Below are 72,089 nucleotides of genomic sequence, written 5' to 3'. Positions count from 1 at the left end.
ATAACTAAAATGGTCGATTATGTTCGCTTGATTAAATTTGGATATTTTGAACATATTTACCCCAGACTTTAATCCTGTTAATGTTTTTGGTGTTGTGGTATTTTGGTTGGTTAATGAGTGCTGTGGGTTTTTTTCATGTAATAGAAATGAGGCAACGGTTTAAGTTTTCTGTTCTTAACCAATAAAAATGTATAAATCTTTTTTTTTTAAGTGTTATTGTGAAAAGATAAAAATAACTTTTAATTAAAAAAAAAATAACCTATCATTTATGAATACGTTTACACACTGAACTTACAAATAAATACGATCAAAATAGTCTGGAGAACAGAATGGGTAAAATATATGAGTAATTAATTTGATCAATAGACGAATGAACTAGGCGTATCAGTTAAAATGTAAAGGTATGTTGCAGTTCAATCATTTTTTTTTTATCCGGCGATGTGTAGGATTTCGTGATCGAACGATATTTTTCCGGTATTTATTCCTATTTTAGTCACCTAAATTACTTTCCCCTAAACAGACCAATTGGACTTATATTAAGTACAATACGTAATATTTTTTTTTGGAAAGTAGAGAAGGCATTGGGGATGCGTTATAGGCAGCTCCCATTAATCACGCTTCTCTTTATTTGTCATTTAGTCCTCATTTTTTACTGAGTGATTTTTCTGACAAAGGCAGAAGAAAAAGCTCTATTCTAGTTTGGCAGTATTTTGAGCGAACATTTGCCAGAGGTGTCGGAAATTTTCTGTTTCTATTTCTATTCTTGTAGGCATGCCACTGGTAAGGGTACCGGAGGTAACCATTTTATCTGGGCTGACGTTTTCCGCCTGATAGTCAGGGATCTGAACCTTGGATTAACCACTAAGGAGGCTGTCCTATCAGCAGGTGCAAATACTGGGGCTGCTGTATTTCCATTTAGTGAATAGATTCCTGACCACGGACTTGCTTCTGCTGGGGCCGTTCGATGCCATATTAGTTGGTAATTATTACGGCTTTACCTTATGTGGTACAAAATAAATGAATAAATTTATCCAGGTCTGTTTCTCTCCAAGTTTTTTTCCTCTCTTAGATTCCTTCTCTGCCCTGCTCTAAGCAAGGTCGACGACCTTGTCCACAAATTCCCAAACTCCATGATAAGTTTCATGAAAAAATACACGATTAGATCCGGGCACTCCAACTTCCAACTTAGACATCTACTACCATGTCTCCTTATCCAGCGTCAGAGGTCTACATTCTAACCTTCCATGGTTTGAAGCCCAATTACAGGAGACTAAACACATATTATTTCTAAGCAAAACTGGCATTGGACACACGATTTCCGTAGATGAGTTCGTAATTAAATAATATTCTGATTTAACTTCCAAATCTGACCCCCAAGATCGCCATGGACATAGAATATGTTCCTATATTAAAGGTGGCTTTCAATGTGGTAGGGGCATCTCCAAAGAAGATCATAACTTACCGTATATATGCTTCCGGATTGCACTTGCTCACACTACTGCATTTATATTTACTCTCTATTGCCCCACAACAGCGGAATTACTATCTTTAAAAGCCTATCTGAGAAAGTTGACCACGTGCCACCTGCTTATCCTTCAGTTAACATTCACGTTTGTGGAGACTTCAATGTTCAGAATGTGGAATGGTTAACCCACTCAAAAAGAACCGACGATGAGTGGAGGTTCTGTCATGATTTCTCCATTGCATATGATCTCACTCAGATTGTTCACGAACCCACCTGTGTGCTCGACACTGACGGCCATTATGCGAGTCTCCTAAACCTTTTTTCACAACTGGCCCTTAACTATGTTCCTTCAGTCTCCTCTTGGATCTTCCGACCATTCAGTTGTATCAGTTATAATAAAAATGAAATGTAATACATCCGCAGACGTACCTTACGATCGTATAGTATAGCGATACACTATGACTGACTGGGATAGTTTCCAGACATTTATATCAGATCTAGCTCTGCGTTCCATGCTTAGAAAGGATGTGTCATCTACAGTATCAGAGCTGACGAAATGGTTAATTGTAGATATAGACCGTTTCATACCCTCGAAAAATTTTCAGCAAAAACCTAACAGCCAGCCATGCGTTTCTCCATAATGTGCTTCTGCCATTGCACAGAGAAATACCTTTTTCCATTGCTTCTTCTTAAGTAATAGATGTATGAAGGCTAAAGCCGCTTTCAGGACTGCCACAGCCATTGTAAGAAAGTAATAAAGAACGCAAGAGTGTGGTATGATCACTTCGTCAAGTCCAAAGTAGCTGAGCAGCGGCTTGATTCCCACCAGTTTTGACAAATAACAAACAGAATTCCAATTATCATCGATGGACCTGATTTAATCTCGTCAGCTTCAAAGCCAAACTCTTTGCCAAGAACTTTGCAGCTTATTCTACCCTTTGCCACCAAGCCCGCCAACCCCAAATATTGCCTCCAGTATGAGAAAACACGCTATGCGATATACACATATATGTACGTGATGTTGCCAAACTAATCAAAAACCTTGACTCCAGTAAAGCAACCGGCCCTAACGGTATTCCAATTATAGTACTCAAAAAACTTCAACCAGAACTAGCGCCCTACTTACAATATATATATATATATATATATATATATATATATATATATATATATATATATATATATGCGAATAATTGAGGCGTTTACGCGTGTCCGTATGTCCGTATTTGTATGAGGGTAAAAAAATCTGAATAAAGCTTAATAAGGAATAATTAGAAAACGAGTTGAAAATAAAAATATGAGCAACAATATGATAAACTATCAAGAGTATAAGTATATGCTAGGCTGAAATTAACAGCTATAGAAGGAATTGGAACACATCCTACTACACCTTGATTGTCACAGCTTGTAAATTTCAAAAATACCTTCTGGACATGAGTACACTCTAGAAGAACGATTTGCAATAAAACTATGGTGTAAACTTATAAAAAAATAAAAATATATATGAAATGTTTCAGACTGCTTTTGAATTATATTGCATAAATTGTGCATCAGTTTAGGAGTGACATAAGAGATTCATAGAATACAGGGAGTCTATGGTTGATAATAAGAGGTGTGAGAGGAATAAAGAATCAAGAACACCGGAGATAATTGGCCAAATACAGAATTTCATTGATAAGGACTGTCGTATGTCTATAGAGACCGTAGATCCACACTTTATGTCAATGTGATAACTGTACACAAATTTATTCGCAAGAAACTTAAGATGCAGAAGATTTTCACGAATGCACCTCTCCACAACCCAATCCTTGTGTCAGACTATTTGACTAAGATGCGTATTAAGTCTCCCACCGTTACTATAGCCCAGACCTTGCTGCATGTGACTTTTAGTTATTCCCTAAAAACAAGGGAAACTTCAGAGGCTGTGAAAATGGGTTTTTCTAGAATTTATTGGGACGATACAGCAAGTGTATTGCAGCCGAAGGAGATAAATTCGTAAGGGACACGATTTTCATGTGTTTATTAATAAAAGTTCGCATAGAAAAAAGTATTGACATTTATTTAAACCACCTTGTATTTATGAATAAAAGGTGTTTAAAGGATTATTATTTCAATTCATCTCTGTAAGTTCCGTGGTTGTCAAACTGTTCAATTACTGATTTTGGCCGGTCAAAGTGATGAAAATCTCTTATTAAAAATTCACCTTTTCTGAATCTAGTAAACAATTTCTGACACATCCGTTCTGTACTAGTATTATTTTATGCATATACCATATATTTATGCAGTTTTCAGTAATTATTTTCCTATTTAATAATAAAACAACATCAGATGACGATAGTAACCTGCTTTACTTACCATGTAAAGACATGAAATACTGCATGACCTGCTTTGCTCGAGGCTTATTGCATATTAACGTGAACATATTCGATGCATCAAAGAATTAGATATATCTAATATAAAAAAAAAATTGATAGGCAATTCATATGCGAGTACAATGAAAATGGTGAAATTTGTAGACAACTCGATATGTGTAAGAATACTTTCTAGCAGAAAACACACAGATTAGTAGTCTACAAGGGTCGTTCTTAATTTAAGGCCTCCTTTTTATTTTAAAAACTAAAACCTCATGAGCTTCACCAACGGGCATAATACCTTAAGTACGCACTATATTTTGTGCTTCAGATTTTATTTTTATACAGAGTCAACATTATTCTCAATGCATTTTTGCAGTCTCGTGTGATGCTTCTGCCGGAGCGAACCTTGTCACTCACATCCCTGTCGTAATTTTTAAATCAATGAACCCATGTTTTAACTGTGCAGGCATCAACTGCATCTATTTCGTGAACCTTTTGAAGACGTCGGTAAATGTTGATCGGCTTATTTTTTCTACATAGAAGAATCCAATGGCACATTGTTTCTTACCGTCAATATCTGCAACACCGTCAATATCTGCAACAGAATGATAACATTTTCAAGTCAGGAGTGTGTAGGTTCAGTCATAATATATATGCAATTTACAATCCATCTAGTCCATTCGAGTAGAATCAAAATACAGGAGACTATAATATTGGAACGCCGCTCTTGTTTACATTTACAAAGCTGTGATAATCGCTTAAGGTATTAATTAGTGTGCAATGCGCAATCCTTGTCCCAACGGGTTACCAATTCCCTTCTATTATTTATTTAGTATCTTTCTGCTGGTATATCTTCACCATATCTTATAAATGAAAAGACTGTATTGTTGGCATTGGTTTCCTCGATATTTTTTTAATCAGGTTTATTTCTAGAAAGAAAGCAAAAATTAGAGGAGAAACTTAATGCAGTTTGCCAACATTCTAAGTTGAAGTGATTTTTCATGGAACGAACTGAATTCGAACTTGGAACATCCAGGTCGTCAGTACATGTCAATCACTAGACTACCCATCATTTCATGTTATAAGTTAAAACAAAATTCGGCATTATGTTCAGAATTCAAATGTTTATTTTTGAATTACAAGTATTTTCCTCCAATTTTGATATGATTGGCACATATAAAAATATAATGAGCGTTAGAAGATTTTGAAGTACAAACATACTGAGGCGTGATATGTTGCCGAATCGAGCGAAGATTATCTAATATTAATTTACAAGCGAAGGAGAAAATATTAGATGCTACCGGTAATGTCTGATGGTGAGGGTTCATGCTACGTGATGCTGAAGATGCCTATTTTGGCATACCATGTTCGTTAGTACGTTGATGGTGGCGGCCACAGCATTGTCGACGTGTGCACACAGGTGCACTGGGAAAATCGTGGGAATATCGAGCAAGCCACGCTAGAGAACGAGCGGGGAAGTAGTTGAAATAGGAAGCGATTCAAAACATGAAGTAAAAAAAAGCATATTATATGTAATGATATAAGTAGAACGACGACGTGTATATCAATACTTTTCTAGTTCCATTAACGTACGTATCATTTGTATTTGAAAGATAGCAATAATTTCTCTTGAGCATCATTCCTAGTCTCATATTTTCATTTCATTTCATGTTTATTAAATATCTATCTATTACTTTCTACGCCACAATATTTTTATTACATTTTCATGCCAACCAAGGCATATTGCCACATTGATGTACTATCATGGATATAAACTAAAGGGGTTCTATGTAGGGAGTTGGGCAGCAAGATGAGTGTTCATATTACGCTTAAACTTCTGCATGTCAGGACATTTGGAGAAGCAGGGACTAGGAAGGGAACTCCAAAGTCCAGCAGTTCTGGGGCATAACCTACTGAATAAGAAAGCTCTCTTACATCTAGGAATGTCCACTGTGTAGGGGTGGGATTTATCTGCTTGCGTGTGTGTCGGGTGTATTTTTTAGAAAGTTATCACCACTTATCAAGGCGAAGAGGTCACTCGAGTATAAATTTTGAAGAGTGTACAGTAGACATTTGGACAATAAAGTAATCGTTAATAATGGATATTCGGTAAATTTGCTAACATATATAGAACAGCTCATAAAAAATTGTTTACGTTAGACTTGAAGACAACCATATTGTAGTCAGCTGGAAAGCAGGAAACGGAATACAATTCCATTGGCGTGCAGTTCTAAGAAATAAGCTTTGTTCATGGAATCTACGTTTAGGTTTAGACACAGATAAAGAGTGGTGGAAATTATTGATGGTGTTTTATGCTAGAGGGATGTTACTTGTGAATATTTGGCGAGGAGGGACCATAGATTGGAGCTCAGTCGAGTACTTGCCATGCAAATAAGGAGAAAACAGAGACAAACTCGAAACATCTCTTTTGTGAGAAAGAGGTTGTAGGGAAGAGAAAAGGACAACTCCTACAAGGCTACAAAGTCTATTTTGAACTCTATCATAAGTCCTTTTTAGTAGCCCCTGCGCAGATGTGTCGAAACCACCATATTTTTGGACGTACTGGCACTTATATAGATTGAGAATTGCATCAGCAGTAATATATATACTGGATCAATACAAGGATCCAACCATTATTCTAGCGGCTTTGGAAACGGATTAAATATATGTGTTCCATTGGTTTTAGATGCATTAAAAGTAACAAGCCACCTCTTTCCCTATTGCACCACTTGCCTAAGATCAGAGGAGAGAGAATCGGAGAGAACTTGGTTGTTTACGGTCTTAGATATGCTACTATAGATAGTAGTTTTATCAGCATAAATGTTTACGAATGATGTAATATGCGATTTGGAAAATCATTAATGAAAAAGTTTGGTCCAGGATGGACTCCTGAGGGACTCCAGCATTAATACTGTGAGCTTTTAATTTCTGCCCATGAATCACTCCTCTTATGAATCTATCAGCGAGAAATTATTTAGTAATTGAGAAGACATTTCCAGCTATAGCGTAGCTGGATATTTTGTGAAGTAAACCTTTATGCAATACGCTACCAAATGCCTTTGATATGTTAACTGCAATTGCCCTAGAAATGTGTCCTCCATCGAGAGATTCGGTAATCCTATGAGATATAACCGTAAGCACATCTGCTGTAGATCTAGCAGAACGGAAACCATATTGCGTGTCACGAAGAAAATTAGTCTTGTTGAGATGGTTGATTATTTCCCTATTTAACACAGATTCCAGTAACTTACTCATGACGCACAGGAGACTTATTGGCCTGTAATGAGAGGGAGATGAGCAATAACATAATTCTTAAATACAGGGCATACTAATGAGATTTTTCAGTGTGATAGAAAGGAATTCTCCTTAATACAACGTTTAAACAGTTTTGTAAGTATAGGTGCTTGTTTTGGTTGAATCTTTTTGAGTACTATAATTAGAATACCGTCAGAGCCGGTTGCTTTATTGGAATCAATGTTTTTGATTAGCTTGGCAAATCACATACATATATTTGTATATAACATAGCATTTTTGTGATACAGGAGGAAATATTGAGGGGAGGCGGCCTTGGTTGTAAAGGTTAGACCTAGCTGCAAAGTTCTTGGCAAAGAGTTTGGCTTTGTCTGATGCTGACGAGATTACCTCATGTCCATTGATGATAGTTGGGATAGAGCATACGCTTCTGTTCCGGACTCTGTTTGCCATTTGCCAAAACTGGTGGGAACCAAGCCGCTACTCAGCTACTTTGGACTTAACGGACTGAGCGTACGTCTCTCTTTGTTGTTTATTACTTTTTACAGTAATTATTGGCAGTCCTGAAAGAGGCTTAAGTCTCAGTACATTTGTTATGTTGGAAGCAATGGAAAAGGTGATTGCTGTGCTCAATATAGCAGCACATAATGGAGAAAACCACGGCTGGCTATCACGTTTTTACTGGAAGTATGTCGAGGGTATGAAACGGTCATACCTACAATTAACCATTCAGTAATGTCTGATACCATAGAGGACACCTCCTTTTTAAATATGGAACGATGAATAAGATCTGATATCCCATTCAGCCATACAGTATCGATATACTGTACGATGGAGAGATGCATCTTGGGACTTATTACATTTCATTTTTATCTTAACTGATACAACATAGTGGTCGGAAGATCCAAGTGGAGATAGAACTGAAGCTGAACAAAATTCGGGGAATATTGTGAGAAAAAGGTTTAGGAGACTTACATACTGACCGTCATTATCGGGCACACGTGTAGGTTCACGAAAAATTAGAGTGAGGTCATAAGCAATAGAGAAATCATGACAAAATCTCTCCCCATCATCGGTCTTGTTTCATTGAGTTAACTATTCCACATTGTGAACATTGAAGTCTCCACACACATGAATATTAGCTAAAGGATAATCAAATTTACTAACTCCACTGTAACTGTTGTGGAGGAGATAGAGAACAAATGTAAACGAAGTAGTTTGAGCATGTGCAACCCCGAAGCACATGTAGGGTAAGTTATGGCCTTCTCTAAAGATCCCCCTACCACATGGAAAGCCACCTTTAATATAGGCACATATTTCATGCCCATGGTGATGCTAGGGATCAGATTTGGAAGTTAAATTAGAGTATTCTTTAATTACGAACTCCTCTAAGGAAATCGTCTGTCCAATGCAAGTTTCGCTAAAAAATAATATGTATGGTTTAGTCTCCTGTAACTAGGTTTCAACCTCTGGAAGGTTAGAACGTAGACCCCTGATGTTGGAGTAGGTGACATGGCAGTGGGAGTCTACGTTGGAAGTTGGAGATCCGGGTTTACTCGTGTATTTTTTCTTGAAACTTTTCATGATGGAGATTTGTGGCTTGTGGACTAGGTGGACAGACTTGCTTTGGGCAGGGCAGAGAGGGAATAAAAGAGAGAAATAGAAATGAAAATGTAAAGCCGTAACAATTACCCACTTATATGGCATCTACTGCATGGTTCAGCATCCACTCACCAAATGGCAGTACAGCAGCTCCAGTACGTTGTACCTGCTGATAGGACAGCCTCCTTAGTTGTTAATCCAAGGTTCGCATCCCTGAGTATCATCCAGAGAATGTCAGCCTAGATAAAAGTTTTACCTCCAGCACCCTTACCTGGCATGACTTCAACGATAGACCTGGAAACAGAACATTATCGAAATCTGCGGCGGCTGCTCATGCAAAATACTGCCAACCTAGGATACAGTTTTTTCTTCTCCCTTTGTCAGAAATGAGGACTGAGTGACCAATAAAGAGAAGTGAGAGTAACGGAGGCTACCGATAACGCATCCACAATCATTCGTCTACTCTCCATTAAAAAAAATTCGAAATAAAAAAATAAATTAATAAAATAGTATTGCACTTAATAAGTCCATTTTGCGTGTTTAAGGGAATATATTGTGAAAGATTCCTTTTTACTAACGAAATGAATGCAATTAGCTAATCTATTTATGCTATCAACTTGGAAAATTTAATAAACGACGTTTATAGGCGTGGTATATTCAAAATGAACTTGCCAGATAGAATTGGCACATTTTTCCCGAGAAAACCTATTACACAATTAATAACACAATGAAATAAAGCTAAAGATCGAGGGGTACAGAGGCTAGCAGTTCGTAGTGAGTATTTACCATTAAAATACTTGGAAAGCAAACAGAGGGGCACATAATTTCATCGATGAGGCAGAGGCTGAAGCTTAAATAATACTTAATTACCTATCAGGCCGGCGACTCTATTTTGAAGCTCTCTAGGAGCGAGTGTCTAATAGCAGATGCACCAATCCAACTATGACAACAATACTCCATCCATGCGCGAATGGTCGCCTTATAGAGGTACAGGATACTTTTGTAGTTTTCTAGTACGGTAGAAAGAGCCCAGCTTCATCACAGCGTTACTGGCGATGCCCTCAATGTAACTGTTCCAACTCATGTGAACGTAAGGACGAGGAATTTAACAGAAGTACTTTCAGGAAATGTGCCTTGTCCATTGCTATTAATGGTAGAGAAGGTTTATTGTAATTATTGAAGGAAAGAAGTTTAGTATCGCAGGATTGAATGTCCCCATTCCACTACAGATTGGAGGGCTCCCTCTAGTGTTTCTGCATTCCCTTAGATATGTGTTAATTTGGTTTCCCCTCGTGCTTGTTGTAGAGCGTAGTGTCATCAGCATATATACCCATCTTTGACACAATTTTGTCAGGGATGTCATTTATGAATATTAGGAAAAATAAAGATCCAATATATTCACCTGACGTACTCCCGCATTTATATCAAAGTGTTTAGATGTACGACCGTCGAGAACAACGTGTATTTTTCTCTTACTAAAGACGTATTTAATTATATATATATATATATATATATATATATATATATATATATATATATGGATTTAATAATTATTATGGTATATATACATATATATATATATATATATATATATACACCTACATTTTAGACGCACCCCCCATATATATATATATATATATATATATATATATATATATATGTTAATTATTTACTTTAGTCTGAATAATGGTATAAAAAATCTTTCTCATGAATACATTTTTGTTTCATAGAGAACACTTTTTAGAAAAATAGGGAAAAATTTCACAAGAAAGCTCAATTCATTCCATTTTATCGGGTTCCTGAGCATATAGCGTAATTAAATCATTTTTTTTAAATATGAATCCAAAGGAGAATAATCGGTAGATCGTACATGATGCAGGAACAATGAACTTTGTCAAAAATGGTGTTTAATTTTAGTGTTTAAGGTAAACATCTGATAAGTACGTTTCGTAATATGCTACACAACAATTATTTTGCAGATTTGAAACGTAATAACTAAGTGTTAAAACATGATATTTGTAACTTGAAAAATTATTATATTACACTATATATATACATATATATATGTGTGTGTGTGTGTGTTTGTGTTTTAAATCAATTTTCTGCCGAACAAGGCAGAGTGCCACTTTAAAGTAAGGGGCTGCTATCGGAGACATAAGTTGCAGGTGGATTATGAAGGGAGATGAGTATCAAGATGTTTGTTCATATTACACTTGAACTTCTGCATATAAGTACAGTTGGGAAAGCAGAATCCCGGAAGGTCCAACGGTTAGCAGTTCTGGGGAATAAACTATTGGAGTAGAAGGCTTTCTTACACCTGTGAAGGAGTTGGACATAGCTGCTTGTCGAGTTTGTCAGGGTTAGTCATGTCGAGGGGGTGCACGTGTTTGTAGTTCATCAGCTCATTCCCCTTAATTCTTAGAGAACGGGCAGAGGGATACATTTCGTCGATGGGACAGAGGCTGAAGCTTAGATGACAGTTCAGGACCTATCAGGTTAGTGACTTTCTTTCGAACCCTGTCCAGGAGTGAGAAAGACAATCAGCAGTACACAAGCTTAAATGTGACAACAATACTTAAGTACCTATGCGCGAATGCTGGGTACAGGATACTTTTAGGCGTAAGTAGTTTTCTAGCACTGTAGGGAGAGCCTACCCTCTTTGCAGCAGCCTTCGCAATGTTTTCAATGTATCTATTCCAGTTCATGTTCCCTGTGAACGTTAGGCCGAGTAGTTTAAAGGATGACTTTCAAATAATGTGTTCTTAGCCATTGCTATTGGTGGTAGAGAAGGTTTATTGTAATTACTTAAGGAAAAAAAGCTTCGTCTTGGCAGCATTGAATGTGACCATCCATTTTGTCTCCATTCCACTATATATTTGAGGGCATAATCTAGTGTTTCTTCCATTTCCTTAGATTTGTATTCATTTGTTTTCCCCTGGTGTCTGTTATAGAGAGTGGTGTCATTAGCAAATATACCCATCTGTTTAGATGTACGACCGTTGAGGACAACTTGGATTTTTCTCTTACTTAAGACGGGTTTAATTACATTATGTCTTCTTCCAGTGATACCATATAATCTAATTTTCCTTCGAATACCATCGTGGCAAAAGCCTTAGATATATCGACGGCTACTGCTCTACCATCCCCTGTTTTGTCCAGTGAACGCTATGTACGTTCAGAGATTACAGTTAAGATATATGCTGTGGAACGGGCTTGCCTAAATCCATATTGTTTGTCGGTCAGGAGTTTAGCAGTTGTAAGTTGTTGGACTAGGGCTTGATTACTTAAGGACTCAAATATTTTGGCGAAGTACGGGAGAAGGTTAATGGGGCGTAATTTAATGGGTCAGTTCTTTCACCAGACTTCTTCAAGACTGGTACCACAAAGCGGTTTTCCAGCAGCCGAGAATGCAGGATTCGGTAAGGCATTTATTGTAAATTTATGGAATCTATTGCATACACTATACTCGTCAGGTATTTTGTTTCTTTATTTATTTTTGTTAATAATAGTTTATCTTGTAAAACTTTTACATTTTATAGTTAATAATACTATGTAACAAGCATAAATATATTTACAGTGTGGGACGATAAAAGTGTCTACCTAAAGAAAGCCACACTATAGCCTTGTTTTAAAACTTCTATCGAAAAAAATCAATGCAAGTAGCTTTATTGTGTAGTAGATCTGCTATATAGTCAATGTAGCCGCCTTCAGCTTCAATCGCCGTCTCGATACGGATCGGAAGCGGGAGGATACTTTTTCACAAGCTCGTGCGGGAACTCGGCGAATACTCGGTATGCGGCGAGGATTTGATTGGCTTTACTGTTGTGGGAGGTCATGTTCGTGATATTCTCAATGTATGACGAAACAAAGTAGTAATGCGAATTCAGCTCGGTGAAGGAGGTGCCAGTGGGAGAAGGTTTCAATGTCGTAACACTGCTTCTGAAGCCAAGGCTGGCTCTCTTTTGACTTGATGTATCGAGGTCTACTGACACACCCAGAGTCTGTTAGTGGCCAATTAATTGCACCAAAACATCAGAACACACTTCAGCAGATCTAGGTACACTTTGGTGTAAACTTTCAAGCCGACTTCGAAGATGTGAGGTGCATACTCTGACCCCTATTAGAACCAGCATCAAAGACTATAACAGTAGCAGGAAACTTTGGTTTCATCATCCTGAGCACGTCCCTGTAATTTTTCGCAATTCAGCGATGCTTTTTGAGAGTGACAATGTTCCTCTTATCATAACTTTGATCGGAAGAAATATAAGTTGTACAGCGGCGCATCTCTAATCTCGCTTGTTGAACGTCGTATCACTTTCAGAAATATTAGAAAGTTCCTAACGCTTATGGGATGTGTACACAACTGGACAACTAGTCCATGGTCTGCCACAAAAACAACTCGTATTCATCAAAAGGAAATGGAATGGTATCGTCTTTTTAAGGCGGCAGTCTTATAGTATCATCCTATAGTATGTATTTTTATTTATATACAGTTTTTGCAAATAATAAAAAAAAGACAGACAATAAAAAATAAACCACAAAAAAACACAACACAATTGAACCTCGCAAGGTTAAGCAAAACAAATGCACTCCCGATGTACATGTAACTTAATCAACATAACACAAACATATTGGTAAGTTGAAATTTTAGTTTGAGATTCAAAACTCTATCGATTCACTAATTATACAAGCATTATGATTAGCGAACCCACTTTATAGGCGTGAAATGTGGTAGTTTGGGATATACTGAGTTTAGTTAAAAGAAATAAAAACGGAGCTGCATGTATTTTGTTCAATATTCAGATACGTTTCTATTTAAAAATGTCAATTAATACATGTTTCCAAAATTTCAGGATTTTAGACTAATTTAAATTATTTAGAAAGCATTATATGCGATGAATCCCTGATTTGCAGATTTAAATAAAGGGAATTTGAATTGGATTTAATAAGTCGAATGTAGCTACTAATTAAGCAACATTGTTTTAACTTGAATTATAATTTCCGAATTATAATAAAACATTGCATATGAAATGTGTTTTCAACCACATTACAATGTATTGTGCACATAAAGGACTACGTTGTCGGGGAACCAGCACACGTTGTTCAATTTCAGTCGAAAATGAGACCGATCCAAAAAATAAAAAAATAAACTTCCAACTTGATTGTACTTGTAGCAACATCATTTAGATCCTCATTTCCTATTAAAAGCTGTGACGCCCATCGCAAGATCGTCTTGTCGAACATCCTTCCCACCTGGCACATGATCTCTAACGTAATCCACGTCTCTCACCGGGTCGTTCTGTTTCTATTTTATTCTAATTTCTTTACCGGTGATGTCATTTCGCATGCATTTACATAAGCGCCTCTGAGCTATGTTAAAATAGATTAATATTAATACTAGCAAAACCCGCGAAAATCCCATGGAAGCTTAACATTTTTAAATTACACATCAGAAACTTCTGATTACATGATAAAACAATTATAGGAAGTTCGACCTTGTACCGTTAAAGACTTAACGAAATAAAAAAAATAGGGATTACCGTGCTCTTCAGACATAATTGCATCAATTTATTGAACTGTTCTGATATTATTCAATTATTTTGGAGATGAGTTAATTGTATGATTTTTATTTAATTATTTGAACTATTATCCTCTTCTAGTTGTAGTTTTCACAACGTTTCAGCCAATTACACATCTGGCCTTCGTCAGGTTAACCGCGACGGGATGGAAATGTCGAATTCTCCAACTACATCCACAGCAATTGCTGCCTTTAATAGCTGTATTCACCTCACCATGGTTTGGTCAACTAACCCTCTGACCGGCTTTTGGTGGGGTCGAAACCGCTACCTAGAGCTCCACGCTCATCTGGAATCGTAGATATTCCGCATCTCTGTCCACTGCACTACGGGCCCCAAAAGGGAAAATGTTCTGATATTGTCCTAATCTCGCAGCATTATGATCATGTGGCAGTGTAACAGTAGCCCCCTTTTCAAGAATTAAATAACATAAACATTTGCAAATAAAATTCCCTGTACATATGTGTCTTTAATGTATTTAAAAGTTCAGCTAGATGTGCATGAGACACACGTGATATTATGTCAATCGATTTTGTGTAAGTTTTGATGGCCCTAATTGTTTATTATTTAATCACATCTTAGATTATATGAGTATGTAAGGAATAGGCCTGGTTTTTTGTGGTTAAAGGAAACTGCTTTGTACTAACTGCTTTATAATAATTTCAACGTTACATGTAAGATGATAATATAATTTTCTACCAAAAATTCGCAGGTTAAAATAAAACCCTAATCAACAAACACGTTCTATGATTTACTTAACATGTAAGTAGGTAATAATATTTTCACCTGAAATGCGTAGATTATACAGATCCTAATCACCTAATGCACTATACGCTTTTACTAATGTCGCCATAACATTTAATTTGGTAATGTTTTCACATGAAATCCATTGGAATTTGTTTAAATGTTACTATGACATAAACATAGGGAATATTGTTTCATCTGAAATCCGTAACATTAAAATATCATTAACCAACAAAAGCAATTTATAATTCTAATTATTTCCACATGACATTTAATTATGTAAAAAAAAGTTTTTTTTTTTACCTGAAATGCTTTAGAATGTGTGCTAATTTAAAACTTACATATTAGTAGTTAATAAAAATTTCACTAAAATGTAGAGATTTAAAATATCCTAAACAACAAAAGCACAATATGATTTTACTTATTTCGAGTAGGTAATAATGTTTTCAACTGAAATACGTGAAAATTAGTGTTATTTTTTATATCAGATATAAGTATGCAAACCTTCACCTGAAATGCAGCGATTAAAAGGATTTCTAAACAACAAAAGCACTATATGATTATACTGATTTCGACATAAAACTTAGGTAGCTTGTTTTTACATTTTTATTGCGTGTACAGTAATCAATGTGATAATATCGTAGTAATCGCAAGTAATGGAGATCTGATAAATTTTCTTACTTAAGGGGACGGTTAATCGGGAATTTGTTTATGTTGGATTTGAAGAATCCAAATTGTAGTCAGGTGGGAAACAGACAAACTGAAGAGAGTTCCACAGGCTTGCTCTTCTAAGGAAGAATCTTTGTTCATAGAATCTACGTTTTGATTTAGCCACATAATAATATTTTCTCCTGAAATGCGTTAGAATCTGTACTAATTTCAACACCCCATATAAGTAGGTAATAATATTTTCAACGGAAATGTGGACAATAAAAAATCACTAATCAACAAAAGGACCTATTTTTTTTGTTTACTTATTTCGAAATGACATTTTGGTAGATAATCATGTTTTCACATATAAGTGGGTAATAATCTTTTCACCTGGTGTGGAAATTTGAAAGATCACTAAACAATAAAAAGCACTATATAATTTTAATTATTTTGACACTTAAGTATATTATAAGTCTTATTCTGAAATGTATTAGAATTTGTTCTTATTCTAACATAACAGGTAAGTAGGCAATAATGGTTTCACCTGAAATGCGTTGGGACTAATTTCAAATGAACATGTAAATAATAATAATGAAAATAAAAAAAAATTGAAGGGGGAATAATTTTAATGCTTTTTAACCAATAAGAAATAACTATAAAGGGAGATAATTTGCTTCTCATTAATCAAGATCTGCTATGTTGATAGTTTTTTTTTTTCCTGACAGTGAACGTATGAAAAAAACGTATTAATATATAGATATTTTAATTTTAACTTCGGTAAAACGGCATAAACGTGGTATAAAACGCCTAATGGAATTAACATTACAAGTCCAAGCATATCTGCGCCAGGTTTATATAAAGAGACAAATCAGTATCTAATGTTACTAGTAGGTTTACAAAAAGATCCTAGCGGAATTTTAATTTTGATGTCAAATAATGTATTTTCAGATAAGTTTCCATTATAATACCTTTATCGTATTTATCATTTGAATAATTTTTATTTGCTCTATCTAATGTTTATAATTACATTCGTTTTAAAACAATCATGCCTTCTCTTCAGAATTTTTAATAAAGAGGAAAAAAAGCAAACTCGCACACTTGTCTTATTTCAATACAAATTAGACAGAAAAGCTGCTTCAATAGCTCGTGATATCAACGAAGCGTTTGGCCGAGAAACATTTGCTTAAAAGAAGCGTAATAGTGGTTTAAAAAAATTCGTTGCGGCAACGAAAATCATGAAGACGATTAATCATCGGCCATCGGATATAAACAACGATAAATTAAGTGTCTTAGTCGAAGCCAATCCACGCACAACTGTTCGAGAATATGCTTCGGAATTATATACGAAGATTTTCACCTACTTGAGAAAGATTGAAAACACACAAAAAAAAACGTGAACAATGGGTGCCTTACGAATCGAACAACTAAGTGAAACATTGTTATCTAGTGAAATCTTCTATTCTTTTACGCAACTAGAACCCGTTTCTTGATCGTGTTGTGACTTGCGATGAAAAGTGGGTTCTTTATGACAACCAGCGACGCTCATCTCACGTGTTAGGAGCCGGTGGTGCTTCCCAACACTTCCCAAAGTGAGAGTTGCACCAACAGAATTTATATAAGCAGTTAAGTGGTTTGCGACCGGTCTCACCCATTACATCTGTTCGAATGCAGGCGAAACTATTACGGCGGAGTAGTACTGCTAACAAATGTATCAGAAACTTTTACAATATTCAGCATTACTCAACAGAACCGCCTAATTATCCTCCACAGCAATGCCCGAACGCACGTTGCTAAATCGATCTTTCAGAAGCTGAATCAATTGAGCCACGAAACCTGCCTCATCCGCCATACTCTAAAGATTTTCTACACAGAGACTACCACTTGAGCTGACTATATTTAGAGCATTTCTGAGAAAATTTACAACATCCTGTCTGCTTATCCCTTGGCTAACATTCACGTGTGTGGAGACTTCAATGTTCACCATGTCGAATAGTTAGCCCTCTCAAACTAAACATATGATAAGGGGAGGCTCTGTTACGATTTATTCCTTGCTTATTACATGACTCAGATTGTTGACGAACCGATACATGTGTCCAACTCTGATGGTTTATATGTAATCTCCTATACTTTTTCTCACAATTTAACCTGAGATATGTTCATCTTCCGTTTTGTCTCCACTGGGATTTTCCGACCACTCGGTTGTCTCAGTTATAATAAAAAAATGTAATATATCCTCTTGCATACCTCTTCATCTTACAGTATATAGGCACTATATAGCTGCCTGGGGTAGCTTCTGTATATTTCTATCATATCTCCCTCTGTGATCCATGTTAAAATAGAACGTGCTGTCTCTAGTGCCAGAGTCAACCGAATTGCTAATTGTAGGTATAGATAACTTCGTACCCTCAAAAATTGCAACATGAAACGAACAGCCAGTAGATGTAATAAGAACAAACACACCTTCAGAACTGCTAGTAACAATTGTAAAAATGTGATAAAGGATGCGAAAGAGTGTTATGCTCAGTCCAATAAGTTGAAACTTGCTGATCAGCTGGTTGGTTTCAACCATGTTTTGGCAAACAACAGAATGGAAGTGTGTGCTCTATTCCATCAATGATCAATGTCTCTGAGTTTATCTCGTCAGACTCGGACAAAGTCAAACTCTTTATCAAGAAATTTGCAGCTAATTTTACCTCATGCGACTAGGACCGCCAACCCCTGTATTTCCTACTGTGCCTAAAAACACGCTTTGCGACATACAAATATCTCCACGTGATGTTGCCAGACTAATGACACACCTCGATTCCAGTAAAACAACTGGCTCTGACATCATTCCTTTTAAAGTGCTGAATGATCTTCAATCCTAACTAGCCCTCATACTTACAAAGCTGTTTAAGCGTTGTCTTAAGTAGAATTGCTTCGCGACACTCTGGGAAACATCATTAGCATGTTCCGTATTTAAAAATCCTTCCGTGACATGCATAGTTCATTGGCATAGGCGTATCATACGATATGAAATAAATGTCCACTCAGCAAAACCCCCTCCTATGGAATAGCAGAAAATGTCTTTGTAATTATTAAATCATTTCTCTCTCATGTTCATAAGAGTAGAGGTTAATGGGCAGAAAACTGAAGCTCACAGTATAAATGCTGGAGCCTCTCAGGAGTTCATCCTGTACCAAAACCTGCTCTTGATCTACATCAAGGATCTCCCAAATCACATGCTAAGATCATTCATAGATATTTATGGTGACGACGCTCTTATCTACGTTAACACATTGAATGCTGTAAACAACAAACTTCTCTCTGTTTCTCGCCCCCCTGATTCTGAGCACGTGGTGCAATGAGAAAGACGTGGCTGGTTTATTTTAATGCATCTAATACGAAGCTTCAATATTTACATCATTAACGCTCTATCTCTGCCTTGCATTAATGTAAATGAATGGCTGTCGTCTTTAGGAGATATTTATACAAGCTTCTGGCTCTGTGCTTTGCTTCTGATCTGTAATAAAACATATGGGGATCGAGTTCATCATGTAAGCGAAAACGCGAACACAAAATGTTTACTTTAAGTGTATTATAATTATCGCCATTTAATTCTGGCAATGCCATGTTTAGCCACAAGATAAGGATACCTCTCACTTACGTATCCAGTTATTATCATTTCCTCATTCTTTCCTGGACCTGAACCATGCAGACGCGTCAAAATTGCAACTCCTTTTTGCACTTAGGTAAATACTCTTGCAACAATCCTGACGAAATGTTTTCTCATAACTTTTCTGCATTGAACTGTTTCTCATGACACTTATATCAACGTCTGTGAGTCATTATACATCGGTTGTAAATATAATTTCGGCAAATTCTGTGTACTGATTATTTGGCTACCAAAACCATGCAGCTTTCTTTTTAATCTTTTACTTAAGAAACAATTATCGCCCGCTACAAGACTGGTGACGACTCGACGTTCAACACCGTCGAAAGATTGTGAATGACAACAAGATGTGTGACTCGTCCAAGATCAAAGTGTAGAAAATAAAAAAAATGTTTTTACAATTGGGCTTAAGTAGGTACCCCCTCCCACCACACACACATAAATACAAATTTAAAAGGGTAACCATGATAAAAGAGGCTGGCCGAGAGAAAATCATTTAAAATTTACAACAGAGACGAGATGGATCAACCAACCTCACCATCCTCCCTTCTTTTTGAGTTGGCCTTGTGCCTAAGTTTTTTGTTCAGTTTCCCAATTGTATTTATTCATGTGAATAAAAAGTTTAATATGTGTAGTATGTGTTCTTCAAATGCTAAACTTCAATTTCTTGTTCTCTGTCAGTGGAGAAGAAATCCTTCACGGCTGAGACAATTTTTATATTTGTTCCTTTTCTCCACATTAAAAAAACGACCCTGTATCTAACTCTGTCCCGTGGGGAGCCATTGTAAATAGGAACAAGATGTGTGACCAACTGACAGTCGATAATTCAACAAACGTTTTTTTTACTGTCGCAAATAAGGCATTGCCGATTACAATAGTGAGTAAATAAATAAACAAATTATAAATAAAGCGAAATATACTTTTCGTCACATTTCTCTGCAATACCTACTCGCCACTGCGTCCATTACTACGTGTAGATTTATTCTGTTGGCTGCCATCTTTTTTCATAACTTGTGGCCAAAGTTGAAAAAAAAAAAAACATTAAGAACACATCACCTTTTTTTTCTTTACATTCCATATAAAAGATAGAACAAGAAGTATTTATCTAAACTCCAAATAACAATTATAGACTTTTTCACTCGTTTACAAACTTTTTTCATGAACTGTATTCTTGCGAATTTTTCTTTTTTCCTCTGCTCAGTAAGGCAAAATCTAGTCTATTACCCTCACCCTGAAAAACCAAATTTCTTTTCATATTCCTCGCTATAATGCACATAGCAAAACTGCGTGGGTTATACAAACTAAAGCAATTTTCGAGAACCAGATAGTTTCTTCCTCAGTCGCGAAGAACATCTAGATAGTAGAAACATATCCTACGTATGTGTTAGGAAGAATGGCACACCCAACGGATAGATCGTCACACCCTAACCATGGACACTTGTGACATACGTCCAGCGCAGCAGCAGAGATCAATTTTACAATCATCATGGAGCTACTAACACAACGACTCGTGTGTTTATAAGCGTGCTGCGATTTTCTTGCCATGCCCGTCATATTTTTACCATCTTTACAACTGATAGCATTCAGACGAGAAAGAAGATACAATATTATGTGCGCGATTCATGTTATTTTATGCACGATACATGGTCTCTACAACACCGAGTAAGTAAAACTCAGCAACACTTTACGGCATATCAACCCTCTACAGCAACAAACACGACTACAAACTTGCAAAGTCATTCGTCAAACGCTGTAAACCTATGGAACTCTCGCCGACTTCAATGACAGATGGTACCTTAGCCAAATTGATTTAACATGACACATGCACACAAGACACTTATTCTTGCGCATTCAACGATTCAACCGACCCATTGGTTTCACCTATGATCTTAACAATGTCGACCCCACGCTTTCCACGGAGGATTTATTTCCTCGCAGACTAACTTGAAACCCGAGGCGCTTATTTCGACAACGCAGATTCGTTTCATCGCAGACCCACTTGTGACCGACGCAAGCTAACTTCGGTTAATTTCAATAAACTCTGAAGACCACATTCGCACTCTTTCTGGACTCGGCAACACAATACAGTCTACGAGCTACTTGCACTTGCGATACACTTTATCTCTTTATCTGATATCCTTTCGTGTTACATATGCATACTTTTTTATTTTATATTTTTCTTTAGCTTTAAGTTATCTGGGGAGGAATACTATGGGAACTTAGTTTTACATGCACGCGAACACATTCAACACAAACTCTTAGCATTCAAGTAATTATAATTATCGTCCTTTAAGTCTTGCAATGCTATTTTTAGCAACAAGGCAACGATAGATCTCGCTTGCGTATCCGGTGAGTATGTATCTTTTCTTTCTTTCTATGGGCCTGGAATCACGAAGACGCATCGCAAATGAACTCCTGTTTTGCACTCCCGCAAAATACTCTCACGTTTCTCATACCTATTCTGTATTTCACTGTTTCGCATTACACTTGTATCAAGTTCTGTAAATAAAGGTACATCAGTTGTAAATATAATTTAGGCGAATATTGTGTACTCGTATCTTGGCTTAGGTGACCATGCGACTTTCTCTGTAATCATCTACTTAACAAATCGCAGGCGCCTATCGTCCGCTACAAAAGCAATCATAAAATCAAGGTTGCTGAAAAATGGTTGGATCGTTCGACCACTCCAGTAGATACAATTCTCTACCCGTATAAAAACAAAGTATTTCCCAGTGTAGAGTATTTTTGCCACATCTACGCAAGAAGTGCTAGAAACATTTTATCCTTGAAATAGTTCAGCATAGACGTCGTAGCCTTGCGGGATACCCTTTTCTCTTTTTCCCCATAGAAAATACGTTGCGATTCTTTGTCTACTTAATCGTTATGCTGATGAAAAGTGCTCGACTGCGCTCAAATATATGGTCCCCCTCCGGCTGACTTTCACGAAAAACTTAAATGTCGATTCCATGACCAACGCTTCTTTTCTTAGAACTTCACTCTGTGAACTGTTGCGATTTTCTGCTTTCTAACTGATTAAAAAATTGTCTTATTCGTGTCCATCGTGAACAAGTTCTTGATGAGGCGTCCCCTAAAGTAATCTAATTTACTAAATTCCCACTAGTAACTATTACTTCCATATAGACTCATTGACTTTCATACACTCATAAAACGTTATTCTCGAATGGCCTCCAGACCTTGATAAGTGCTGACTCATTTATAAAATAAGTATCTCAACAACACTCTGTGTTTGATAACCTAAGCATGTCAAAAAAGCTTTACTCGCAGAAATGCGCTTGTTTTGCGTTGGCAAATTTTGTGAATTCTGGTGTTTATTCTGGTGAATAATTTTATATTTGAACCGACATATGTTCCCCTCAATTTTAAATTAAAATACGATAATTTTTTCCATCTGATAAATCTTTACTTAGATATTTATATATTTATATATATGGACAATACAGACTAACCGCTGGCACATTTTAACAAAAAACCAAACAACTAGCTATGTTATACTTCATGTGCTTACTACTGCTTTAAATGAAATAAATCTTTTGCAAATTAAGTTGCCTCTAAACTGCAAACAATCAATATATCATGTACAGAAACGGGAGCGAGTCATGTGAACAATCAACCTAGTCAAAAGATAGGAACAGTAACTCGGCTCCCATGAGTTTAGCATATAAACCAAATTTTCAGCAGACGCACGTCACCAATCCCAACCATCAACAACGAGCGTGGGGTAATTTTTTCACTCCCAGAAAAGTCAAACTATTTGCCAAGAAATAAGCATCAAACTCAACTCTATGCTATCAGATTCGGCTACTTCCCGAATTTTATTTTCTAGACTGCAAATAATGTTCGTGAGGTGCCACCTACATAAAAAAACCTTGAAGCTAGCAAAGCAACTAACACTATAAAAAAACTCGTTAATTTGCATAGTACTTAAAAAATACTTGCGATAACGTTTTTACATCTAAGTACAGGTCACTCGGTATATTGTCTGTCATGAGCAATCTGCTTGAATTAATGTTAAATAGAGGGATTGCCAACCATATCCGTAAGACATATCCTATCTAACGACCCGCAATGTAATTTATACTCTGAAAGATTTACAGCTTATATAATGACTGGAATTTCAAATAAAGTCAGTGAATCTATTTACATGGAATTTCTCCGTAGAACAATTATATAAAACATACAAAAAAGTCACACGTTTTGAAATAATGTCAAATTCACAAGATCTCTAGTTATGGAATATCTAGAAATTCCCTATGAACTATCTAATCCTTACTCCTTATAAGTTTATAAAATATTTGTCGATAGGCTCAAACCTGCCGCTCAATGTATTAATGATGGTATGACTCAATGTTTTTTATGAGCCCAGCACACTTTCGTTATATCAATGACTTCCCAAGTAACATTCCAATCTAATCTGTTTACATATACACAAGCGACGCTACTATCTATGGTAACACATCAAAGTCAAGCAACGACCAAGATATCTGGGTCTCCTGCCTCTGCGCTTAACCACGCTGTGCAATGGAGTAAAAAGTGTTTTAAGTATTAAAAAGCATCCAAACACAAGTTTCTATCTTTGTACCACCAACGCTCTGATCACCACTTGGCCACAATTAATAAAGAATAGCCCTCGTCTCAAAAAAAGCACCTTGCTTCGAGAAGCTTCTGAAGTTGATCTTACAGAATTTTTGTTTAGTTTGGGTATATAGGGAATGACGGACGTTGATGATGGTTTTGTTGCGAACATTTTTCAGCAAGAAACCATAGATTAGGTGCCCGTCGCCCAACGATCATAATAGAAATCGAAACAGCAGCGATTAACTCGGACAACTACTTTCGTGAGAAAAAAGTAGCAGAGGCGAGACGGTTGTACACAAAAAAAAAAACAATCAAAGAGGTTTTGTCTTTAGCCAAGGAAAGAAACGGTGCTCTTAGAAGCTTCACCCTTGGTACGACAACATTACTACATCTTGGGACGAATTTTCTCCTATGACCTGTCACAGAAGAAAAAAAAGGATTCATCAGAGTGGAGTGGTAATAAGACCCGGCCATGTTTTTCAGTACTTTTGGCAATGAATCTGCTGTTCGTATTACCTTTCATGTCAGGGGAGGAGGTCAGTCCGAAAAGTTTGACGAAGTAGTGTATTGCCTCAAAACATCCATTTCAACTTCGGTCACGTATTGATATGAGAGTTAGTAGTGACACAATTAAAGTTAGGTTTGGATGCTATGAAGATAACTAGCTTTTTTTACTCTATTGTATTACACGCTTAAGGCGAGAGGATAGTTAAGATTTTGGTCTTTGTCTGCCTGTGAATTGTTTTCACAAATGGGAGTATAATTTGTTTAGAGGTCGTAAAATAGTATTTGGGTGAACATTGGTCAAAATCATGAAGAGTGTTGGGTCTTGGAGGCACGCCAACGTTAATTCCATGAGTTCTGGATTTCTGCCAATTAACGCCTACCTTAATAGATTTATAATAGAGACATTGTTTTATGATTGAAATTTCCAGCTATTTCGTAGCGTAAAATCATGTGATGTAGACCTTGCTTCCAAACACTATCAAATGTCGGTTATATGCCAATAGCCATTGTTTTCGAAGATATCGTCAATAGTTTCACTAGTGATATGTCATAATACCCTCAGCATGTCATTTTTTTATTCCTAAGAACAGAAATCGCATTGTTGTGGATTTATAGGTTGATTTTGCTGGCGCAGTTAACAATTTCTCTTTTTCTCACAGACTTAAGCTAAATACTGGTGATGTAAGCTTATCAGTATGTACCGACATGTAGAAAACGTATCCCTCTTATTTTAAAGTACTCGCTAAACTCTTTCTTCTGTAAACCACATTTAAACAGTTTTGGTATAGGAGATAACTCCAATTGCAGTTTTTGTTACTATACTTAACATTTTGTCAGGAAAATTTGCTATCTTAGAAATTAAAGAGCTACATAAAACTATAAACTTGTTGGACGGATATGTTTATGTCACTCAGATTATTGTCAGACCCCGAAGAAAATTTCAGGTTATAAACTTACTTCCATTATGGAAGAGGGTAGAGTTTGATGCAACGTTTTTAACGAAGTGTCTGGATTAGTCGAATGCCGACGTTATGAACTCAGGACCGTTGACGATGGTTTGCTTGAAGATATGAATATTTCAGACCCCTGTTTTTTTATGCATCAAAACTCGTGGAAACATGGTATACACTTTGCTAGTTTAACCTTGACAGTAAAAACTAAAGATGTTCTCAGGTTTTCTATACCCTTTTAGCACTGCTTTCTATCAGTCATATACACATTCTTATTTTCTGAACAACTGTCCCATTAAAAGCAATTACAAAGTGATATATTATGTACACGTGCAGGGTTATACTCGTTTGGTAATTTGATCATAGTTGAACATTTAAGAGGTTATATATCTGTCTCCGCTTATGGCTATCCAATTTGACAAAGAGCATGCTATAGAGGTCACGTTTCATTTGAACATAGAGCATAAATGGATTACTTCTATGGATGCACGGAAATTGTACCAGTAGTCCATCAAGTAGTGATAGACAGTACGATAGAAAAGGCATTTATGTTCCTATTACTTTTTTTAAAATCTTAATTCAGACAACCGAATTATCAGAGGAATATAGCTGAGATAGAACATGGTTCATGCTAGAGAACGATCTAGAAAGGCTGCAATTTGTTAATCAACCTTTTTAATGCGACTACGCTCATCAGCAATTTGGCTGAGATAATGCAAGAGAGAGATTATAATAGAACCACCATTCTTTATCCGTCTTCTCTGAGTGAACAGACCAGACAATGTTTGAATGTTTAAATCCCCATAGATATGATTGTAAGCAATGGGATGGAAACTTCGGATATGACTTATTTTCTCCCGATATTTTCAATTATTTTAAGGGGGTGCGTGACAAATAAGATAGCAGTGTTTTGAGTAATTGCTACTCGAAACCAAATAGGATTATTATATTATTCTCTTTTGGAGTAATCTTAGCAACTAGGATAGCTATTCCTAATGTGGACACATATCCGTATTTGTGCCAATTTTAAGACGCTATTTTTGGGATTAAGTTAGAACTAGATTAAATCAGAACATCGTCTTAGCAGTTGGATTAATGCCAGTTTAGCAAAAATAACAGCAGATCAGAATCGGTATTTTGTAATTAGATATAAACCTATATAATGTTAGAACGTACATCCTTGATGTTAGTAGTGAGGGTCTACGTTGAAAATTATGATTTGGAGTTTATATGTTTTTTTTAATTTTCTGTTTTCTGTTTTTCGAGAGGTCGAGAGGTTTTGTGAAAGAAAACCAGCAGATTATTTAGAAAAATGAATGGTAAGAGGACAAGATTATGTAAATATTATTGTTAACCACCGGCGAAGGAAAACGTGTAAAAGTTTTTTTTTATTATTACATTTTCACCCCAAACAAGGCACATTGACACTTTGGTGTCGGGGGCTTCTATAAGGAGCAACAACTATTGGGGTACTATGTTGGGATTTAGGCAGCAAGATGTCGATCACGTTACACTTGGACTTCTGCATGTCGGTACAGTCGGGGAAGCAGGGACCTGGAATGGAATTCTAGAATGATCGAACTTAGTATTGTATTAAATATAAGGCTTTCAAAAATATTTTTAGAAAAATTAAAGATAATTTTATCTAGCATGCATTTGGGAGTGTGCATTATATGCGCAGTATAACCTGTTTTCATCAATTTCTTGGAGTTACATATATATATATATATATATATATATATATATATATATATATATATATATATAACATAGCTTGTTGCTTCATCGTGGCATTTCCAGCTGCCCCTTGCAATATCTAAATATATATCTCATAGGATTAGTGAATCTCTCGACAGAGGCAACTTTTCTAGGGCAATTGCTCTCGACATATCAAAGCCCTTTGATAGGTTATGGCATAAAGCTTTACTTCACAAGATCTCCAGCTATGGTATAGCTGGAAATGTCTTCGCAATTATTAAATCATTTCTCTCTGATAGGTTCATAAGAGTAGTAGTTGATGGGGAAAAAATCAGAAGCTCACAGTATAAATGCTGGAGTTCCTCAGGGGTTCATCCTGGGCCCAACTCTTTTCCTGATGTACATTAATGATCTTCCAAATCGCATCCTTACATCATTCGTAGAAATTTTTGCTGACGAGACTACCATCTATGGTAGCACATCTAAGACAGTAAACGACCAAGTTCTCTCCAATTCTCTCTTCTCTGATCTTGATCACGTTGTACAACGGGGAAAGGAGTGGCTGGTTACTTTTAATGCATTTAAAACCAAGCTTATATCTTTACATCATCAACGTTCTGATCCCCATCTGGCATCAATTAAAATGAATGGCTCTTGTCTTGGGGAGGCCTCAAGTTTTGACAGGCTTCTGGGCTTGACCTTTACTCCTGATCTTAAATGGAACACGTACATCAAATCTGTTACCAAGGCCGCTGGAAAAATGGTCGGATCCTTCTATCGACCCAGTAGATATCTCACTGCTGATGCAATTCTCTATCTATATAAGAGACAGATACGTCCAAGGATGGAATACTGTTGCTATATATGGGCAGGATCTGCTAGAAAAGACTTGTCCTGCCTTGATAGGGTTCAAAATAGACTTCGTAGCCTCGTAGAAGATGTCCTTTTCTCTTCCCTGAAACCTCTATGTCACAGAAGAGATGTTGCGAGTTTTCTCTGCTTTATCGTTATTTTCATGGAAAGTGTTCGACTGAGCTTCAATCTATGGTCTCCCCTCACCAAACTTTCACAAGAAACACTAAACTAGCTGAAAACATTATCAATAATTTTCCCTACTCTTTATTTGTGCCTAAACCTAAACATAGATTCCATGATCAAAGCTTCTTTCTTAGAACTGCACGCCTCCGGAATTGTCTCCCGTTTTCCTGCTTTCCAGCTGTCTATAATATGGTTGTCTTGAAGTCAAACGTGACGAAGTTTCTGATGAGCCGTTCCACTTTAGTTAACAAATTTACCGAACTTCCATTACTATCGATTACTATATTGTCCTTTTGACTACTCTACACTCGTTAACCCTTATCCTTCAGTTGCCTATCGGCCTTGATAAGTGGTGACGCCTATGTAAAAAAATATAATGTATCGAAAGTGAGAAACAATTTAACAGCAAATAAAATATAGATGTATGCATAGAGTATAAAGGTCACATCTTCAACAGAACTGAAGCAAGTGCTCTGGCCAAAATACAAAACGCTTCATCAACCTTTCATATATTTCTCTATTCTATTTTTAAATTAGTCGGTGTTTTCGTAACTCTTTCATGCCATTGTCTCCTCCCGCACACACACACACACACACTTCTCATTGTTTGACTTTGTCTTGTTTACTTCTTCCTCGTTAGTTCTTCTTTGTTTATTTCTTCTCCGTTTTTTTGTACCTTAGTTTTTTACTCTGTTCTTATCTTTTTACATTTAGTTTCCAAACTAATTTTTCTGTTTTGTATCTCAGTTCTCTCTCTATCTGTTCATTGTTTTCCTACCTTCTTATTTCGTCTTTTCCCGGATTTATTTTTCTTCTTTGCCATTTAATATTGTAAATTTCGCATCGACTTACTTACTCTCTTGCATCTTTATTTTTTATCTACTACTTTTTTTATTTTGTTTTCCTTGTATTTTTTCTTATTTCGTCTCTTTTATTTTTATATTCTTTAACTACTCATATTCTTTAATTGCTTTGGTAAGGGTTTTTCGATAATGTCACTTCTTATTTTGTATCCTTACATTTAATTTTCCATTGTAACTGATATAATCATTCGACATCAAGAAAAAATAGAAGACCTACATTTTCAAATGAGTTCACTTTTATCACTTTTTAAGTTGATTTCAATTTCGAATGCACTTTAATTTCCAACAAATCGATTTAATCAAACTTATTATTTGCAAATCTGCACTATAGTCACACGAATCCGACAGCAAATTGATCTACTGGCATATCATAGAATTTAAGTATTCACATATGCTTCAATCTCTTATTTGTTTATATATTCATAGCGTGCCTACTCTTTTAATGGATTCATAGAGCAGGATACATAGAAAAGCGGGAAATTTAATATAATAAATTTTATTTCGATTTGCACGGAAGACATTTTTAAGCATCTATAATAGTAATCTTTAATAAACTTTATTAAGGTTATTATTTTTAATAAATGTATGACTGTTTGATAAATCTCTCGCTTTTCTAGCGACAATCCTCTAGCTTAGCGATATCTAAACTACAGACTGCAGACTATGGTCAGCTCATCTATATCTTTAGTCCGGTCATGAATATCTTATGCAAACGTAAAAATATTCAAGAAATTTGCAAAAAATATTGCGGCTGTTTCTCTTTTGATTCAAACAACATTTTTTTTTGTTGCCGTGTAGCTCTCAATGTCAGCAGTATGCCCCACCCTCGCCCGAAAACCTTGGAAACCCCTACATTTGCTGGTTACCTATTCAAGTATTGTTTAGAAGTCTGGATGCAATTTTAATCTTATTCAATAACGTTAAGACGTGGCAATTAATCACACTACTGCGTTTATATTCTTTTATAACAACAGCACGGTTGTTGATACCGCCCAAACATTGCAACTAGCTTTATCCAATGTGCGTATGATGATAGATAAACGAAACGTTATATATAACAATCTGGCAAGATGCTACCCGTCCAAATAAAATACCGAAGCTTTCCGGAACATCCAGGAATTGAGTAGCCCAAACTTTTAATAGGAGATGAAATGCTTCCCGGAATTTTTACAGTGAGCGTTTATAAGTGCGAATATTTAAACATTTTCTGACCTATTTATGGTGTATACATTACAAAAATAGTAACTAACTTTAGTTAGTGTAAGAGTTAATGCTACTATGCGCGCATTCAAACTGGAACATTATTAAGTACAATAGTTAAAATACCTTGATTATTATCTATTGTGCTTGAAAAAAGTGGTTATGAAAACAATCGAAGCTCTACATTCTGGGACATATGACCGCATAATGAATGTTAGCAATAGAGAGTTGCAATCTGGAGGTATCTGGTATCTACGTAAATTAAAAAAAGTAAACTAATATGTACCAATGCGTATTTGAATCAATTTTCAGGATGTTTACGCTGTTATATTTATTTGTGTATGCCTTGACGAATTACTTCAACCAGGTCATGAAAGGTAAAACGTTATTCTCACGTCGACAATGATGAATCGGAAAATATATGAGTCATACTATACCACTATAACTTTTATATGCGTAGATGTTTAGTACTGATATGTGACCGATATTGAACGTGCAAATAATAAATGTAATTCAAGTTGGTTTAATTGCAGATTCTTTCACATATGCTCTGACTGATGGCATTAAAATGAGATATACATAACAGTTTATGCGTTCGACTGAAAAGTAAATTCGCACCTAATATTTATCATCTCAACTAATTTAATATCTCATCCGCCTACTGTAGTTTTGTTTAAAATGTTCAAAATAATGAAGCAATTGATATCTCTGTGTGTAATAAATAGACTAGGAGATTAGTCCCTTTTGTTTAAATATCAGTATTTATTTAATTATTATTTTAAACTAACTAAATATTAACATATATAAATATAAACATATTTATATGTATGTAAATATGTATATATATATATATATATATATATAGTAATTTATAAAAATATATATGGCGATAAAGCTACACTGAATATTCCGCGTTTCATCCACTCTAGGACTCTTCAGTGGATGAAACGCGGAATATTCAGTGCAACTTTATCGCCATATATATTTTATAAATTACTAACTAGCTCTACCCACGTATTGATCACTTTTCAAGTAAATACTAAAAGTTTACGCATAAATCTATACTTCCGTATATTAATTTTATGTGAGTAAATTAAGTAGTTATATATATATATATATATATATGTGTGTGTGTGTTTGTGTGTGTGTGTGTGTGTGTGTGTGCGTTGCTCAAAGCAAGATTTATCAATATTAAGCTTCCGTTGGTCTCGATGGGCATTGAACAAATTACAGTAATCTCGCGGATATCCAACTGTGTATGAAACTGATAAAACTCAATTTCAGATTCACTGAATAATAGTTATTCACTAAATACATTTACTTAATTTTCCGAACTGTATTGTCACATTTTCGATGAGGTATGAGTGAGAACTTGGTAATACAGACGTATTATATTGGCATTTGAAACCAAAAATATAAAACAAATCGTACTTTTCTTATGAGAGTTTCCATTATAGCAATGAACACCGACGCCAAAATGTTTTATGTTCGTAATCGCTTTACATACTGTGACTTCCCTAACTTGCACGTGTGCACAATTCAACGGGTTAGTCTGTGAACGAAATGCATTAAGAAAAAGAAACAAAAATGTCTGCTTAATCTCTTTATATGCCTGAAATGTTACTACCTGATATGCAGATAAGATGCTCCTGGGTGGAGATAGAAGAGGGTTGAATTCTCAGAGAGCATGTTCATTTTTGAAGTTTGATTTTTAAGTTTGATTTTGAAGTTCGACCAGCAGAAGTGCTTTTGCAGTGGAAAGATGGTGCGTTACGCATACAGAAGTTTGGAAGTTGGAAGTTTGGACAGCAGTGTAACAATTAATCAATAAATTTTTTATGTGAAGGACAGAAGAAATAACACGCGGGCTATTAATTATAAGCTATTTCGGCCCTTGGTGTGCGGTGTCTCAAACAGCAGGAAAAATGGACTTTCGCTTGATACCAGAGTTAGACAGGTCTACCACTCGACCGTCTCTCGTCGAATAGGTTGAGAAGGGTGGGAAACTCTGTAAACTGTGCAAATTGTTATGAACCAGCTAAAGTCATCCTTCTGACGTAAACCGGAGGGGCCTCTGCAGTCGACAAGCAACTCGGGGATGAACCAGGCTTGGATAAAATCAAGCAAAGCCTGTATACAGCGTTTGGTAGATATCCGTTTGATACATGGCAACAGTTTACGAGCCGGCGACTTCCCCCTAAGGAAACGGTTAATGTGTACATAGCCGACCTACGAAAGTTATCTGTTCCGTTTGGTGGGGTCAACGACAAGATATGAAGCTGAGCCTTTTTAGTAGGCTCACCTGAGGAGATCAGTAAACGGCTGCATGCATCGTCATGAATTGATGAATCGATAACGGATGAGTTATTGGCCCAAGCTCGAAACATCTGTAAGGAAAAAAAACAATTGCAGAAGCAGCTAGTATTCGACATGCAGCATTCAAACCGTATGGATGCAATGTAGATTCTCTACCAGGTAGTAATCAGCGTGCAAGCCCAGTGTGCTATAAATGTGGGGAGGTCAATCATTTTGCGAAGGAGTGCCGGAGTGATAGGAGGGGTGCATATGCACGAGCCCAGAAAACCGTACAATGCTATTGCTGCAATAAAATTGGGCACATATCTCGCAACTGTTCGAAAAACAAAGTTGGGGGCAAGGTAATATCGCCACCATTGCCTCCTGTCAACCAATAAACACAGGCTTCTCGGTCATTGGCGTTAAAATTGACGATGTGCAGTGTTCGGCACTCGAAGATATGGAGTGTTCCCGGTCTATAGTTAGTGCACATCGCTGTCAGATGTGGCGGAACCAACCAGTCGGCATTATAACCATCAATGGCTTATCCCGAGCATGTTGTGGTGAAGGGACAGTCACGAGCTGTACTAAGAAGTGTGCAGAGTAAAAGTTGACGTTCTGATGATGCAATGAAACACCCTTGGCTACGACATGTTGATTGGAATTGATGCAATAAAAATACTAGGAGGTGTCATAATCACAGCGACTGGAAGTGTAATCCTTGGAGAAGGGAAAGAAGTCTGTGCAGCAATGTTTATAAAAGAAAAGAACTTCTGTGCTACGTTTGATGAAAACGAAAGGGCGTGCACTACAAAGTGGAAATGGACTATGAGCCAGGTACCAGAACGGCTGTCCAACACCATTCCAGAGTATGCAGTTTCTACCAAGAATAGGGCCCTATACGAAGACGAACTTTAAACGTGGATTGAGAACTGTTGGTTACACCGTGACCACAGGAAAGTTTGGGATCATCCAAAGGATTAATTCTGCTCATGGCTGTTGAACAACCTAATAATGACAAAATTCGGTCCGTAATAGATTACCGAGAATTGAATTAACATGCTGATGCTTTCACCGGAAACGCAGATGTGTGCGCTGCTAAACTAAGATAGTGTCGTCAGAAGATATTGATATATCACTGCTGGATTTGAAGAGAGACTAATTGCAGATACGTGTCCATGAGTCATTATCGCCATGGAAGACAGTGATAATCAAGGGAAAACGATATTGTCTGACACGTTTATGTTTTAGCTTAAACATAGCACCCTTAATAATGAAAACTATTATTAAAACTGTTTTGATGCAGGATGAGACCACAGCAAAAGCAGCTTCAACTTACATTGAGAACATCTACGTTAATGAGGATATGTCTGCAGATGCGGTTTGAATAAAACTGGAATCGTTTTGGTTAATAAGCAAAGAATCTAAACGCCTAAAAGATGGTACACCCGTGTTAGCCGTAGATGTCTTGAAGGAGGGCAATACTTTGCGATGGAAGTGAGGGAACCCGATTCCAGAGTTAACCAGTGTATTGACAAGGGGCATTGTGTTTTCTATTTGCGGTAAATTAGTAGGACATCTACGTGCCTGTGAATGGCTCTGATCGGCAACATATAAAAAAAGACGAGTAACCGCAGTGACCAAAGGACGGGACGCCATGGTGGATGGTGATTCTCTCCAGCAGATGATAGCTTAATCGTTGTCAAGAGTACATGAAACCGACCCTGCGCGAGGTGACTGAGACGTATCTGTAAACGGACTGAATGCATGGATTGACGCAAGTTCACTGGCTACAGGTATCGTGTTGGAACAATTAGGTGCTGCTGTGGAAGATGCGTGTTGGGTTCATCCAAAAAATGATGCACAGAATATAAATTTGGCAGAACTTAATGCCATATTAAAAGGCCTTAATCTTTCATTGAAATGGAAGACTAAGATTGTGCAGCTCACCACTGACTCATTGTTTACGACTGGTTGACCGACACCTTGGCTTGAAAGGCTCGAATTTTGCTGTGGAGGATCAGATCCCTGCCTCATTACATCTATCCACCTCTTTGGTACCCTAGTTAAGCTATCAGTCAAATTCTGCATCGACGAAATTAAGGTAATATCCACCTGCAAGCTGTATTCGTCAACTAGACGCTTTATTATTGCCAGTCTCCTTCGTACTAGCATCTCACTTACAGTTCTAGTCTTAACTTGATAAAAGAGGGTTGATTTTTCAGTTCGATCAGCAGAAGTGTTTTTGCAGTTGGGAAATGGTGCGTCACGTATACAAAAGTTTGGAAGTTGGAAGTTTGGGCAACAGTGTCAAAATTAATCAAGAAACTGCTGATGTGAAGGGCAGAAGAAATAACACGCGGTTATTTAATTATACATACTTTACTAAGTGTATCAAACTTGACTCGCGAATGCCTTAACATTTATGAACACGCAAATGATAACCGAAATGTTCTCATAATTTCGGTAATAAAACAGGGCAGATACTATCAATATTTTTCTACTTATCATCATATCTATCATTTTTCTATGATTGGCATTCATGAGCGCGGGTAATATGGAGACACAGTTATCGGAATTCAATACATATTTTTTTTTTACCGGAAGCCGTTGTGAGTTTCGCAAGCGGGTGTAATCTTGTTTAACTTTAGGTTGTAATTAAGAAACCAGGGCTGTCGTATTTTCTGCGACACTCGGATAGAACAGATTTATAACTTAGATAAAAGAACGCTTTTCTGTTAAGATGCCAATAAAATACATTTGTAAGCTTTTTGTTCCAGCCACGCACTCTCTGCCTTTTTTCGATAACATTTTGCACCATTTACATGTGGTACATACGATTATCAAATTTAAAGCGATGAATTCTAATTCAATGATAACAACGTCTGTCTAGACATCTCCTCTAGTTCCGGCCGAATAACCTACCAACTGTAGTGTAGACAGTAAACTCCACCTGATTATTAGTTTTTTTCAGTAGCTATAATACACTGTGAGTATATTATTGCACAAACAGAAAGGAAGACCTCGTCGGAGAATGAGCTCTCTCCCATAACGTAGTCATAGAGAACAAAACAAATGGTACACTTATTTTCCTGGCGCAGAAGAGGGATTATATACACGAATTGGTATTTGTCACTTCTGAAATCAGAAAAAAAATTAAGCAATCTACAGATCAACCAATATAAAAGCTCAAACATTTCCAATCGTAGTTGAGCTCAACCAGTTGTCGAAACCATCATCACCAAACCCTAACGTCAATCCAACTATCACTCGTATACATTACTGAGTAAGATTCGCACAGAGCTTTGACGATGACATCATCAGTTTTTCGCCTGAAATTGAAATCTTGTTTAGCACTGATTTCTTAGATATGTTTTGCTGAAATTTACTTTTGTTAATAATGTTTCTAATTGCTAAATGATGGACATATAGTCTTACGTCCTTAACTTTTAGGTTTTTTTTTTATCTGGCGAGACTTAATTTTCTACAATTCTTAGTTATAGCATTTATCCATCTACTCCCGGAAGAGAGTATTTACATCACTCCGCAATGTACCTCACAGAAAGGGAGGTATTTTGAGATGTTGATCTGTAATTAATATGTCTTTTATGGCAATTGTGGATTCTATCTCGGAAAACCCCATGCCCTACTCGTTTCGCAGTCCTTTGTGGTCTCCTAAAAGTGATTGACATTTTGTACGTAAATCCTGATGACACTACCCTAAGATAGCAGCATTCACATAGAAAGGTGAGGTAGGTAACGATTCTTGCGAGGTTTTCGTACTGTGTTCGATTTGTTTCTATCTGTGTATTATATTACATTGCACGTCCCCTTATGTGACAGAATACTTCACAAATTGCGCAAGATGCACATAAAGTATGTCGGAGGTTACCTTAATTGGAAACTTGTAAAAATGACCATCAAGATATAAACAGTATTCGGAGAATCCAAATAGTACTCTGTATTTTATTTCTTTTTACCTCTGTTTCAGTTTCCGGTAAGCGATTTTAGCTCAATTTTCAGGGTGTTCATTGATATTTCCGCTGTTTCCTATTATTCTAATCTGTTACATCTTTTCAGTCATCCCCAGATTTAAATATTTTTATTCGTTTTTATTTTTGAAGAGTTTTTTGGACTGTTCCTAGGGCTCGTAAGTTTATTAGTGTTATTTTGACTTTATCCATCTTCAATATCCCTTTCGGCTTCCTGGTAGTTTCAGATATTTGCCCTGCTTTTCCGTCGTTTTGATATTTATGCTATTAACTGCTTGACCGGAAAAATCTATGATCTGCCAGAACTTGCATTCAAGTTAATTATTATGACATCCGGTTTCTATGCTTCGATGAGTTTCTTTGTTTTACCTCGATTTTTCATAAGACTTTTTTATTTCCTCTTTCAAGTATTGCTGTCGTTTGTATAATTTCTCTGGGGGCCCAAAGTGCAGTTGTCTGCGTATTTATCAGGATTCTGCCTTTTGAACCTGACTATGTCATTTTTTAAATATTTTGTGGGTCATATTTTGCTTCACTCTATAGTGATGTTTATCGTTTCGTCTCTTTGGTCATATAGTCAACATAGTTCAATTTTCTTGTATCCTGTAAACTTTGCTTTCATAAATTGTGTTTTTGCGTTATCTTGTATTGTAGTTATTAGATACCCATGTACTCTGTATACTTGCCCTTTTAATGTGCATGCCTCGATATCTTCATCAGTCTTATCTTTTGCTATATTTGTGAATCCTTCTTCACACATTTATTAATCTTATCGCTTGCCTCTCTGTTTGCTGTCGTCTTTTAGATATTATCCTTTTCATATTTATATTATTATTATTATTAAATCATTTCATTTTGATCTTCACATTTATGTATTTGTAATATAGTTTAATAAACTTAGCTGATCATTTATAATTCACATAATATATTCTTTTTGTTGATATATATATACATATATATATATATATTTATATATATATAAATGTATAAGAGAAAAAAGTGAAATCAACAATGGTATAATGTTTTCCTGATATAAACAATGATTTTCGATGAAATGGAAATACCAAGTATTTATATACAGATATGTAAATTCCAACCAAATAAAAATACTTAATTCATAAATTATAGAGAGTGAGGCTTATTATAAGAGGAAAACAAATGAAAATGCGAATTGGAATTTACACTCAAATTATGCTTGACTGAATAATTCCTCTCAAAAATATCTTTATTATTATTTAAATATCTTTATTTCAATGAGCAATATTTTGTCTCAAATATATCTATAATATAAAGCTTAATGTGTGTGTGGGGGGGCTGGTCACGAGTAGGCTCCTATACGGTTGACTATTTAAAAAATAACTGATGGGTATGTTTGATCAGGCAGAACGGTGGTTCATAAAAATTGTGGAGTCTGCGTTCACGCTTAGTCGACAAAGTATGGAAATAAAAAAATAAAATAAAAATAAAAACGTTTACAAGTGGTTTTGATATAGATGTACATATGAATACTTTGATAAGTATGTTTTAACTTAAATAGGGATGGTATAATAAAATTGTGGGGTCTGCGTTCTGGCCTCCATAGAATGGAAATAGGCACAGCCTTTAATAAAGACTTTTCATATCTATCTGCGTAAGTATACTTTGATAATTATGTTCCAGTTTGAAGTAATATGCTACAATAAAAGTATGGGGGTTCATTCGCACCTGACCTCCATAGAATGGAAATATGTCACAAAGTTTAACAAGGTTTTTAAATATAGAACCATAGATTATTGTGATAAGTGTTTCAGTCTGAACAGGTACGGTATAATAAATTATCGGGTTTATCTATTTTATTTTTACTTTCATCATATTTTGCTTTGGTTTCGATACCCCTAATTTCGAAGCTATCTCTTTACAGCCCCATCTTTCCATAACATTATCATACTTTCATAAATCAGAGTCCATTTTCTGTAAGCTGGTTTTGAACCCAGTCAACGACGGGTACTTTTGCAAATACATATATATGTATATATATATATATACATATATATATATATATATATATATATATATATATATATATATGTATACATATGTGAGTAAAATATTTCTCACAGAAATAAAGATATTTTCTACTTTGATTTCAAATATCCATACGCATGAAAATGTGAACTAAATAACCTTTCTAATATTCTTAACGTATGCACCCAATTAATGCTCATTCTCATCAAGGAACGATTTCTCAATTAAATTTGGTAGCCATTGCTCTAAACTGATGTGCTTATTAAATAGTGGTGTAATATATCCATGTCCATTGTTTCTGCTTGATAAGTTTTGTTTTATTTAACGTGCATACCATAAGCAATTTTTCTCCCATAAATAAAAAATAACATAATTAAAAAGGGATACGGGCATAGTTGAATAGCATAGAAAACGTATCTGGATAGTCGATATGTTATCAACTACTAATGGGAAACCAACTATGTGAAGCAAAGCAAAAATTGTTTTCGTGTGATCTGCTACCACCAATATCTTATCTCGTAGCGTTTAAGAACCTACAAACCCTTGACAAGTCATTTGCTAATATTCATGTAAATCATACTGCAAATAGCTTTGTGACGCGGAGACCAGCAGACAATCTAATAAAAGAGGAAAAGGTTGCCATTTTAAGGCTTTAGCATGGGATCGGTTTTATGTGAGCAAGATGAGGAATATATGAGATTAGATGCTTGGATTTATATAAAGATAAGAGTGATTATTTGGCAAAGGGATAGAAAAAACTAAGCTAGTTAGAAGAAAAGAGAAAAATAGCGTTTTATTCCATCAGTCGATGACGGATATCACTTGCATTGATGGAATCGATAAAAACGAATATCGGTACGTTTGTTACTACGAAACTGGGTGTAAATATTAATATCCTCCCACTAATGCATAAGCCTACACACACATATATATATATATATATATATATATATATATAAATATATATATATATATATATATATATATATATATATACATATATCCACAATCTATTTAGGCGCACGTTTCCTTTAGAGTCATATCGAGTGGAAATATAAATACCATTGTTAAGTAGACATTTGTATTGTCAAATGAGCAAGTGATATAGGATAATCAATAAAATAGTCTTGTTATTTAAATGATGTTGGTGTTCTCATTTTACACACCATAAAACATAATGCCTACACATTTGATCTGTTCACCAATGTTTGTAGAGAAAACTCATAATCATTGCACATCATTGTTAATTTAAGAGAAAAGCTATGATAGTTACGAGGAGTAACGTGGGGTATTTTTACATTTATATAACCTCACTGCAATTAGGCATAAAGGACGGAAAATGCCAGCAATTAAAATATCTACAAAACTCATGACTGGTTGGTTGGTTATTTTGTTTTTACGGCATATCAACCCTTTTCAGGTGATTTAATGATGAATCCAAAGATTTCGAAGAAAAGTTTCTTAATAGAATATATTTGTTGTTTTCAAGTCGGTTTTCTATTTAACCCATAGTTGCGACCCAAACAGGCACTAACACTCCGGGTCAGAGTGGACTTAGGAGCAATGGTAATTAAATGGTGGCTCCACACTCCCCCAAACCCGCAAGCTGGAGCCCCACCACTGCATATAGTTTAAAGTAATATCCAGGACCAAAAACTGATCGAATACAAACCGAGATATATGATATTAATTAGCAATTTTACGTAAGTGTTGTTGGATGTGATAACCATAAGTACGACGTTTAGTGTTTGAATGTTTGAATGACAGGAAATAGTTTATGTGTCACTGTGTGTGTGAGAAGATGTATTTGTTTGATCGACTAAAACAAGAATATATCGAATACAATCATTTTGAATCAAATATTTCCCCAGGCTTCTTACCTTTCGTCATATCCGCAGGAATAAATTGATGAGAATTTCTGATAGAGCAAAACGCAAAGAGCCAAAGTTTTGGTAGTAAATGCGTGAAACCTTAGATAGGAGGAAGAAAAATAAAAACAAGACATCGGCAACGCTGCAACAGAAAAGGTACATACATACATACATACATACATACATACATACATACACACACACACACACACACATATATATATATATATATATATATATATATATATATATATATGGTAAGTATAATGCGAGCAAAAAAGGGAAATACATTACAAACATACTTCAAGCTAAAGTTGAAACACTGGTTCCCATTACATCACTGAATGTACGCTAGATTTACACTGGTCAGTACTAAAAATGTGTGATACATTTAGGATGTGTAGGTGCTGTATGTGATCTTCACTTATCACGACATTGTTCCAGTCGTCTGGATATCTTCGTCCCATTGGAATCAAGCAATGTCGATTCAGTTAGGGTGTAATTAAGGATTTTACAACCCTTGTTTCAGAATAACACGCGCATATATATATATATATATATATATATATATATATATATATATATATATATATATATGTATATGTATATATGTATATATTAAAGAGGAAATAAGACCTGTAGTCTAAAAAGCAAAGTTTATTTTAGTGTATAAATCTGTAAAACAACAGTGCTCATACTAATGTAGATATATAATAATCTCAATAGGTATATTTATCCTACTAAAAAATGCTAGTATATTTTGGTGTCTTAAACTTCTCCTCCGCCTCTCTTGTACTATTAGGAAGGGGGTATTGGAAAAAAAGTATCTGTTAATTATTGTCAATGCTTATAATCAATTGATAGCATTAATGCCCTTTCCAAAACGATCGTACAATCGATTTGATTGTGTTTGTTTTTCTTTATGAAACTGGTTCATAATTTACAATTATCGCTCTTTATACTCTCTCTCTCTCTCTCTCTCTATATATATATATATATATATATATATATATATATATATATATATACAGTCATTTCATAATCGAATAGGTAATTTCATGTTTTATTTAATGGAATCAGACGTTATAATAAAAGAATACACACATGAATTATACGAAAGTGCCTTTTTACCTAACTGCGAGTTAAGAATAAGTTTCCCTTTGACCAAATTCGTGAGCGACATATGCATTTTTTAAAAATATAATTATCCACTGACACGTGTTTCATCGTCTAGGACTCATCTAATCTCATTTTATCTCATGAATCGTAGACAGGGAAATACATGTCACTATATATATATATATATATATATATATATATATATATATGTATACATATGCATATATATATGCATGTATATATCTATATTTAAATGGTATGTATATATATATATATATAAAATTTGTTAATTTGCATATTGAAAATTTATCAAATTTTAAAATACTTATGAAACTGAAAATTGTATACAAATGTATAATTATTCGAATTGGCTTACAAATAAAATTAGAAAATCCTTATCCATGGAGTTTTGAAGAATGCACTTCTCCTCATTAGATGGAAAACTTTAAAATGTTACAGGTGCATGCCTCATAGGAAACAACGACTATGAAGTTTATTATATTTGTATCACAAAGTCAGTTAACAGGTTGTGACAATTAAAAGGAATTCGCGGAGATTGGGAAACAAAGTAACGGAAAAATAGAGAAAAAAGTATATGAAATACCTATCTAAGGGCCAAATGAATGCCGATGCTCAAAATGTATAAACACGTTTACACCTCTCTTTACTTAAAAATTCACGAAAATCAGGAAATTAACTAATTTTAATTAAATTTTCAGTATTTATCAGATAATGATCGCATAATATAATGCAATAATTATTTTTATTTACACCTTTGGGGAAATGTATTATTTTGTTTAAACAAAAATACATTTACCTACCTCATGTTTTTTCAGTAGTAAATAAAAAATGCAAGAATTTATTTTTGCTTTTTTATAAAAATAAAGTATCGACTTTGTAACAATAAAAAGAAATAAAACAATTTTTGCATGAACAGTATGAAAAAATCCTTTAAAGGCCGTATTAATGAATTCAATATAACTCGAAGAAAAATGAATTTCTCGAACTACCGATATCAGCATTGAATTAAGCAGTGTTTATTTAATATTTCCACAAAAAATTATAATGGAAAAAAATATTTCTACTTTTTTTTTAAATTACAGATTTCGCATGATTTTTATATGCACATTTTAATAATTTCCTAGCTCGCAAGAAAATGCGTAACATAATTTTTATGTAATCTCAAAAGATAGCTAATAAAAAAAATTATTTTAAAAACAGAAACATAATTAAATTAACAATGTTAAAACATGATACAAACGTTCAGAATAGGAGCATAAGTCGGGGAAAAAGAAACCTGACACCCCTACCTCCTTTGACTATCATCGCTTCATTTTGACACATCGTTTTGATTGTCTGTAATTTTGGGTTTTCGTATAATCGTGTTTACTAACCTTTATTTGTTGCGTGTTTGACGAACGGTAAAATTACTTGTTTTTTCAGGGCTTATTTAGTTTATTTTTGCAAAACAATGTGGTGTATCATTTAATTCAATATGTTAGAACTTTGGTTAACTATTTAACTTTTAAATATAGTTAGAAAACAAATATTTATCTTTTAAAGGATGTTTACAATGAATTTATTTAACTTCTAAATTTTGCTGAATTGGTGTGCTCGCCGTGACAAAATGGTTCATAACTTTTTTCACATGTACAACTATGTTTTCCTTTAGGAAATTAACTTTAGTCTGTACTCTTTCAAATACAAGCAAAAACTAGTCGGAAACTTTGAAATATATTATGATAAATCGGCTGTTAAGACTAGGTCCTCCTATTTTTAATCCTTCATTTTTGCCCATACCTGAAAAACCCAATATGCAAGATTGTTATCCACAGAAAGAAAAATATGAAATGAATCTGTTGAAAATACGTTGGTTATCTATGAGAAAACCGAAAAATTAACGATGAAGTGGAGATCAAAGAAAATTGTCAGGCTGTGGAGAATCAAGAGATCCACTATTTTTTAAAATAACCGATCGAGGAAAAGGGAGGAATTAAAATTAAATGAGATCATGAAAAAGAGGCGGGGATAGAAAATGATTAAAAATGAAAAAAAGAGGTCTGACTAAAAGAGAAGGAAGAATATAAAAAAAAACAAGAGGAGAACTGCAAGTGTAAAGAAAATTTTATATATAATCGTCCCAGCCGACTAGATAAAAGTAATTATAACCTCGACTACCAACTATATAAAAAACTCATTTATGAAAAAAAACTATGTAAATCTTATAAAATAGTACCACAAAACATTGTGAATATTATAAACTCTGTGATTAAAACCTTAATAACATCTGTGAATATCAATAATAACACTGAAATTTCGTCAGCAGGCACACATAGAATGTTTCTTAAGGACCATAAATATAAGCTTCATGAAAACCAATTTATTATTTGCCAATCAAGTCCAGATTTATGTTCATTCAGAAAAAAAATCATGATATAATTATCTCCTAAAATAAAGAAAAAGTTATCCTCCAAAAAACTGATATTCAGAAATTAACGGATATATTATACTAAAACAAATTACATATCGTGAATTTTATAACTTTTGACATCGACAATTATTACCAATTATTGTCTCCTATCTTCTAAAAAACCTCTCATTTAACACATTTGGAGATTAAATTAATCGTCTTCAATAGAAAGTCTCTTATCTATTTACACAATAAATGATGAACTAGAAACAGAAAAACAATACTAAGGTATTTTAGACTAAAACCATCCACTCACAATACACCCATCTTCAAAACCGCCCTAAAAATTCAATACCCCTGTTGCCTTTTCCCTTTAATGTTATTCTGTTCCTATATTTGTCCTATATTATTTCACATTTTTTAATTTTTATTCTATAATTTTTGTATATGTGTGTATATACATTTATACATTTATATATGTATATATGTCTATGCATACATTTATAATTTTAATTTATAATTATGAATTAAAATTAATAAACAATACAATGTACTTGCTGTCTAACATCCGTAATTACCCAATTTATTTCTAAAATTAAAGCATATTCCAGAAAGCAATCCACTCAACTGAATAATAAATCTATTGACCAATCGCTCCATTAGCATAAGATATGTAATTTTTCTTCCGCATCTTTGCAACAAATTCTTTGTATAGATATCTAAAAATACTTTTAAATAGTATAAACATATCGAAACAGAAACTTTAAATAATTTGCAGAGTTTAAATTTTTAAATGTTTAAGGAGTGTGTATGAGTAAATAAGGAACATATACTTTATATCATTAACAAATATTTGGTATGTAATAAGAAAAATCGAAATAAAAATTTAAAAAATCGAAAAAAAATAGAAATTTATAACCCAGCCAATTATGACATAGCAAGGGATATCGCTTATTAGATAGGTGGGCATAAGAATCAGAAAACATTTTGTGTCCTGAACATTCGTGCGCGTTCAACAGAAAGGTACAGGGAGTATAAAGTCTTGAATTTAAGAAAATATCTATATAACATTTATATTTATATTTGCTTCATAACATGGGATATTTGTAATAATACAACATGCACGATTATATTTAATAACTCTAGCTAGAATAATAAACACTTAGTTCTTTTTCACTTGCTAATTATCAGAAACGATCAAACAAATGGAATCTCAAAGCATATTTCTTTTTAATAAGGACTTCATTGCAAAGCAAGTATTTATCACATCGTTACATTTGGTTTTAACTTTAGTGATGAATTCTGTTTTATATTTTATGAGTTTTATTTAGTTTTGACGTGCATTATTTGTGCTGTTTCTCATCCTAATTACAATTGAGACGTTTATGTTTATACCTAAAAGAATATAAATTTTGATGTTTTCTATGCTTGTCCCCATAAAACATAAAAACAAACGCAGTTTCAAATAATATAAACTAATGTCCTAAACTGTTTTAATATTTTTCTAGAGGAAATATTTTTAAAACATTTAATTTTTAAACCCAATTTTTTGTTAAAGTGAAAACTGACAAAAGAAATAAAGTCCCACAACCAGAACTATACAATTCTAGTGGCACCTTTGATGTTTAAAGATTAAAATTATATATTTTTAAATAAAATTAATACAAAATTGAAATTAGCAATAAAGTTAACATTAGAAATGCAAAATAAATTGAAATTAGCATTAACAAAATAAATTGACAAAAATAACAAATTTTCATTACAGAAAAGCAAAACAATCATTGTGGATAAATATTTGAAAATATAAACGACTTAAATTGTGAAAACTTATACTAAATCTATTGGATTCAGCTTAAGTAACCCGAAAAAGGTTGATATGCCGTAAAACAACCCCAACTAAACCATCCCACATTATTGCCGTAAATTTTGTTGTATATAGGACTAATCAGTCATAAAAAACAGCAACACGCAGTTGTGTAAAAACATGAAATAATATATGCTATTTAGTATCGATTGTTCTGGACGATGTTATCAGGAAAGCAAACCTTATTATCTGTTTGTTTTTTTTATTGTTCCTTCGATGCTCTCTGTGTAATTTTCGGAAAATATTCCTTCTTGCAATGTTTTAATGATGTGTCCAGTCAATCTTTATTTACTGTTTTATTTAGTATTTCTTGGTAGTTCTGGTTGTTATGCATACTTATTACTTGTTACTTTAGTAATATTTTGTCTTGGTAATGTTTATACTATATCAACTAAATTAGATTAAAGCATTTGGTATTAAAATTGTAAATATTATTCTCATATGCTATTTCTAATTATATTGATGCTACCATCGTATCCGTTTTCATATTTTTTATTATTGTTGATTATAGTTATTTTTATAATGATTTAATGTTTCTCTACCAAATGTACTCATTATACAGTACTTCTTTTAATAGTACGTTGTAAATAATAATATTAATCTAGCAAATTTACACAATTGTATCTCCACAATTAGTAATGTATTATATAGTCATGCGTGTATGAAGAATGCCAAATTAAACATACTTTTATCAATTTAAGAATTTTCTTGGTGTGATTCTTTATCTTAAACACCCTGAAGTATTTTGTTTATAATTGCATTTTCTAGAATCCGAGTAGACCGCAGATACCAAAACATTGCCATCGTTCGCCAGAACAGATAGTATAATTTTATTTCAGCTCAAGATTAAAATCGTGAATTTTAGTTCGAATTTTAGATTTGACAAAACAATCATCATATGCAATTTAAAATAATATATTCTTGTATTGCATCTTAAGTGATTGAGCGATTCTGCTTTAAAAAAAAGAGGAGAGAGGGGATAACTTACGCATGCACATGCATTTTCCTTAATGGATACTTGTATATATATATTCGTAAATATTGCATGTCTCTTATGTAACTTCATTTATCTATTGTAAGGCAGATTTAGAAAAAATATTTAAAGAATGAAACAGGCGCCATCAAAACGGAAATTAAGATGAAACAACTTCAGTTGAACTGTGATGGATGAAGTCAATAAGTGAACATAAAACATGAATGCCTGCTGGATATCACACCAGTTGTACAGATAATTCCACAGATTATAGATGCGTAACCTTCAGCCTCTATGTATTCGTAGGAAGTTTGGATCCAATGCAAATGTCGATGTCTTTTTTCAATCGTACATGATTTACAGTATTCCATGATTGTGCAGTTCCCTTAGGCAAACTCACTTCCGATGTGAGATATCAAGATGAAGCTTATTCATGCTTGTGATTAATATCCAAAAATACACGATATCTTAAACGATGTCGTTTTTAGTGGCGACACATGTAATAATAACGCTATGCCTATTAATCTATTATAATTATACTAAAGTGAAACGCTGAGTCTGTTTCTTCCAAAAACACCTGCTTTTTGCTGGCTCTCAAATTTACATCCTCTAGAAATTAATGGACTGATATACACAAACGTTACTTTTGTTTCATTTTATGCAAGTCGAATTCATTAGAAATCAAGGTTTCGTTTTCCTTTAAAAAAAATAGTGTCACAAAAAATGACGCCATATACGAAAACAGGTGAAAACAATGAGACAATAATTTATGCCGCCCAAAAGCGATATCGCCACGAAGGGAAGACGTATTAAACGGGTTGTCGGCATCCTATTATTCTTTATGATCTTATAAAAATGAAATAATAAAATTATACTGGTATACATTAGTAGAGTCTACAAACACGTGCATATGCTAATGATCCGGCAGTCCTTTTTTTAATAATTGATTACTTAAACAATTATCTCCATTGCCTTCTTCTGATAGATCATCATCATCATCATCATCATCATCATCATCATCATCATCATCATCAAGGGGTGTCCTTGACGGATATTGCTCTCTACTTAGCTCTCTCTCTCACTCTCTCTCTCTTTCTCTCTCTCTCTCTCTCGAAGCATTCACGAATTCTGTGTTGCCCATCACTTTTGAGACTGTCAACGTATGTTTCTCGCTGTTGTCCTCTGCTTCGTCTATCCACGATCTTTCATGTCAAGCTAATGTTCTATGTGGCTTTTTCTTTAAACATAACCCATGAATCTCATTTGTTTTCATCGTGCTTTTCTTATTTGAGATTATTATGTGTTTTCCATTACTAAGACCTCTTTGTTAGTTTTCTTTTCTGTCTAGGATATTTTCAAAATTCTCCTCTGGAATCAAGTTGCAGTTGCCTCTAGTCTTTTCCTCGTGGTGTTGGCGATTTTCCAGCATTCACAACCACATAGTAAAACAGACTACGCATACATTCAGAGGATTTTAATCACACAAAAAGAGGAAATAAAAATTTGGCTCAGCTTTTTTTACTATTTTAGCAAAATACATTTTCTACCGTTATATTGTAAGCAATGGCCATTTGATTTTTTACTTTTCACTTCGTCTGCCTTTAAATTAACAAAACTCGATCGTCTTGACACCAGCTAAAAATCTGTCGGTGACACCACGGAGCAACACGTCCATCTCACATTGTTTACGATTTGTTTTTACTAATTGTCAAATTATTTAAGTAATTTTATTTTTCTTCGATCTTTATTCTAACACCACATCTATCCGTAAATTCAGAATAGAGATATATTTTGTGTTTGAATAAGGATTGACGAAAAACAACATTACTTAACTGATTTGGTTACGAGCAAAAGAAATCGCACGCGGTAAAGGTGGGCGTGTGGCTCGGTGGTGTAAGTGAGAGAGTTTTAAGCTGGTGTCAATGCGGCAGGGTTTTCTGTCAATACATACGAAATAAAATGTAAAAATCAAACAATAAACGGCCTTGTTTTGAATGTAATGGTAGAAATGTCTTTTGCAAGGTTTCAATCCTACACAAATTCCCCAGAGGATTCGTTAGCCAAAAACATAGTGAGACCACAACAACTGTAGAAGACAGTAATTATTGAGGATACAGTTAAGAAACCTATCATTCTTATTATATCGCGGCTAACCACCTGCCGAAGATCAGAGAAATAGTTGGCGGAAACGTCGTGACACAACAACTATAAAGATGAGGATAAGATGAGGATAACAGTCCGCAAATAAATATATAAATATACAAATTACTCATCTCAAAGGATTACAATAATGAAATAATATACCGTCCGGTATGAACCCCGCAGTGGAACATCACAGACGAACAAAAAACTAGGATTTATGAGACCAAAAATGTCGATCTTGATCGCCTTTCAAGGCTCGTGACGAGATATATAGAGGCGTTAATCTCTACAGTGACAGGTGAGTATTGTCTGAAGATAGCGGTTTAAATCGTAATGAAAGCCGCCCAGTTTAGTAAGTGACCAAAACGGGATGATACGACAACAATTATGGAAGGCAGTATTAGCTGAGAATACAGTTAAGAAACTAAACATTCCTATTACGTCGCATTTAACACCCTGACAAGTGCCAGACAAGTAGTTAGGCGAAAAGCCCTGAAACAACAAGTACGAAGATGAGGATAACAGTCCGCAAATTAATAAATAAATAAATTGTTTTCGATTGGCCGTAACTTTATACCACCTAATGATTGACCTAATTGTGTAAAGAAAAGAATTGTAAAAGAAATCTTTGTTCATAAATTATTATATTTAATATAGTTTTATCGTTATCTATACTGACATATTAGTGATCTTTTACAAAAATAATATTAAACTACACTAAACAATATATTTTTAATTGTTTTAATTCTGTACAGATTTCTACAACTGATTACACTGTAGAATCAAGAATTGCATCCGTTTCTCTCTAGCAGATCAGTTTTTTTTGCCAAGGTTATATGAGAAAATCAAATCTTGTAAAATTCTTGTAAACACATATCTCCCTAAATGATTGTTTAGAGAAAACATCGTTTGCTAAATATTAAATTATTTTTTCTTCTGTTTTATTTTTATATTGAATGCTTGCAATAAAACTCAGTCACCCCAAAAACTAAAATAGTTTTTCTCTAGTTTGAAAATAAAGCTAATATTCTGATTCCTAGAGACTCTATATATCTGTGTGCATTATAGATATTATCCTAACCTTTAATCATATTTAACAATATATTGGAAACTTAATACCTATTGATAATGTATTTAACCTTTATTTGTACCATTTCAATTTACATGATACGCATTGATAAAAGTAAGTACATGAAAGTTGCTTCACCATTGTTCAAACCTTGGGACTCCTAAATGCTTAACGACAAGAAAGTTTCTCTTCACATTTCAAGAGTAGTCAGACATCATGACTGCGTAACAACAACCCTCATACCTGATTTCATATATTTTAAGTTCTAAGTTCATAGCTTCCTCTTGCACGTCATCCATTGAAACAAAGTTCTTAAAAACCGGTCTATATGTGAAAATAGGAAAGACATCCTGACGGTAACGTTGTTGTTCAAGTTTCTGAAGCCAGTCAAGATGTTATCGATAAGTTCTGTGTAGTTTCAGGCTTTACTATTGCCTGGAAATTTCTTAACTATCACGGACATTTTCCACGCTTCTATTCACACTTCTCTCATTAAGTTTTCGAACTATGAACTTCTGACAAGCTGCCGAATATGAGCAACGTCAAAGATCTCAGCTTTTATCTTCTTCATTGCTAATCCTGGAAAAGACTAGCAGAAGCAACTGAATCAGTAACCATCCTTGTACAGAGTCCTGGTGAACTGCTTGACTAAGAGAGATTGATGTGCAGCGGTAGGAAGAGTATTATGTCACTCAGAGGATCGTTGATGATATTCCTTTCTTTGCAAAGGATCACTTCGTACATATCATTCCTCCTTCGTATACACTGAGCACCAATTCTTTCAAGAGTTCGAGGTTTTATGACGTCAAACTACTCCCGTCCCCACATAATTAGAGGGAACACTCAGACCTGAATACTTGTAATCATAAAATAATACTAATCGCCCATAAATTTATAGCATTTTACCATCCCCCATGAACTTAAAAATGCTCCAAAAATGCGGTCTATGCCAAGAAAACGTAAAAGCGATATGTGGCTACACGTTAAAAAGATTTAGTAAAACCAAAACAATTTTGCTTTCAGTGCGTCACATAAATCCGCTATATCAACGTAGAAAACAAATTTGTCCTTGACCAGTATTCTACAAAAAATATTATGATCAGAAAGGAATTTTTTAAAAACCCACTTGTTTACATTACATCGGACAAAAAATATGGATTCGGTTTATTTTGTTGAACCTAAACTACTATAATCATTATGGCAAACATTAAGATGTAAAACACTAGAATATGTGTATAGTCTGTAAAATATTAAAGACACAAACAGTGTTTTTTTCTAACCCTTTATGAACATCGTTTTTTTATCTAAACACACACGCATACACACACACATTTACATATTTATAGTAGCCACCCCCAGACCTGATCTTAAATGGAACACATACATGAAAGCCGTTGTCAACACCGCTGGAAAAATGGTCGGATCCTTCTATCGATCCAGTAGATATCTCATTGCTGATGCAATTCTCTATCTATATAAGAGGAAGGTATGTCCAAGGATGGAGTACTGTTGCCATATCTGAACAGGGGCTGCTACAAAGGACTTGTCCTGCCTTGATATAGTTCAAAATAGACTTCGTAGCCTCGTAGGCGATGCCCTTTTCTCTTTCCTGCAGCATCGATCTCACAGAATAGATGTGGCGAGGTTGTCCATGCTTTATCGGTATTTTCATGGCAAGCGATCGGTTGAGCTCCAATCTATGGTCCCTCCTCGCCAAACTTACACAAGAAACACTCGTCTAGCAGAAAACACTATCAATAATTTCCCCCACTCTTTATCTATGCTTAAACCTAAATGTAGATTCCATGAGCAAACCTTTTTTCTAAGAACTGCATTAGAATTGTCTTCCGTTTTCCTGCTTTCCAGCTAACTACAATATGGTTGTCTTCAAGTCTAACGTAAACAAGTTTTTGATGAGACATTCCATATAAGTTAAGAAATTTACCGAATTTCTATTATTAACGATCAGTATATTGCCCAATTTCTACTGTACACGCTTTAACCCTTATTCTCGAGTGACCTCTTTACCTTGACAAGTGGTGATCCCTATGTAAAAAAAAGACTATTTCGCTGTATTATAAATCTTCAATGAAGCTAGCATAGGACCCATCCCGGACCAAATTTCGAACCTACAACGGTCAAGATTATAAAAGGCATTTCTCCCTTGTGGCCGATAGTATCGGTGCCCGCAAACGCTCCCCATAACTTTTATATTTTTGTTTTCGGTGTGTGACGTGCAGGAATATAAACTAGTTTTATCAAAACAAAACAAAAAATGTTGTTTTTACAAAAACATATATTTTAACCGATCTTTTCGTCTTCCTCAGTATATATATATATATATATATATATATATATATAGAGAGAGAGAGAGAGAAAGAGAGAGAGAGAGAAAGAGAAAGAGTGAGTGAGAGAGAGATGATAACATGAAGACATGGGAACTGATTTATGGCTAAAAACTGAAAAATATCTCAGTCACCTCAAGTATAAACTTTAAAAGAGTTTCTAATTTTAGGCTTATAACCAAGCCCTCGTGACGATTTTTGTTTACAATATACTGTTTCTTATTTTTTGACGTACTGTAGTCTAGCGCAATCTTTATTTATCGAAGATAGATGTTGACTCATCCAGTTCAATGGGTAAGCGCATGATCTTATGCACATGTGTAAAAATATCTGATCTTCTAATAATCATGTTGTTGAATTTCATTCTGTCCGTGGTTCTAAAAATTGGATTCCTAATTATTATGCGCATAAGCCTGAAGAGTCATAAAGTGGATGAAACGCGGAATATTCAGTGTAGCTTAATCGCCATATATATTTTATAACTTACTAACTAGCTCTACCTACATATTGAGCACTTTTGAAGTAAATACTTGATGTTTACGCATAAATTTAAACTTTCGTATATTAATTTTATGTGAGTATATGATGTTGTTATATATATAAATATATATATATACATATATATGCATATATGTATATATATTAAATTTACTTTTATATAAATTGCATATACGTTTTATAGAATGTTGCATGTTACATCTACGTAAGGTTTCGTCAAGTTATTGCATCTTATATTTAAGATTTTGTTTAAGGTGATTTATCTCATTGAAACACGTCTCTATATAACAATAACTCTTACACAATATTTTAATAAAATAACAATAAAATTCTCAATAACGCAACCTAAAATATTCTTATATTTGCTGTGAAAACTTAGATATGATAATTTAAGCACATAATGATATAATATTAAATGGGGGAAAACTAAGAAAAATAATTAAATAGTGACTAACAATAAAACCACAAAAATAAAACAAAGAAGCATTATGACTAGAAAGAGTAATGACTCATATCGTTATTGAAATAAAAAAACATGATGAGTGAAAATGTCACTCTTAAAGTAAGGCACTCAGTTTGCTACAACATGAATGCTTAGCCAAAATTATCGTTAATGAAATCGCAATAAAAGCATATTACGTTGAAATTACCACTGTAGATTTTCACAGACGTTATTACTATCAGGGAAATACATTCAACCCTAAAAACACGCTACAAAATCCGCATTAGTGAACCATCACTCGTACCTCAAAGAAAGAGGACGATCAATTATGGTGGAGAGAAATATCATTGCAACCAAACACGTGTAAAACCTAACACGACCAGTGTTGACTTGAATGAGAAAGTATTTATCCTTTATTTTCAAAAACCTCCAAAGGCATTTGATTAAACAGATAACATAACATTGCTTATTACCCCCAAATCCCCTCTCATAGGATAACAAAAATAGCAAATTATTAAATAAATGTTAGTGAAAAACAACTAAATTATAAAAAGGTCACTTCCTAACAAAAAAAAAGAGTTATCCATCTCAGCCAAAAAGAAATAAGGCAGTTGAATTTGGGGTTAAGGAAAATTGTGCGTGATAAACACGGGCCCATTAGTTAAGCTAAATATAGGTGTGATCATTAAAGAACCTGATTGGCTAACTAACAGACGCACTATCACTGGGATATACAAAGACATGAAGCGACATTGATTCCACAAACAACAAGATGAAATTTCAGAATGATAAATCGCCGAAAAATGTGTGCATGTTAATTGCTATAAGTGATTTTAAATCTTACTACCTCTGTCGATCGCTTATGTATATACGTAAAATAATAATTCCAATTATATATATATATATATAATAAAAATATTGTGTATCCTTTAAAAAGATAATTACAGTGATAAATGTTTGCTAATGACATGTGTGTGATGTGTGAGAACTCATAGTGAGTAAAACTATTAATAATAATAATAATAATAATAATAATAATAATAATAATAATAATAATAATAATAACCATGCTTTGTGGACTAATTGAAGAAACAATAACCCACATAATAAGCAAATATATAAAATAGACCCAATATGATATAAAAATAGATAGGATAAAGTGGGAAGACGCTACATTGAGAATTAGGTAAAGAAAATGCTTCTTAAACATACTCTAGCCAATGAGGAACGTACAAACCGACAGCATTGCTCGAAAACACAACCACAAAATCCTATTTCAGACATATATACAAAGAGAAATAACCCATCCAAGCAAAAATACCAGATTTCATAATAGTCGACATAATAGAAAAGCTCTGCCAGATAATAGATTAGGCCGGTCCAGCAAACCACAGAGTGAACATCAAGAAGAAATCGAAACGGAACAAATACACAGAACTGGTCAGAGATATCAAAAAGATATGTTAGATAAAGAAAGGAAAAATAACATCAGTAATATTATTAGAACTAGGAACAATACCAAACAACTTTGGTAACAGAATAGGCGAGATTAAAATCAGATGAATGACTTAACATATTTAAAATATAAGGATATTTAAAGCGGTTGAAATATCGAGAAACACCCCTTAAGTGCCGAAATAAATATACACGATCTGGACATATAGAAACCCGAACCTAAAGATATACGACATGCGATCATGAACACTGAAACTGTATAATGGTAAAATTGTAAGTTACTCACCCCTGCCCTCTATCCCTCTTTTGTTCGTTCTAAATTAGGAGGGTAAAGGAGAATTAAAAGCCCAGGAGAGAAATTACTAACCAAACTTTGGCTTGATGAGTGCGAGAGAGTGCGAGAAAGACTTGGATCTTGAAGCGGCTTATTGCGACACATATCCAAGTGAAGACCAATGGCTCCAATAAATAAGAAATCTATGTAAACACTATATCGATACACCAATTTGCAAACGTTGTCGAAGGATATTGAGAGTATTGGAAATCCGGAGGGACGTGTTTCCCCTAGACTCCAGGAAACACCACATGCTGTTTTTAAGGATAATTCTTAGATAGTGGCCCATGTGAAGATTAATGAATAAAATATACTTATTCTCAGTTTTTCTATACATGTACTCAATAATACAGACGTATCTCATTTAGTTGAATCCAGGTTCACGTCCTCCAACTCAATTCGCTTTCTGTAAGTTTTAATACTTTCCTATGAGTTTGGCTGTTTACCTGATAATGCAGCAAATAATCTCTTCAGATTATTTAATTCATGACCTCTTTTAAGTGTAAATAAAATTTAGTTAATTAGTCGTTGTTTATATCAATAATAAAGAAATGACGCTGAGATATAGTATAATATATTTGTTATTGCGCATGCACACGTTCATAATTTTGAAATCCTACCTGTTTTTAGTAATCTATGAAGTCAATCAAATATATGCATATATATATGAATATCAATACACAATATATATATATATACATATATATATATATATATATATATATATTATGTATTGATATTCATATTAAACACCCAATTTTATTTATGTTGAAAGCAAATAGAACATTGTTATATATGGATCGGGGAATAGCATTCGTCTCCAAAATATATAACTAATTTGCATATTTTTAAAACATTCATTATAATTTATTCCCTTTTTTGGTTTTCATATGGGATTATCATATTAAGTTTACTACGTGTAATTATATTCATGCAGTTGTTCTACATGATTTATACTTTCGTGATATTTGTGTAATAGGTTATAACAAACTAAAACCATTTTCTTATTTATATATTTACTAGCATGAGTACCCCGCGTTGCCCGGGTCAACATGAGATACTCTTTGGAACACACCTGTTATACGAAGGATATTGATTATTTCATCATGGGCATCGTCGATACCCCCACAAAAAAAGAACGGATAAAAACATATAAATATACCCCCCCGAGAAAAAGTACGTGATACCCTTTTCACCAGATATTCAGCGGAAGGGATACAAACAGAAACTATTCTCCAGATATTGAGCAATTTTCGCTGACCGTGCGCTGAAAAAAAACTTACCCCAAAGAAATTAAATAAAAGAATGAACCAAAACAATTTTTGTTTCAATTAACATATAAGCGAGTGTAAGTGCGACCAGAAAAAAACAGGCCTGTACCTAAAACGCGAAAGAGGGAAAGGATAATTTGTAAACAATTTTGCTAACCGTACCACAACGACTTATGCCGTTTTGACCCTGAACAAATAACATTTATATGTATTAACGCGTGCGTGACTTGCAAAAAGTTTCAGGACAAAACACTATTTATATACGAAATAATTGCCCATTTTTTAAATTAATACGTATTATTTGTTTTAGAAATCGGTCTTTCTACATATAATTAATTGGCGCGTGTACCATGCATACCGAGAATATTTTTAGCCGACAAGCAAACACACACACAAAGAACGGTTACCTTTACATTATAGAGGATGCTCGGTTAAAGATATTGAAAGATGAAAAGCAATGGATTTAACAAGGTTTAGTTAATAGTCAGGTAATAAAAATGCAAGGCATACTATAATTTATATACAGAAAAACATCATTGTACATTGTCGTAACACAATCATAGGATTGTTTCAGTCAGTAATCTTTAAATAAACAATAACCTCGCTAGGTGACACGTTCTTTCTTTTTTTTTTTTCAAGGACTCATTTTTTAAAAAAAAAGGATCGCGATTCAATTTAAGAGGTTATTGGTTATTTATAACTGACTAAACGAGACTTTGTCATGGTTGTGTAGTCACCATGCAAAATATTTATCTGAATATGAATAAACTGCTATAAAAATTACGCACACACAGTTGCTTGTGTGTATATTTGTATGGATGAAAATGAAACACACCATGCATATTGGCATGAGGTGAACAAGCTATAACTAACAACAAAATAATTTAGGGAAATTTAATGAGAAAGAAATGGTTTAATAACTGCATATGATTTATATTAGATTCGTATTATTACCTTATATAAAAGATTCATGTATATGGGAGCGAAATATTGATAAAAACTCGAATTGCTTGCCGATATTATTATATTTTAAATATCACATATGCATTTAATTCAAGCGGAAGCAAATGTGGATCTACACTGACGCGCTAAAAACAAACACAGTTCATCCGCTGTGTCGCAGAACAAACAACATTCTAAATTATTCAACAACTTCAACACCTGTTTATAAAGTATATTTCAATCTACGTATACTTGAAATTGATATAAATAAAAAATATATAGTAAGGAAGATATGTTTTCATTTTAAGATTTCTTTTTGGCATTGGTAATATCAATACAATTTCGGACATTTCAAAAGCGTACGGATTAAATTTGGATGTAATCTCGGCAGTAATGAATCGAATATTATCTCCTATTTTGTCTGGCTCATAAGCGTATCAATAGACTTTACATATCGTACAAGAAAATTAATCTAATGAAGTAAGTAGCCAATTTACAGTTTCGTTTCGTGAAATTATTCGTTAATTATATGTTTTTCTCAGTAAATTGATCGTATCACGCACTATGTTTCATCTAAGCTCTGTAGTGCTGACATCAGGTGATAATTTGCTAAACTAAGATGAACTCAAAATAACTGATAGTCTCCAAATCTGCAATTCAAGTAAATAAAGTGTAAGTTTAAAGATTGACGCCTCTAAAACACTATGCTTATACTTCCATTGCACTCTGTTAAAGGAAACAACCAGGCAAGTTAGTCAAAATATACAAACGAAAGAAGCAACTGTAACTTAGGTAAAAGTATAACCATCTGATGCATTTAATCACCTGCGATTTCATATGATCAAATGCCTTACCGACTAAATAGTTTTCTAACGAATGAGATGAAGATATAAACAATTAAATCAGTTTTTTTATTTAGTTTATAAGCCAATAATCTTCCAATACCACATATATATATATTATTTTAAATTTTATTATTATTATTATTATTATTATTATTATTATTATTATTATTAGTAGTAGTAGTAGTAGTAGTAGTAGTAGTATCATCATCACCATCAATATATTTATTTGTTTGTTTTTTCTAAATATTAAAATTGTGAATACATAAAATTTAAATTACATTTTGCATGATTACAGATATACCCTGCAACAATAAGCATGCGTATAGCTAAGACTTTTGTACAGTTAGAGAGTGGCGTATCTTAAATGAGTGTGCTGTTGTATTTTACAGAGAGATTTTAAAAAAGATTTTTTGAGAATATCATCGTTTTATTAGAAGAATAAGCGTATGGATGTTATCAGTGACCTATATATTTATTAGATTGCCAAAAGAATTAAAAATAAATAACATATATAATGTTCCTGTTTATGTAATATATCGTATATGGAAGTGCATAGGAAAATGACGCCACTGTAAGGAGAATGATTATAGAACGAGAGAAAGCCCATTAGAGGGGACGATCACGCAAAGGACGTCACAACTGTTACGAGATGTCACAATTTGTAACAGAATGAGGAAAAAAGTGTTGTTATGAAAAGAAAAGGAGTTGGGTTATTTATTTATTTTTTACATAGGCATCGCCACTTATCAAGGCCAAGAGGCAACCCGAGGATAAGGGTTAAGGTGTGTACAGTAGTCAATTGAACAGTATAGTAATCGATAGTAATGGAAATTCGGTAAATGTGTTAAGTCGAACGGCTTATCAAGAACTTGTTTACATTGGACTTGAAGAGAACTATATTATTGTCAGCTGGAAAGCGGGAAAATGGAAGACAGTTCCACAGGCGTGCAGTTCTAAGAAAGAAGCTTTGTTCATGGAATCTTTGTTTAGATAAAGAGTGGGGGAATTATTGATAGTGTTTTCAGCTGGACGAGTGTTTCTTGTGAAAGTTTGGCGAGGAAGGGCCGGCAATTGAGGCTCATTGGAGAACTGGCTATGAAAATAACGATAAAGCAAAGACAAACTCGCCACATCTCTTCTGTGAGAAAGAGGGTGCAGGGAAGAGAAAAGGACATCTCCTACGAGTCAACGAAATCTATTTTGAACTCTTGTTATGTAATGGATGGCTGGGACCATCTGATACGTAGCTGTGAAAATAAAAAAAAATACTTCTTTAAAAAAAATAAAAGATTTGAAAGGTGGACATCGAATAATCGACTGTCCACCAGTCGAAGCGGCAAAAATAATTACGTCGTAAACAGAGAAATCGGACGACGATGTTTTTGATTACAAAAGTGAAGGTTTGTGGGGAGACGCATTTTTGGCTGAAACGTGACATTCCTTGCACTGCAATGGAAGATCGGAATATCATATGAAGCTGGCACGAGCCGGCAATGCACATGTATAAACAAATTCAATAGTCGGTCAGCTGAAGAGAAATGGGTTACAGTGTCTCTGGGTCAGATGCAGCAATGCATTTGTCAACAAAACTGAAAACGTGACCGGGAAATGCGTGATCCATTATCGATAACAGAGTTGATCGACCAGTGGCATGAACAATTACCGAACAAAAAATCATGCCAATATATGGACGTGATTTTTGGAGTCGAGAGAAAGGAGCGGAGAAGGAGCCGGTCTGCGTTATCGAGAGCATAACGTCTTTCCCCCTCTCCATCACTGGATGACAGAGAAGTAAGCCGCACCGTTAAATTGTGAACTGTTAAAAATCATTATGTACAGAATGAGAAAAATATTTCTAACACAAAATATATTTTTATACAAAAAGCCAGCGTGTCTTACGTCTTAATTGGGGTGCTGAGTTACGTCTGATTTTTGTGTGCATGTTAATTTTGTTTCAGCCGGCAAAGTTGTTATGACAAGCGGTTGAGAGCTGACGACAAGTAAGAGGAAAAAGGAACGGTCAAGGGGGAAATAACTCTGCTGTCTTGGCAGTTGCCATGACAACCAAAGTCCTTAACAAACAAGACGATCAATAAAAGTCGGCTGCTAGGTTTTGTTGCAGCGGGAAACTTACTAACTACGACCGTTCCCAAGCTGGGGTCCCGCGGAACGTAACACTCTATCAAGGCAGCATAAGCCCTTTCTAGCAGCTCCTGCCCAGATAACACTACGGTTCTCCATTCTTGGGCGTACCTTGATCTTATATAGATAGAGAATTTCATTATTAGTGAGGTATCTACTGGATCAATAGAATCATCCCACCATTTTTCCGGCGTTGTTGGCAACGGATTTGATGTATCTGTTCCATTTCAAATCATACGTAAAGGTCAAGCTCAGAAGCTTGTCAAGTCATAAGCCGAGAGCCATTCATTTCAGTTGATGCAATATGGGAATGAGAACGTTGATGATGTAAAGATAACGTTTGGTTTTATATGCATTAAAAGTAACCAGCAACTTCTTTCCCCATTGTACCACGTGCTCATGATCAGAGGAGAGAGCACCAGAGCGAACTTCATCGTTTACGGTCTTAGAGGTGCTACCATAGATGGTAGTGTCATCAGCATAAATGTCTAGGAATGCTGTAAGGATGTGATTTGGAAGATCATGAATGTAGATCAGGTAGAGAGTTCGGTCCAGGATGCACCCCTGAGGGACTCCAGCATTAATACGGTGAGCTTCTGATTTCTGCCCAGCAACCACTACTCTTATGCCCCTATCAAAGAGAACTGACTTAATAATTGAGAAGACATTTCCAGCTATACCATAGCTGGAGATCTTGCGAATTAAACCTTTATGCCATACCCTATAAAATGCTTTTGATATGTCCAGAGTAATTGCCCTAGAAAGGTTGCTACATCTGCTGTAGATCTAGCAGAACGGAAACCATATTGCGTGTCACTAAGAAGGTTATTTTTGCTGAGATGGTTGATTACTTCTCTATTTCACACAGATTCCTGCAACTTACTGATACACAGAATACTTATTGCCTTGTATCGAGAGGGAGATGAGCAATCACCTAAATTCTTAAATACAGGGCATACTGATGATATTTTCCAGGATGATGGGAAGGCAATTCCCTTAAGACAACGTTTTAACAATTTTGTACGCATAGGCCTAGTTCTGGTTGAGGTTTTATTCAGTACTATAGTTGGAATACCGTCAGGGCCGGTGGTTTACTGGAATCAATGTTTTTGATTAGCTTGGTAACATCACGCACAGATATTTGTATATCATATACCGTGTTTTCCAAAACAGGAGGAAATATTGGCGGGGGGCGACCTTGGTCGTAAAGGGTAGAATTAGCTGCAAAGTTCTTGGCAAAGAGTCTGGCTTTGTCTGATGCTGAGAAGATTACATCATGTTCATTGATGATAATTGGGATAGAGCACACGCTTCTGCTCAGGATTCTATTTGATATTTGCCAAAACTGGTGGAAACCAAGCCGCTACTCAGCTACTTTCGACTTAACGGACTGAGCGTACAACTTTCTTGCGTTCTTTATTACTTTTTACAGTAGTTTCTGGCAGTCTTGAAAGCGGCTTTAGTCGTAGTACATCTATTATGTTGGAAGCAATGGCAAAGGTGATTTCTGTGCGCAATATCAGCAGCAGATTCTGGTAAAAAAAACACGACTGGCTATTAGGTTTCATTGGAACTTTTTTCGAGACTATTAAACGGTCTATACCTACAATTAATCATTCAGTCAGGTCTGATACTATAGAGGGCACACACTTTTTAAACATGGAACGCAGAGGTATATCTGATATAAATGTACGGAAGCTATCCCAGTCAGTGATAGAGTATATGTATGCTGTACGATGGAGAGTTATTATGTATCTTGTGTTAATCGTGAAGTACTTTGTCTACATCATGTTGGGTCTACGTGTGTAATTGCGTGTACTAAATTACATTAAGTCTACGTGAATACGAATTGAAAATTGTTCGCTTTATTTTGCTGTTAACGCATCAATGTCTAAGTAAGAATTACGTAAACTTTCTATAATTCTATGATTTAGTCATGACTGTAAGATTTAAAAAAAACATTTTACAACTCTCAATGTATAATACGTATATATAAACCAGGCCAATGTTGATTACGTTTCTTAATTTAACAGCGAAAAAGAGACTTAAAGGAAAAGATTTATCACGGTGTGGTGAATAACTAAAAGACTAGCTCGTTTTGTATGGTTAAAAAACCTCGTTTAATAATGACTTTAAATTCATGCAGTTATTTGCGATAAGTCGTGGAATATGTCAAGATACAGAAATGATTCGAGATATATCAACATTTAACTCTTTTGTTTCATTTAAATTCGCTCGAGATTCTCGGAAATCAGAGAAACAAGGTTTCGCGGGGTTAGCAATTAATCTATATATCATTCACACACGGTGTTTATGGGAGAAAAAAATAAGACTCAAATTATACAAAGAATAAGCGAATTTACTGGAAACCTGGGAAAATCATGGATTACAATAGAAAAATGCGAGCTTCAAAAGTAATATGGTTTAGCTTAAACGTGGAAAAGTAAAAGACAAGATATTCTAGTAAAAAATATAATAACTTGATACTTTAAAATATTACAGTATAAAGAATGCATTTCTTTTAATTCAATTTTACATCATATATATAATACGTAATGCTGCAATATTTTGAGTTATAAATTTATAATAAATTTTTATGGAACATCTTCTCCTCTTCTTTTCCATGCCCAAGCTTCACCATATTACTTTTCATTCTTGAATTTTCCAATTATAATAAGATACATAGATATGCGAATATTTCATTAATTTTCTTTTTTAAACACTGAATGAATATCTCTACTTTCCCAATTAAACATTTAAAACATTACATTAGTATCTGTCTTGTGGTATCCTGATCGCATCAGACCCAGAAAGTATTCATCAACTAGTGACGTATCAGGCTTTTCGATTCTTTTCTTAAGATCACATCCCTTGAAGAAGATGCACTATTTCTCGTAAAATAAAATATTAATAATCCCTACCACAATGATTATATTATGTTGTTTTAAAAATATATAAAATAGATATTAAACTTATCTGCCATTTCCCGAACATTGCATCAGATATGCAATGACCGTCTTAAATAGACGTTATTTATTATGGATCTAAATTTCAAATTAATGCACACATTAGTGATAATTATATAAGAAGATGTAAGTACAATATATTTTAATTAAAATGATGTGTACGTGAAAGTGTTTTAGTTAAAAGAAATAGAATAATACTGAATAGTTTTTAATTGAAATATCGTCGACCGTTTTATGGTTGTTAATATTGCATATAGTTTAATTGTTGTAATAGTTTAATTATATCTAAATTTTATCGTAAGTCTTTAGAGAAATTTAGATATCCGTACATCTAAAAGAAAAAAAATTCTGTAATCATAATGATATACATATTAAGAATGATTTAGCTACGAATAAAACATAAAGAAAGGTTTAATTGATAGAAAGTCAAAGTGTTTGCTATCTACAATCTAGGAATTAATATTTGTCAGAGAGGCAGGTTGTTCAGAATGAATGTAATACTTTTAATATATTTACCCTATATATACTAATCGTTCTGGAATCAGTTGATAAAATGCTGTATTTAGTAAGTGTTTGTTGTCTTTTTTATTGAAGCTTTTGCTGTTTGTAGACATTAAATGGTAATTATGATATAAATAAGTACATATTTTTTAATATTTTATTCAAAAATGAATAATCCATGAACAAAACATAATAATAGTATGTACACTTTTTTTTATTACATTTTCACCCCAAACAAGGCACATTGCCACTTTGGTGTAGGGGGCTACTATCAGGGGCAGCAACCACCGTGTCACTATGTTGGGATTTGGGCAGCAAGATGTCGGTTCACGTTGAACTTGAACTTCTACATGTCAGTACAGCTAGGGAAGCAGGAACCAGGAATGGAATTCCAGAGTCTAGCGGTTCTGGGGAAGAAACTACTGGAGCAGAAAGATAATTTACATCTAGGGATCCCTATTGTGTGGGGATGGGACCTAGCTTCCTGTCGGGTTTGTCGAGGGTGTCTGCGTCGTGGGGGCACAAGTGTCTGCAGTTTATCAGAGCATTCACTATTAAAATACTTGTAGAACAAGCAGAGGGATGCAACGTTTCGTCGATGGGACAGAGGCTGATGCTTAGATGCCAATTCAGGGCCTATCAGATTGGCGACTCTTTTTTTAACCTTGTCTAGGAGCGAGATACTAGTAGCAGATGCACCTGCCCAAATAATTACTCTGATAATAAGAATACACAGGAACGTTTATGCTTCAGGCCATATAATTATTGGAATATAAAGGAAATGTTTTAACGTAGCTTACTTGTCATTAGTATATATATCGCAATATACAATTTTCATTATCGACATATAAAAGTTTAAGAACAAAGAATCGGTTATTTATTCGGAGAATTGTATCTTACACACACACACACACAAACCCACACACAAACATATACACCGGCGCACATATGCACACACATACATAGCGAAGGAAAAATAGAGAAATATATGCATATCTCTCTATATATATGTGTATGTATATATTTAAATATATATATATATATATACACACACACACACATATATATATATGCATAAATATACATGTATGTGTGTTAGTGTGTGTGTATGGGATAAACGGAACAGAGAGAAGTTTTGATAGGGAAGAAAGTATTCATATGCATCGTGAAGTAGAGACTCACTAGCAATACACACACACATCAGAACCTGCATGTGGTCATTAGTTCTGGATAATGCCGAGACTTATGTTTTTGTCTGTTCAAAGACCCTGGGACTCTTTTCCAATTATCGTGTTATTTTAAAGAGAACCCAAAATGAACACGTTACCGAGACATGCCCCGAGGAGGCTGTTTCCGATAGTGGAATAGTGTAGACAAAATCATCTGCTAATCTTGTCACTTTTCGATAGATATCACAGAGTCATCCAGCGGGGGGTATCTGTTAATTACCACTTGGTTACTTCATAAGTAACTCGTAGCGCTCTTTATATAGTTCTACAAACTAACACCATCATATGTTAAGTAAGCAATAACGTTAATAGTATAACGTCGGTGTTTCTGATCGTCGATCTATGTGCCCGTTTGTCAGGCTTTATTTTTAAATAATAGTTTTATTGCTACAAAATACATTGACTTCGGAGACTGTGCGCAATGTTTTTTTATGCTTGACATAATATATTTGTCGATATCTCAGTCTTCATTCTGTATTTTTTCTTATAAAATATTTGACTTTCGTTTTTGATAAAAGTCTAATATTATTTCGTTTCTTCAGACTATTGGTCTCTTTTAAGTGTTATTCAAATAATATTTCGATCAACTTAACCGCTTTAAGGTATGGAGAATCATTCTTTCGAACTCAAAAATATCTTGTTTAATTCGGGATTTTGTACGGAATTTTAAACGCAATTCTTTACTTAATCAAGGAGTAAGTATGCTTGAACCCTTGGCACTAGCGCTGTTTGGTGTGTAATTGATAAACAATTTGGTAATATTTAGTTTTACATTAAGGAAACGTTAATATTAAGTAATAGATGGATGTTCATTGTCGAATATAATATTAAATACTCGGTTTACGATGTAACATCAACTTATGAAACAGAACTGTGAAATTATTTCAACTTCTAATATTACTAACTGATATAGCACTAGAATGATATATATATATATATATATATATATATATATATATATATACACTAGCAAAAATCCCGTCGTTGACTGGGTTAAAAAAACAGCCTACAGGAAATGGGCTCTAATTTATGAAAGTATGATAGGTTATGAAAAGGAAGGATTGTAAATTTGGGTTGAATTTGGGGGTATCAAAACCAAAGCAAAATATGATGAAAGTAAAAATAAAATAGATAAACCCCATAATTTATTTTACCATAACTGTTCACACTGACACACTTATCACAATATCCCGTGGATCTATATTAAAAAACCTTGTAAAACTTTGTGACATATTTCCATTCTATGGGAGTCAGGTGCAAACGAACACCCCATTTATTATACCATATTGTTACATGATAAGGGATGTTCCCTTTTCATGTAAGTATAAAAATAGAGAGATTTAGTTGAAATGAAAATGAAATAGCATAGGCGAAATTCGAACCTCGTAATTTAGGTTCAGAAATAGATTACGTGTGAGAATTAGAAAATGGAATGTAAAGCAAACGTTTGTTTAGAATAGAGATAAAATATTTCAAGAAAAAATATGCACTGTCAATTTTGTTATGAAAATTTAATTGAAAGAATGCAGCTATAAGATAATGTTTTTAACATATTGGAACTATAGGTAACTGAGTATAGGCTAAAATTACTATTGTAAAAAAAGGAAAAGTTTTGGACACGCATGTCCAGAACACGTGAAAGACGGCACATGTTTTAACATGGGTATGCCATCATGGAAAATAGAAAGTTCTAAAAATAGATAGAAAAACTTGAGAGTTGAGCAGACAGAAGAGGGGGAGAAACTCAGAGGGAGTCTGAGGGATTCGAACGTCTAGAAGCGAGGCGGCCACTTATGAAACTTAGAATGAAGCTTTGAATTTTTGATGATGAAAACCACGGCCGGTCGTGAAGAAATAAACCCATCATGTGTTTTTATAAAACGTCGTCTTGTGTTCTGATTCTACAAAAAGGTAAATTGAATTGTTATTATATGTCTATATGTCTGTGTTTTAAAATGTCTTAACATACATATCTTACATACACGTCTTGACATCTCATGTCGACAATATGAACTCTACATCTAATATATACACTAAGACTGTCTGAGGACTGTCTACACAATATCTGAACACTATCTCATCACTCCAAGAGCTTCTCCTTCTTCAACACATCTAAGTAATGAACTTTTAATATATAGGAATAAAAAATTATTATAAAACGAACAATCTACAACGGCATCTCTCTCTCTTTCTCTCTCTCTAATATACAACATCACTTGTAATAAGACTTTCTCTCAACGACAAACACTCTAATAAGACTCTTTCTAAGCATCACTTATAATAAGGCTCTCTTTTAATGAAACCCTTATATAGCAGTATTTCTTCAAACTGAAACATAATTATCAAAGTATACTTACGCAGATAGATATGAAAAGTCTTTATTAAAGTTTGTGTCTGTTTCAATTCCATGGAGGCCAGGCGCGACCGCGGACCCCACAATTTTATTATACCATCCCTATTTAAGTTCAACCATACTTATCAAAATATTCTTATGTACATCTATATCAAAAACACTTGTAAACGTTTTTTAATCTTTAATTTTTTTTATTTCCATACTTTATGTACTAAGCGCGAACGCAGACCCCACAATTTTAATGAACCACCGTTCTGCCAGATCAAATACACTCCTTCCTCTGTCTCGATACATCTTCTATCATTATATTGAATCAGTTTTTTTTTTTAAATAGTCAACCATATAGGAGCCTATTCGTAACCAGACACACACACATACATTCAACTTTATACTATATATATATATATATATATATATATATATATATAAATGATATTAGGAAAGCACAGTAGAGAGGACGATCACGAAAAGGATGTCACGACTGTTACGAGATGTCACAATTTTTAACACAATTAGGAAAAAAAGTGTTGTTATGAAAAGAAAAGGAGTCGGGTTATTTATTTTTTACATAGGTATCGCCACTTATCAAGCCCAAGGTGCCATCCGATGATAAGGGTTTAAGTGTGTACAGTAGTCAATTGAACAATATAGTAATTGATAGTAATGGAAATTCGGTAAATCTTTTAAGTCGAACGGCTGATCAAGAACTTGTTTACATTGGACTTGAATACATCCATATTGTAGTTAGTTGATTAAACTATGTCAGAAATTATTTAGAACATTGTTGCAGTAATCAATAAAAATGTACCAATTATTGATTTCCAATATCTGTAGGTATAGATTATCATTTTAAATCTATTACACACCTAACAATATCAAGTAATAGATGGATGTTTAACCGAAATTCATTGGTAGAACAATAACACTTCCACCTCTATTATTCATAAATATTGAATTATACATATATAATTGATGTATTTAAGTTTATGCCAGCCAACCTTTTCGCCGAAACTTGTATAAGTTAGGCATGGAATTAACATGGAACTAACATTGCTATTGAATAGACTTCGCTCGAAAGTTAAATGGATAGAGATCTGAATGAAATGTATAAGTTGATGTTACATCGTAAACCGAGTATTTAATATTATATTCGACAATGAATGACCTTTGAGTCGTTTAATTCTTAACAAATTCAAACAAATGACTTTATTATCCGTTATTATTAATAGCTGTTGTTGGTGTAGTTGTTAACGAATGCTATTCTATTTTATTTCAACAAAAACGCTAACCTTTCTTGGATTATATTTTTCGAATAATCTAGTTTTTGTTTTACATTTGAATTAGGTGGTTTTGCAATATTTTCCATGACGGCCAACTTGATTCTAAGTAAAATGAATCAATATACAGCAAAACTCCGTGAGTTTTGTTTTATTTATAAATAAATAATATTTTTAAAATAGAAGTAATAAAATATTATATAAAATGTAAAAAAACAATGTTCTATTAAGAACGGAGGCACTCGTTATTTCTCAACCAGTATCTACTGATTTCTTAGTATGTATTTTTCAAGTAAAATTAATTCTTTAATATTTTCTTTCAATATTTTTTCTGTATATTGACTAATCTTATAAAGAACATAGGCAACTAATATTAAATAATTTGATATAATTCTTACATATAGATTGTTTTCTGTTAACGAAAAGGTTGAAGAGATATGGGGGGTTCGAACGGTTGTAACTTCATTCAAAATTTTCAAATTACAGCATTTATTGAGTATGATTAGTTTATGTCGCATATATATGCATAGGGAGATTACTGTGGTCTATTAGAAAATGACGCAGACTTACGATCTAATTTCCCAAGTTCGACTCTAATTCCTCTCTCAAAAATCACTTTAACTGTACCCCCCCGTCATTCGTAATATCTTACTAGAAAAACGTTAACTAGAAGAATAGTGAGAAACTCAATGCCAACAATAGAGACGTTCGGAGACATACGATATGATGATGTCGCTAATATTAACTTAATAACGTGTTTCATACTAACTAGAGTTTAACTCACATTTGGATTGAATAGGTGGTATAACAAGTTCTTTTTTTAATAACTCACTCCACATTTTGTAATGTTGTGCACGTTAACACCCCCGTTAATATGAAAGCACCCGAGATCCAACAAGTTGTAGTAGAGTACATGGCTAAGCACATAAGAAAAGTGATAACTCGTCTCCTTTTGTTTGTAGCAAGGATATTTTTTGCAGGGTACTTTCCGGATAATACGAGATGGTTCTTCTTATCTCTGATGTCTGTTCTATCGAACGTCATCTAACTTGGTCTTATTCTCTAACCTGCTCTTTCTCATATTTATATATTTTCATTTTCTCACCATGACGTCACTTCGCAGTCGGTATTTGAATATAACCGACGTGCTATCAGAATAAATAGTGCACTTTGATAAATATCTGCCCTCTATTCGCAACCCAAATTAATCACTACTTTTAGAACTAAACTCGCCGTCCTCATACTGACATATATTGCACTTCAACCCATGCACAGACATTGCAACATTTTTATAAAGATACCGATCTTGTTCACTGAATAAGTGATAGATAACGCATGGCATAAATGTCTATTATTTTGACATCATCTGTATTCCACTGTGCATTTATTTATGAGAATATGTCTCTGTTCGTGACTTATAGATTTAGCAGAGACACAGAAGTGTTTTTAATTGGGATTAGAATTCCCCCAGTGTAGTGGAAACAATATTTATAATCTAGAGATTTATTTGAAAACGTCGGAGTAGGGAAAGAGATTACCTCTTCTGTGTCTGGCTGGGAGCGGTTCAAAATCCCAGATGCGAACAGACATAAAATCGTCTCCACGAGATATACATCCAAGTCGTAAAATATTAATAAAATAAAAACCACGAACAGAACTTGGAAGAGCAAAGTCGGTAGGTCGTGTCATTAACCACTTGACCCCCGTCACCTTTCTCTACTTCATTAATATATAGAAAGCTTGTGACCTCTTTTTCGCTAATTAAGCGATAATTTAAACAAAAATATGAATTTTAAGGTTATTACAATGAAATAAACAAGTAAATATTTAAAATCTGTTTTTAACTTACTATAATTATATAAAAACTTATCTACCAACGTAAGTATCGTAGATTCTGTAATATTTAATGTTCAATTAAGTAGGGGAAAGGATGCTTTCTTTTATTGGAATAACAATTAATCAATACCAAGATGCACATTAAAATACGCAGCGTATGTTATATGTCTGTCAACAATTAAATTTCTATGTACGCATTTAGACGAAATAATAAGAAGTATTTTATGAAGTCCAGAGCACGCTGTACTTCATGAAACTAGTATGAAACTCTAAGCATACATACATAAACTGTTATATAATAACTTAATGATTTTAATAATCATTTGTTGAGCCCAGGAATTGAAGTTGCACACATCCAATTCTGCGGTTCCGGATTTGATAGGTTCATTATGTCGTTACTAATATCCAAGAAAAATAATACCCAATAAATAGTCCTTAGTTAAATAATTTCATATTGTAAAACCGGTTTTTGCTAGCCACCGCCACAATGGATCATAGATACTAAATTATGCTCGTTGCAGAGTTCACATGATTTAGACCTAAGTGTTGCTCGTGGATAACATCAACTATGCCTTGCAAGTGAATCTTATTCCACTGAGATAGAAAGATTTACATTGGAATAAATTAATTCATATTATTCATTACAACAAATAAATATGGCATATTTATTAAGGACTTTGTTTAATTATAACTTTAGTTACTATAAGTGGGTGGTAATTATAAAATGTTTTGTAATACTTCATAACAATATAAGCTATTATATCGACTAAGTTAGTTTGGACTAACTATTATTTTAAATTCCTCATCGCTATCTACATATTATTAAGAAAAAAAAGAATATAAATACCTTTGTAACTTTGAATTCAAATTAGTTATTCTAAATTATAGAAGATATTCACTTTGTTGAACGATAACAGTCTGACTTTTTACGGTGATTCTTGAATTCGTCTATCAAATCGGATATGGTCGATAATACACGTTTTTCGTGACTTAATCGGCAACATGTTTTCAGGCTCATTGAATGTCATAGATATTGGTTAGCATAATTAGAATTATTTCCAAACATTAAGATATAGAAACAGGTAATATATCATCGTAATAACTGTTGAAGTTTCCAAACATGATTATAAAAAGAACAGTACACTGCAATATATATATATATATATATATATATATATATATATATATATATATGTATATATATATATAAGTATATATATATATATGAATATATATATATATATATATATATTGCTCAAGTTGTAACAAGCCTATAATGGGTACTTTTGAAATATGAAACGTGTACTTTTGAAATATGAAACGTGTACTTTTGAAATATGAAAAGAAACGCAGTATTAACATGTAATGTAACTCCGAATTATTTAAATGCTTCTTCAAAAATTGGAATCGAATATTTTTTATTTATAATTATAAGCCTTGTTCGTTTATTTAAAATTCAATTCAACCACCGAAATATCCCAGTTCAGTAAATAATTTTACTGGGGATATTTTATCACGGCTTATGACGACAAGAACTCGACATCACACTAGGGGTAGGCAACCTCCTATTAAAGACTTAATCTAAATACGGGTGGGTCCATTGTATGTATATATTTTATTTAAAACAATAGATGAAATTAATATATTAAAGCAATAAGCAAAGTACAATTTTGGACAAACTTTCATTGTCACATTTCTTTTAATGGACTAGTCATTCATTAACACAATAATAGAAGTTGTAAAAAGGGGTGAACTATCAATGTGTG

The sequence above is a fragment of the Euprymna scolopes genome, chromosome 10, assembly GCF_053919585.1.
Source record: "Euprymna scolopes isolate OS-2025 chromosome 10, ASM5391958v1, whole genome shotgun sequence".
Lineage (NCBI taxonomy): Eukaryota > Metazoa > Mollusca > Cephalopoda > Sepiida > Sepiolidae > Euprymna > Euprymna scolopes.
Note: the sequence above shows the minus strand (reverse complement) of the source record.